General features: G+C 39.4%; 3 protein-coding genes across 4 annotated transcripts; all 3 read right to left on the bottom strand.

Annotated features, from left to right (window-relative positions):
• Nucleotides 1–10,057: 10,057 nt before the first annotated feature.
• On the bottom strand, nucleotides 10,058–29,899 carry cav1 (caveolin 1). Its single transcript, XM_038280475.1, has 3 exons — nucleotides 29,662–29,899; nucleotides 27,710–27,874; nucleotides 10,058–12,760 (listed from the first exon to the last, which is right to left on the bottom strand). Exons 1-3 carry the CDS (start codon nucleotides 29,695–29,697, stop codon nucleotides 12,419–12,421), a joined length of 543 nt encoding a protein of 180 aa, XP_038136403.1. The 5' UTR covers nucleotides 29,698–29,899; the 3' UTR covers nucleotides 10,058–12,418.
• An 11,597-nt stretch (nucleotides 29,900–41,496) lies between these two features.
• On the bottom strand, nucleotides 41,497–55,072 carry cav2 (caveolin 2). The gene is made up of 3 exons (XM_038280474.1): nucleotides 54,820–55,072; nucleotides 44,755–44,942; nucleotides 41,497–42,353 (listed from the first exon to the last, which is right to left on the bottom strand). The coding sequence occupies exons 1-3, from the start codon at nucleotides 54,967–54,969 to the stop codon at nucleotides 42,203–42,205; spliced, it is 489 nt and encodes a 162-aa protein (XP_038136402.1). The 5' UTR covers nucleotides 54,970–55,072; the 3' UTR covers nucleotides 41,497–42,202.
• Nucleotides 46,078–51,177, bottom strand: LOC119780436. 2 transcript variants are annotated; one of them, XR_005280392.1, is made up of 2 exons: nucleotides 47,456–51,177; nucleotides 46,078–46,351 (listed from the first exon to the last, which is right to left on the bottom strand). XR_005280392.1 is itself a non-coding variant. In XM_038280473.1 (2 exons), exon 2 carries the CDS (start codon nucleotides 49,784–49,786, stop codon nucleotides 48,416–48,418), a length of 1,371 nt encoding a protein of 456 aa, XP_038136401.1. In that variant the 5' UTR covers nucleotides 49,787–50,759; nucleotides 50,858–51,177; the 3' UTR covers nucleotides 47,286–48,415. The 2 variants fall into 2 exon arrangements, 1 of the variants encoding a protein (XP_038136401.1); XM_038280473.1 differs by lacking the exon at nucleotides 46,078–46,351 and having other exon boundaries at nucleotides 47,286–50,759; nucleotides 50,858–51,177.
• Nucleotides 55,073–69,824: the final 14,752 nt, after the last annotated feature.

The raw sequence follows: 69,824 nt of genomic DNA, 5'->3' as shown, positions 1-69,824 counted from the left end.
AGCTGACTGCATTGACTCATTGATGTGAAAGCAGTCCTTCACACCAAGCATGAATGTAGTGACAGTGGAGAGGAAAACTTCCTATTTAACAGGAAGAACTATAGCAGAACTAGGCTCAGTGTGAGCGTCCATCTGCTGAGGCCGACTGGCCTTCAAGAAGACAGATGCAGACACAATGAAAGAAGCAGAAATACAAAAGGCAACCAGCTCTACAGGCAGCCCTTCCAGGAAACTCAGCCAGGCAGACGAACTCGGAGCCAGCTGCCATGTCAGCGGATGAAGAAAGCAAATACAGTTAGTCACAGTATGAGAAACAGGACTACACTGAAAAACAGGCCAAGCTCCAACATCTATAAACAAAGGTGTTGATGGCAGCAGCACTACTGATATTTCTCTCCAGGATGGAGGGAACAATGACAGGGAGAGAGCAATAATGCCATACTGCTCTATAATTATAGAAATTGTTGTGGCTTGTTAGGGGTGCAAACATTTTTGGGTCTACATAAGTATACATGGTAAATGCTGTGGGTTCATTTCAATGTGAGACATTATTTTTAAACCTTTTTGTGGATGTAATTTGCTTTCTTTGATAATGATGCCCTCTATTGGATGCTGGAAGGACTGTTGCTAATACTTATTTTTTTTTACTTTGGAACATTTGTCTTGATGACAGCCATAACAACGAGAAGGTTTTTACAAAAGTGATAAGTTGAATAATACCTCCAAAGTTCAAATAATATATTCACTGCCACTAATCCCAGATAAGATGAATGGAGGGGCTATAGATGGAGAGAAGGAGCAAAGTAGGGAAAACAGAGAAGAGTGATAGGTGGGATCATCGAAAAACAGGTTGGATAAACCTAAAGTCCTTACAAATACCGAACAAACTTTTGATTTTCTTATGTTATGTAATTGTGCTTGTCTTCTGCAACATTTTTCTGAGCATTAATTTTGTGTGTGTACAGGTTTTTGTACTGTATGTTTGCAGGACATTGATCTGTGTGTGGCATGCTTAGCTGCTGTACTTGTCACCTGCCTCTGCAGTATAAAAATTCTGTTTAAGCTGGGACAGGAGTTTTCAGGCAGATTTAGGGACTGAGAAACTGCAGCCTATAACACTCTTTGCCAACCCTTTCCTGGATGTGGACATCAGTGAGTTGTCAGGACATATGGTTGAGATTTCAGTGTTGATCCTGAATTGATGGAGATCATAAATCCCAAAAAATGATATCCAGTTGAAATCCAAGGAACATTCTCATCATTTCTGGACTCAAGCGCAGCCAAACCTCTATTGAAAGGCAGTTATGAAAATAGTTTTTTCCTTGCGTCAGCATATCTGTATGAATCTACACTTTTCTGACATGATTGCTATTAATCAAAGTGCAGAAACAGATTGAAAGATAAACATTTCATAATGCCCTGAGGATTAACCCCAGTCTGTACAGTCCTGCATACAGCTGTTTGGTTGCATCAATTCTGTCAGTCATCTGTAAGACAGAAACTATGACAGAATGTGTTCTACTGGAGGATCCTTCCTGTTAAAAGGGAGATTTTCCTCTCGTCTATTGCTGCGTGCTTACTCGGTGTGAAGGATTGGCTGTTGAATCAAAAAGTAGATACGATCTGCTGGTTTTTGTTTACTTAGATATAACACTTTGAAGCAATTTGACTGTATTGTCTGGTTAGATTGTCTCTGACACTGAATTGATAGTATATATTTGCTTGGATCATGTCATCAAATAAAGCAATCCCTCATACCATGCATGCATGCATGCAGTGACAGTGGGGAACAAAAGAAACTTAATTTTAACAGGAAGAAACCTTCAGCAGAACCACTCTCAGTATGAGCAGTCTTCTCCCGAGGTCGACTGGGGTTCAAGGAGACAGAAGCAGACATACAAGACGAATATAGCAGCACTGATCTATAAATACTTTCTACACAAGGTAATGATAAAATTGCTAAATAGTTAAGGCAAGGCAAGTTTATTTTTATAACATGATTCCGTAGAAACACAATTTAAAGTGCTTTGTATGAATTAAAAAGTAAAATACAAGTAAAATAAAAGCAAGCCAAGATAAATACATGATTGAAGAAAGTAGTAAAGCAAATAAAACATGTGGACCACAAACTTAAACTAATGATACCTCAGTTAAAAGGTTAACTATAACAGTCAAAGGCAGTTCTACATAAGTGGGTTCCTAACTTTGACTTTATAGAACTCAGACTTTCAGCCCTTTATTGTGTTCTTGGTGTCCAGGACATTAACAGTTAAGCAGATGAGGTGTGATCCAGCTTTCAAGACAAAAACGATGAAAGAGAACACATACAGCTAGTCACAGTAGTAGCTTAGTCCTTAGCCATGTTTGCTGTAAGAGAGAAACAGGACTAAGCACTAAAAAAACAGGCCCAACTCAAATAATCTATAATCGTTGATGGCAGGTTGGTTTCACAGACAAACAGGAACAGAGCAGATGAAGCTACTATGTCGAGAATTGGAGAGAACATAAAGTTAGGGGTTGAACAAACAAATGTAACAGAATGAGAGAATGGAAATAGAATAAAGAAGAATGGTGAAAAGTGGTCCCTATGTCCTCCAGCAGTCTAAGCCTATAGCAACATAATTACAGAAATTCTCAGGATACTCTTAGCCACTCTCAATATATGCACTATATTGAGAGTAGCTCTGGTTATCCTGAGCAGGTGCTGATGTCAACATGTACAGGTCAGCCTGTCTTAGTTTTTTGTAGACAAACACCTCTGATACTGACTGAGGGATACTGATCGCAGATGGAGATAACATCTGTCTTTCGCTGTAAGCCTTCTGCTTTTCCACTATTTATTGAAAAGTGGGAGATCAGGTTTATAAATTTATTCTTCTAGACAATTCAGAATTAAACATTCCCGTAACTGAACAGGAATATGTTTGGACTGTGAGAGGGTGTTAAAGCAACAGGTAAGAACCATCAGATAGACAGACGAAACTTAAAACATCAGTCCAAAGCCAAAACCTTCTTTCTACAAGAGCATCAGCTCCAACTGCTGTACTATAGTACAGAAGCCATAGAACTGTGAGCTAATTTTCAAACCCAGTGGTTCCATGATTTTACAGCATGGTATTCCAGTTTTTTTGGGGGTTGTCCACATTTGCCTCAGTTTCATAAATCAGTTTTAAAAACAGTACAAATTGCTTATGAATGGATGCCATGTCCTCTATGATGTTCTCCTTGTGGCTCATGTCATCCAAACCCGAATAAATTTTGCCAAAAGTTTAGCTGAAATGAAAACATCCTGTATGTTTTTCAGTTGATGATTTAACATCACAATAGTTGAGGGAAAATAATATGAAACAATTTATAATGGGCTGTGAGTCACACCACAAAAGAGATCATTATACTATGTAGCAGTCCAGTATGGAAACGTTTGAGATCTAATCAGGGGTTTTTACTGTTACATTTTTTTTCTTGTTTCTCTTGCTTGATCCTTCTGTGGACTCATATATGTCCTTTTTCCCTATTTTTGGCTTGTGACAGACTCTTTATATCCTCACTGTACATTCTGGCTGCTTTTGTGTCCTTTTTAATTGCTCTGCATCTAAGCCAGCTTCTTGATCTGTAATTTGTCTTATGTTATATCTGTTTTTCTTCTTAGTTTTTTACAACCTCATCCTAAATTCATAATTTGCTCCTTCTAGTAAGTCTTATACCTTAAGTGTTTGTGTTTCTTGGTTGAATCAGAATTTTGAACCCTTTACCTTTTGCTGAACTCCTCTGAAAAAATCCATTCATGGTTGAATTTTTTATCTTTATATTCATATTTTCTGATTCTAAAATTCAAGCTGCTCAGAAACTACATCATACAGTTTTTAATATGTTTGTACGTTTGAGGGGTTTCAAAAATCTTCCTTATAATGATAAGGTATTGTTCAGTGTTCATTTAATATTTGTTCATAATGTGCTTGTCAAAGTTATCCACTAGAGGAAGGTGTTGCATTGTCAAAACAGAAGTTAAAGCGCCACAGACTATATCTAAAACCTGTATGCAGTTTTCAAAATAACCGTGGAGGAGGTTGTCTAACTCTGCGTTACTGAAACTTTTACAGTCATTGTTTATTTTCTAAATTGTATTCAAAGCAATACTCTAAAACTCCTCTAATAGCCTACTTCAATTATTGGATTATTCAGAGGTGGCCTTGTTACTGTGGTGTAAAATCATTGTGTTGTGCATAACCTATGTTTGATCAGGCTTGACGTAAATTAATTTATTACATGTCATCCACATATTGAGTAAACATTCCACCCACTGCCAACACCATGCTTAACTATCTTGTGTTGGTTTTAGAGTAAATGCAATATGACATAAGTGTCAAACTCATTTATATGGGGCTACTTTAGCATTATAAAGCCTTTTAAGGATAATAGGCAGCTATTTGAATAAAAATTTTGATATCATGATTTGAATTACAAGACTCTACTTTATTATAAATTTACTCCCAGTTATTAAGTAGTTTAACCACTGCTACTAACATATTTTTTTTGATAAATATGACGCAGATCTTAATGAAGCTATGGGCTCACTCATAGAAACCATTTTTTATCTATCCTCATTTTGAGACATGAATATAAACTAAGTTATAGAGGTTTACTGTGCTTCAGATCTTTTGTGACATCCTTGTTAATTCAATGCTATACTGTTTTAACTGGCTTTCTTGTTTTTCCCAGTTGTGAATAACACTCATTTTGTTTTCTGTGTCATGATGGGTAAACGGAGGCAAGCCCAAGATGCAGAACACACACGGAGGAGACAGGGAAAAAGTTCAAAATGTTTAATAAAGTTCAGAAACACACAGTTAAGCACTGGGACTGGAATGGGTCAGGGGCTGGTTCACTGGAGTCTTGACTGGGACTGGAGACTGTGGGTTAGCAGAGTTCAAAGAGGCTAAGCATCTACAGGTGCTGGTCATAAAATTAGAATATCATGAAAAAGTAGATTGATTTCAGTAATTCCATTTAAAAAGTGAAACTTGTATATTATATTCATACATTACATACAAACTCATATATTTCAGATGTTTATTTTGTTTAATTTTGATGATTACAAATGACAACAAATGAAAATCTCAGATTCATCATATCAGAAAATTAGAATATTGTGAAAAGGTTCAAAATTGATGGCCCCTGGTGCCACACTCTAATCAGCTAATTAACTCAAACCACCTGCAAAAGCCTTTAAATGGTCTTTCAGTCTAGTTCTATAGGCTACACAATCATGGGGAAGACTGCTGACTTGACAGTTGTCCAAAAGACGACCATCGACACCTTGCACAAGGAGGGCAAGACACAAAAGGTCATCGCTAAAGAGGCTGGCTGTTCACAGAGCTCAGTGTCCAAGCACATTAATAGAGAGGCGAAGGGAAGGAAAAGATGTGGTCGAAAAAAGTGTACAAGCAAGAGAGATAACCGCACCCTGGAGAGGATTGTGAAACAAAACCCATTCAAAAATGTGGGGGAGATTCACAAAGAGTGGACTGCAGCTGGAGTGAGTGCTTCAAGAACCACCACACACAGACGTATGAAAGACATGGGTTTCTGCTGTCGCATTCCTTGTGTCAAGCCACTCTTGAACCACAGACAGCGTCAGAAGCGTCTTGCCTGGGCTAAAGAGAAACAGGACTGGACTGCTGGTGAGTGGTCCAAAGTCATGTTCTCTGATGAAAGTAAATTTTGCATTTCCTTTGGAAATCAAGGTCCCAGAGTCTGGAGGAAAAGAAGAGAGGCACTTCATCCACGTTGCTTGAAGTCCAGTGTAAAGTTTCCACAGTCAGTGATGGTTTGGGGTGCCATGTCATCTGCTGGTGTTGGTCCATTGTGTTTTCTGAGGTCCAGGGTCAACGCAGCCACATACCAGGAAGTTTTAGAGCACTTCATGCTTCCTGCAGCTGACCAACTTTTTGGAGATGCAGATTTAATTTTCCAACAGGACTTGGCACCTGCACACAGTGCCAAAGCTACCAGTACCTGGTTGAAGGACCATGGTATCCCTGTTCTTAATTGGCCAGCAAACTCTCCTGACCTTAACCCCATAGAAAATCTATGGGGTATTGTGAAGAAGAAGATGCAATACACCAGACCCAACAATTCAGAAGAGCTAAAAGCCACTATTAGAGCAACCTGGGCTATCATAACACCTGAGCAGTGCCACAGACTGATCGACTCCATGCCACGCCGCATTGCTGCAGTAATACAGGCCAAAGGAGGCCCAACTAAATACTGAGTGCTGTACATGCTCATACTTTTCATGTTCATACTTTTCAGTTGGCCAACATTTCTATAAATCCTTTGTTTTTATTGGTCTTCAGTAATATTCTAATTTTCTGATATGATGAATTTGCGATTTTCATTTGTTGTCATTTGTAATCATCAAAATTAAACAAAATAAACATCTGAAATATATGAGTTTGTATGTAATGTATGAATATAATATACAAGTTTCACTTTTTAAATGGAATTACTGAAATCAATCTATTTTTTCATGATATTCTAATTTTATGACCAGCACCTGTAGCTTCAGGCTTAGCAGGGCAGTACAAGATTTGAGCTTCCAGCTCTTAGCAGGGAACAACGGGGAAATCCACATATGATTCTTCAAGCGGATTCTACGTAGGAACCTCCAGGGAAACTCCACATAAGAGTCTTAGGTTAAATCCACGTAGGAATCTTCGGGTTGGCTCACCAGGGCAGATAGCAGGTTAAGCTCACCTAGAGCTTCTGGCTGGAGACAGGTTTCCTGTGATGCAGCTCTCCCAGAGATGCAGGCCAGAGACAGGTTACTAGTGAGGCAGCTCTTCCAGGGCTTCACGAGGAGACAGGATTCCTGTGAGGCAGAAACTGGGAAGCGTTAGAATCTGATCTCACACTAGAGATAACCAAGATTCTTCCAGTAACAGAGGCTCAGGTTGCTAACCAACTAAGATCAACACTGCGGCCTGGAAGCAAGGTCTGAAGGCAGCTTAAATACTGTGGTCCTCCTGATGAGTAGATCAGCCACAGGCGTGTTGGAGGCTCAGCTCAGGAGGACCCACGGCGCACTCTGCTGGAGACAGAGGGTAATCTCCAGAACCTAACAGTGACTCCAGCCCTAAGAAAAAGACAAAGAGAGCAGAAGAGGATCCTCGGCGCCCTCTGGTGGGCAAGCCTGAGGATCCCAACATTCTGGAGCCCCAAAGTCTTCGGATTACCTTTGTAATCCTCTCAAGATTGAAAGATATCAGTGTCTTTGTTTTTCTACAGTTATACTTTTTATTTAGATGCTTTGCTTTCTGACAACTTCCTTATTGAAGGTTATCATATATCTCCAGCTGTCTATAAGGCAAGAGGCAGGGTACACCCTGGACAGGTCGCTAGTGCATCACAGGGCAACACAGAGACAAACAAGAAGAACAACCATGCCCACCAACACTCATACCTAAGGAGAATTTAGAGAAGCCAAATACAGTCATGTTCTTTGACTGTGGGAGAAAGCCGGAGCACCCTGAGAGAACCCGCTCAAGCACAGGGAGGTTATCTTAAATTATCATAGCTTATTTCAACTGCTTGTATCCAGTTGTCATTGGTCCTAAAAAGCATTTGCTTTCTTCACCAAATGAGACCACAATCACATTTGCAGATAACATTTGTTTGCAAAGTAATGAATGAAAATAATTACAGACAAATGATAATATATGGATTTGCTTTTTCATCAAGTGCACTTTTGTTGATTGCTTGCTCTTCCCGCATTAGTTAATTTAGATCCATATTTATTTTGACCTTTTTCTGGTACTCTGTGAAGTTTTTGTCTTGCCTTATTAATTTGGACTCTGAGATTGTTGCATGTTATAACTTTCCTTATTGGTAAAGCTTAAAGTTAGATTGATCAGGTGAGCTATATCTATAATTACTGTGTGCTGCTATAGGCTTAGACTGCTGGAGAACATAAGGATCCCTTTTCATCATTCTGCTTCATTCTATCTCTGTTCTCTAGTTTTGCATATTTTGTTAGTTAAACTCCCTCTGCTTGTTCTCGCCATTGTTGCTTCTTCTGGTCTGGTCCTGTTTGGCTGTGACACCGTCCTGGAAAGAAATATCATCTTTGAGTATGGATGATAGAGTTGGACCTTTTTTATGTTTAGTCCTGTTTCTCTCCTCGACATAGATGGCCTCAGCTTTTACTGTGACTAACCGTTTGTACTCTCATTCATTTTTTTTAAATTAACATGTGTAACTGTTTGTAGTTTTCTAATGTAGAAAGTGCTTTTGGATCAGGTCTTTTGTAGGTCTGAGAATGCTGGTGTTTCCTTCTTAATAAAAAAGCATTTTTTCCTCATCACTACTGCTACATACATGGTCGTTGTTTGGGTTGCAGAAGTGAACAACAAGTGTAAGCAAATATCTACTGCTGCCATGTTCTCATCCAGGAGTAGCAAATCATGCAAAGTCAATCACTGGATTAAAAAAAAAAGTAAAAAAAAACAATCAACTGGACTTTGTTTCCAAGTTTAAAGACATTTTGCTTCCCATCCAGGAATCTTTTTCAATTCAAAGTGTGAAAAATTTTATTGAGTTTGAGGCTTTATAAAGTGGACCAAAAACAAAGCCCTATTTTGGCTTAGAAAACATGCAAATTGAATCGGACAAACAGGTCTCCCCCTTAGGGATGGGAGTTTGAGTTGTTTGTTAGCCTGTAATACCCGATACCTGTCTTTATTTATGAAAGAGGGACGTTAGAGGGAATCGTTGGCCTGGCTGAAAGAGGCAAGGTGTTTTGGTCCCCTCTATGGGGGTGTGGGTTGATGATAGCGGGAAGGAATCAACTCAATTGCTGCATTGTAGGTTTTTGAAGGCTGAAATCTTGAGTCCATATAATCTGTTTAAGGTTGGTTTTTCTTTCTTTGCATAGATGGCTTCCTTCACGCCCCTCTCAAACCACCTATCTTCTTTGTCCAAAATGTGAACATTCTGGACCTCAAAAGAATGTCCTTTTTCCATAAGGTGTAGATGTACTGCCTAGTCTTGTCCCGAGGAGGTTGGTCTTCTGTGCTGGGCCACACGTCTGTGGAGCGGTTGTTTGGTTTGTCCCATATAATGATATAAAGATCTATGTTTTTAATTTTTTTTTAACTGACTATGACCTTGACGACTAGGAATCTTTACCAGCTCAATGACTGGATGCAATCAGATGGTTTTTCCTTAAAGAGAAAACTTGTGAATCTGAATGATTGGAGTGAATTGATTCTGTAAAGTGCCTTGATATGAAATATTTTGTGAATTGGCACTGTAAATAAACTGAAATAATTAAAACTTTTTTTTTTAACAGTGTCCTGTCTTGGCAATGTGGCAATAGGAATAATTGTCTTGATGCCATAATTCAAAGTTTTGAAAAAGATAAAGCTACTTTGTATTTTAAGGTTAAAACATCAACCTGAAAGATTAAACAGCGAAGCTCTTTTTGAAAATGATGAACAACCTTTGAGGTGATGTCTTCATTCCTAACATGTTCATGTCAGGAAGCAAAGTGTATCGTCAGATGCTGGTTTGCCACAGGCTGAATAATCATGTGATTAGTCTTATGTTAAATCAACCTGAGTATGGCTAACTGCCTCCCAGTCCTGCAAGCATTGCTCAACATGTTTATTTGTTACTCTTGTATCCATGGTAACGTCACATGGCAGTCGTAAAAAAAAAAAAAAAACTTTTTGTACTGTAGGATTTTTAACTTACTGAAATGGACTCGGATGCAAATACTGCAGCTTCTAGAGAGTTGTAGCATTTTTTTCCAGAGGCTCCAAATTTGCTCAAAGCCACTCCAACTGTCTACATACTGTACGGAAGAGGGAAAAAACAGTCACCAACTATCCTGCATGAATCATTACATAATTAGATTTGCTATGACTCAATATCACAAGCAAAAGAGAACAAAACCGCCACTGTTACTGCTTCACTTTCTTAAAGAAGCAGAAACTGTTTCTTGCTTGGTCTATTTGAATGATTAAAAAAGCAAATAATGACAAACAATTGCACAATAGATTATATTACATTTTATTTGTGCCAAGTGTGATAATGTACATAAAAAGAAGCAAGAAAGGAAAATTATTTCTTACAAAAAAAAAAATCCCTCTCAGAATTAAAAAGCTAATTTTCAACAGGTGCTGAACTACTATATCAAATCATGTAAAAAAAACAGCAGGTAAACTTAATGTGAAAGACACTTAAAGCTAGGTTAGGCATGTCGGTAAAACAGGACTCAGACCAAATACCAGCCCGTTTTACCCTGTCCAGTCCTTGGATTCACCACTTTTTTTGAATCACATCCACAGACCAGAGACAGAGCAGCGGACAAATCAAGGGTAGGGTGCACCAAGGAGTCCATGTAACAGATAGGAATGCATCCAAAAGTAGCATATATTGTGCCTCACATTGTCTTAATTCCAATGCATTTATGTGAAAGTAGCACGCAAGGTTTCACACAATTTCAATATAGTATAGTCTTGGATTGCAGAAAAAAAAGACAAGGAATGACATTTCAATACCTTCACTGAGATTAGTGCACTGGAATATAAGGCCATTGTTGTTGCTTTTTGCACATAACTAACTGCACATAAGGCACATGTAGCATATTCGAATAATAGCATAAAAAAACTCCAAAAGGTCTTCATATTTGAGAACACTCTGGAGTTACCATTTTGTGAACAATTTAAAGGTACATAGTAGCTTTATTAGATATTTTTAAATGTATATGCCAGTGACTCAATCTGGTTGAATACAGTATTGTTATGACAACTTAAGGCATCCTGATGGCACAGCATGAGTTGTCTCTGTCTTGTGATACTTTTTTTTGCTCAATTTGTGAGTAAATATAACTTTTCTGTGTATATTTACTGTAACAACATCATATAATTGCAATTACATCACTGCACATGCGTACAATTGGTCAACAAGCAAGCGAGTGAAGCAGGCAAGCGAGTGTGGAGCTCCCACCATAGTTGCGAATAAAAGTCCAAGATCAAGAGTTTATTCCAAGAGGGATAAAAGAAAGTCGTGATGGGAAAACAGTATGACCGTTGGAGTTCACTAAAGCTGGAACTAAAGCTCAGGAAGCATTCTGATGTTGCTCTGAAGTTAATAGACACCTGAGTCCATGTCCTCGCTAATAGTACTAATTGGTGTTAGTAATGCTGTTGAGCCCTACCCTCCGAGCTGTCAGTTTTCTGCAAGGAATTTCAGCACAGTCAAAACAGTCGGGAGTTACTTAGTAGGTGCGTCAATGGCTGCCATCTGTGTTTCTGATAGCTAGGCGTTAATTGCCAGTAGATGGCTTCACGTCTGTTTATGTCTGCTCATCACAACCAGTGCTGGGGTGCTATTTAGGCTCAAAAAGGACAATCAAAACACCACCAGGATAGAAGCTTGAAGTACTTAACCTTATTTTATTATAATAAATTGGATTTCTGTCTATTTTGTAAAGGCATGTAACATGACTATGAACCTTTAAGTTTTAAGTCTCTCCAAAAACAAAAAGCAAGCACAATTCAAAATTTTCCATTACAAACATATGTGTAGCTATGAAGGTACTGGTAAGGAATCTATGGTGCAGAAAGGGGGTAGTGGAGTTAGGTGGATCAAGAAGGAGTGCTAACATTAGATGGCTTTCAACACGTTGAGGCAGTGTGGTGGGCGTGGCGGACGGCAAGGAAACACAGGTGCGCACAAGCAAGGCGGGCGGTTTCAGTGTGTCAGACTGCCGGGTAGAAGGAGGAGGGCTACAGAGGTATGGCTGGGGTGGGGGATGTAATGAAAAAGCACCAGGAGGTTGTTGTTGTGCTGCTCAGAGTGAGCGCCTGGTACATGTTTGCTGAGTCAGACAGAATGTGGCAGCGCCAGCTCTTTATCTCTGGTCTGACCCACATGACCCCATGGCAACTGACCACCGCTTGCTGGCCTACAGTTCCAAAACAGCAAACATGAACATGGTGGAGAGATGACAGCAGTAGACCCTGGCCTCCTTCCTCTCACACAAATTAGCCATACAAGGACTTTACCTAACCAATGAGAAGATTTGTAAAATGGTGGACCGCTTGCTCGACAAAAGTAACAGTGAGGCTTAAAAAAAACAATAAAAAATAAAACAGCAAGAAAAACCAACAAGAATGACCCTTTGAATATTCTGTGCCCACCTCGTTGGTTAAGCCGCATTGGAGAGAAAAAACCAGAGAAGACAGAAAGGTAGGGTCGAGTGCCATGTGACCTTGCACTTCAAACATCTGTCAACCCCATTTTTTTATTTTCCAGAGGTCTATTTTTTCTATTCCCTAACTTTTCTCTCCATTTCACCTTTCCTCTCTCCTGTAATTTCCAATAATCCTTCTCTTACTCCCGTCTCTAGATGCTACACCTCCTTTGTTGTGCGGAGGCGGATGTTGCTGAAGCACTTGCCCATTGCTTCGAACAATGGGTCGCAGAAGGTGTGCACAAAGATGGAGTAGACGCGGCTGATGCAGTGGGTCTCGATAAGGTAGCTCTTCACGCAGGGCACCACAGCCCAGATATGCACAAAGGAAAGAATGGCGAAGAAGATTCCCCAGATGAGTGCCAGGGGGATGCCGACCAGTGCCGTCAGCAGCCGATAGCACCAATACTTAGTGACGGTAAAAGTGGTGAAGCTAGCTTTCCACACGCCATCAAAGCTGTAGGTTCCAGCAGGCTCTGCGATGATGTCTTCAAAGTCCACCTGAAGAAAAGGAGAAAAGAAAGAGTGGGTTAACACGCACACCTGATTAATTTATCAATACTCCTGACATAAGAAGGGTTCTGAAAACATTTCTACAGTTAGATTTTACTGAAGTCAAAAAAGTCAACAATTCAAACAGGCACCGTAATCTTAACCTGTTTGGTGGCTACACCAAAACCCTAAAAGGGATTTTGAAACACATGAAAATGCATGAATTTAATCAGCTGCTGTACTTGGGTCTAGCCTGCCATGTAAAACTGTTCCAATGACAGACAGAAGCCTTATTGTGGCAGTATGAAGCTGCTAATATGGAGGCACCACAACTGTTGCATTGTGTCCATGGTACTTGATAAATTTAAAAGGTTTAACTTAAATCTCCGATGGGACGGTGCCCTACAAATGCTAAAGTGCATTCACACAGTTGTGCGAAAGGCCCCTGTTTTGCAAATAGAGAGAAGCGAGAGAGCTGCCACATCTTTAAAGTAAATAAAGGGAAATAGAAAAGATCTGATCTTTTATGCATCGCTAAAAGCAAACAGGGATTATTAGATGTTGGTGTGCAGAACATGCTTAAAAATCGAAATAGAAGAGAGAAAACGTAATGTTGACGAAAGATAAAGTAGGGAATGCTTTTAAGAGGTTTGCAGGTGGCTTTTAAAACAGCCATTATATTTTGTCCTCACTTTGCTTCAGTGCTGACAACCATAACAGTCTTTCCCTGCTTTAATGCTCCCTACCTGTTGGACCTTTCCAATGTACCAAGGTTTCCCTTCTATATCCCACTTTTAGCCTCCAGTGCTAGCCGGCCAGCCGAAAAAGTCTCTCCCTTCTCTAGTGCTCCCTACCTGGTGGACCTCTTTAATGCTCCATTTAATTCTTTCTTATCCTGCTGTTAGCCTCCAGACCTTGCTGGTTAGCTGCTAGCCCTGTGGACTTATTGGATATAAAGCTGTCCCCCTTCAATGTCACGCTGGTTTCATAGATCCAGAAGAGGACATGGCCAGGTGCCTTGTCCCAATTGTGGTGCATTCTCTTTGTTGGGGCCCCATTTTGGAGATTGCTCCAGTTTGAAGTTCAGAACGCTGTAACACCTTACATTAAGCTCCACAGAAAGCAGCCATGAATCAACTGTAGCTAGTGGACTCCAAGTTGGGAGAATCTCTGGATAATCTGAAGGACCCAGAGATGTGGGCAGCTTTTAAAAGCAATAAAAGCACCAGGATTCACCGTCAAATTCAGGTCCGCCATGTAATGAAACCGACAACCAGCATATTCAGTTATGTGGAAGAGCCTTTCATCCACCGTGTGAATGTTTTAGGCCAATTCTCAGGCAGCTCTCTGGAGGTCATTCATCAGGTCCCTCTGTGTAGTTGTGGTATTCTGGCTCATTTTTTTCGTGATCTTTTTCACTCCACAGAATAAGATCTTGTGTGGGGCTCCAGATCGAGGGAGATTATGAATGGTCTTATATGCCTTCCATTTTCTTTCAATATTTTTGTTCCTCCAGTCCTTCTATAGCTCTTTGGTTTGGTAATGGCTGAGTTAAGAGTCTGACTGTTTGAAGCTGTGGACAGGTGTCTTTTATACAGATAACGAGTTCAAACAGATACCATTAATACAGCTAATAAGTGGAGGACAGAAAAGCCTCTTAAAGATAGGTTACAGGTTTGTGAAGGCCAGATATCTGGCTTGTTTGTGGATGACCAAATACTTCCGCCATAATTTTAAAATAAATTCTTTAAATATCCCACTATTTACTATTTATACAACTATTTATTTAGTTGGATCCAACTGTTTTACTTTCTTTGCTACCTGCTTTTATAAGTTTTTAACTTGCTTTTATTTTGCATTTTTGAGGTCCAATTGTTTTATTTGTTTTACAAATGTTTTTGCTTTCATTCTACTTATATTTGACTATCTAATTCGAGTAAAGCACTTGTCCATGTACTGATTTGTGCTATACAAATAAAATGGCCTTGCCTTGCCTTACCATGTGAACAATACTATGTGTAACTTATTTATCAATACATCATTCCTATATGTGCCAGCAGTTTTGGATTTTGTAGTCTCCTTTGGTAAAAACTAAGTTTAACTATGAGTGTTCCACTCTTTTTTGTGACACTTCAAAAATACTTCAGCTGTTAGTAAAACACAGATTTGTGGGACCACTGAAAATGTGCACATCCCATATTTAATACACCATACAAGCCATAACCACGGGCTATAACTTAGAAAAACAACTTTTTGGATGGAACCAAAAAAGTAAGAGATATAATCTGATGCTTATTATGGAAGAATATACTGCTTTAATAAAAAGTATTCACTGCATGTATGTACACTTAAAACAACTGAAGCTGTGGCTATATAAAAATTGAACTTTGCTAATTAATATAACGCATCAGTCTCCGCCATTGAGAAATAGGTTTCACAAGAGCACTGATATGGTGCAAATGAAACCACCAGACAAGCTTGATAGTCTGAACTCATTATTCAAGCATAAATCAGCTGCTTCAGTCCTTGTTAAAGTGTCAGTTCTGCTGAATTGCAGGGTGGGATTCCTGGCAAGATTTATATCTCTCCGTGCTGTAGCTGGTACGCAATCCAAAATGCGCCCAACCCAAAATACTAATGTCTGCACACAGACAGACACACTACCGCTGGCATCTGCTTTGTTTTCACCAAATCAGCTTGAGATTATTTCCCAAAGACCCCAGGACATTAATTCATTGGACAAACAGCAGAAAAAATTAGACATTCCAACCTTATCTTTGTTTATATATCTCTGCTTCTTATATCACCTGCTAAAATCAAAAAGTAGAGGAACATACTTTTTCTGACTCCCTTAGGCTTTTAGCAGGATGCTCCCTGCTGCTGTCAGTTACCTGACTTGTACTGTTTAAGAAAAGAAAAACACACCATCACTATGCTTATTCTCTCTCCCTCTCTGTCTCTCTTCATTTTCTCCTTCTTTCAATGGGTTGTGAGCATCTGAATAAATGTTTATTTTTCAGTTCCATGGAGACTGGGTTTTTTCAAACAGAACGACTGAACCAGTGAGAACTAAGGGCTATAATATCAATAAATCATGAGGATAATCCCCTCTGTCATGCTTACAGTAAAACAGAAAAGTGAAGTTCTTAATTTCTTACTAATTCACCTGTTTAGAGATGGGATTACTTTCTAGATCTGTTGATAATAAAAAAAAGAAATGTCTTGGAATAAGCGGACCTTTTCAAGCTGACCCGATGAGAGCAAAAATTGCAAAATATAGCTTATGTAGTCATGGTAACTACCGTATTTTCACGACCATAAGGCGCACCGTACTAAAAGGCGCAGTCTCAGTTATGTGTGCCATTTCTGTATTTAACACACACATAAGGCACACCGGACTATAGGGCGCGTTTTTTATATACAGGTACAGGTCCTCTACTACCTTTAAATACCTCTACTGCGTATTTAAAAATACAGCGGGGGCAAAACTGAGTATGACTGTGCTTTATTCATGTATTTATTACAAAGTATTAATCAAACCTGGCAGCTGGCCGTGAGACAGACACATCGCAGATGACACAGCGCTGTGATCACTCCTAAATTAACTTAAAATCCTGAAACCTGCCGACGGAATATGTTCGCTTTTATTGCCGGTATCCTGGTGCCTGCAGTTTAAATTATTTAGATGAAAAACACCTGCCAGCAGCCGCAGTGAACCCCAGGCGACCCGGCCTAGAGGCTGCTGATGAAAGGATTTCTCCTGTCGGTGCACCGCTGGTATGTGGGGGTCTGAGCGCCTCCGACAGAAATAGATAATCTGGATGAACTGACTGCAATTATTAAGTTTTCAGGTGGACTTTCTCACTTAAAAACATATTAAAACTACTTTATTCCCACTGATCACAGCAAATATAGTTGCAAGATTTAGATTATTTAGATGAAAAAACACCTGCCAGCCACCACGCTGAAGAGGAGGAGACGCGCCCAGAGGCTGCTGTTGAATTAAGTTTTCAGGTAGAAAAATAGAGCGGGAGCAAAACTGAGTATGATTGTGCTTTATTCATGTATTTATTACAAAGTATTAATCAAACCCATCAAAGTCATCATCCTCTGTTTCTGAATAAATCAGCTGCGCTAAATCAGACATGCCAATTTCCCCTTCTTCGCTGTCAGAGTCACTTTCCGTGCAGCGCAGCTCCTCAGAAATAATGCCGGCTTTTGCGAAAGCTTGAACAACAGAGCCAGCAGACAAGTTAGTCCATCTACAATCCATCCGCAAACTGTGGCGTAATCTGCCCGGCGCTGCCTTCCACTTATCCTGAAACTGTGGTCTCCGTCTGTCATCCATCGCTCCCACGCCGCTCGCAGCCTTACTTTGAACGGCCGTCTCACACCGATGTCAAGTGGTGGAAGTTCCTTTGTCAGACCCCCAGGATAACGGCGAGCACAGCGTTCATTTGATGAAGTTTTGCTGCGGCGCGTCCAGCAGCAAAACTTCAATTTTTCCATCTCGAGCAGCAGCATGTCGGGAGCAGCAGTTGGCGGTGCGTCAGATGCTTAAACGCTCCCGACATGCTGCACCAAAACGCGCTGCGGGACCTTTTGCTGCACCTATATGCGCGTCAACCATTGACTTTGCATGTAAACTCGCCGCTTCTGCTGCACCTGCTGGGTCCGGTTCACACCGATGTCGAGCGGTTGAACAGCGAGCACAGCGTTAATTTGTTTCCCCATGTTTTTCACATCAGCTGTGAGATGGGCACGCATGGAGTTACATATTAACAGCGATGGTGATGAGTGGAAAAAAAACACCTGGTCTCCTTACATTCAGCCACTCTTTCATCATCTCCTCAATGAGGTGGTCTCAAAAGTCGCAGTTACAACACACATAGGGCGCACCGCACCATAGGGCGCACCGCACATTTTGAGGGAAAAAAAAGACGTTTAAGTGCGCCTTATAGTCGTGAAAATACGGTAATTTGGATCTCCAAGCCTTACATGTTTACTTGTATTTGCAAGGAGCAGATGACCGGCTTAAAATCAGAAGCACTGTTCTCTGTCAATGTGGAGTTATAGCTAGAATTTCAGCTACAGCCCTGTAGTAAGTACACAGGACAATACAAATAGTTTATGCAAAACTTTTGCCATGGAAACTAGTATTGGGTTTTGCAAACTTAGCAGCTCCATTTTTTTGGAGACAGACACAGCTGCTTTAAGAGGCTTGTGCATATTGATGATTGGATGCACAATATTTAATTGCAAACTTAGGTCTGCCTATTTTTGACATATTTTTTCAGTGCCTTTTCAGTGCCACAAAACAATCAGCACACTGCTAAAGCGAACTGCACTTAAAAAGTGTTAATTCTCTTTTTAATATTTCATTTGAGCTGAAAACTGTTTTACCTAGCATCACTAAATGTCTTCAATTTGGGAGTGAACATCTGGTAAACTAAGACACCTTTAGGGGCAGGATCCCTTCTTTGTAGTGTTCTGCACCTTTTAGATGTGTCTGTTCTTTAACATACCTGAGTAAAATACTCAGTTCTTAAGCACGACTCTGGAGCTGCTTGACTGCAAACAGAGGTGGTAATTAATCCATTTAATCCAGGTGTGTAAAATCATAGACAGCTAAAAGGGGCAGGACCTCATACATTAAGGACTAGAAGCCTACTTTATGGTTATACTTTAGATTTTCTTATACAACAGAAAAGTGAGTCATTTTCCCTCAAAGGTAAGTCCTTAGTGACTGCTGTATTTTAGGTGACTGTAATGCAGTAAACATAGGCTAAGTTAACACTGCAGGCCTTAATGCTCAATTCCGATTTTTTTTGTGAAATCTGATTTTTTTGCGTGTCCGTTCACACTTCCAAGTATATGCGACTTGTATGTGATCTACTGTGTGAACTGAAAGTGTTCAACCGAAGTGTCCCGCATGCGCACTCGAGGACGCGATGACGTCACATGTAGCAAGCGTCCTCAGTGTTTGCGGAAGTAAACATGACTCGTAATACCGCAGCGTATATTGCGTTCTTTAAGTTATTCTCCAACAGGAGCAGGCACATTACGAACAAAATCTTTTTAAGAAGATCAAAAAGAAAGACCCGGTTCCGGTAAGACCCTTCGAGTTTGGTCTGAATCGAGCTATCTTTCCAAATATAAATTAAGTCAGCAACCTCACTTTCTCTCCATTGACTGCTCTCTGTGTTATCTTCTGCCATGGTTGTTAGTTTTTCCCACCTCCGCTTAGTAGGACGCAGATTAGTAACGTTTAGTAACATTTGTCAAGTATCAATGACGTGTAGGTCGGATGAATGCGACCTGGCCGTACAGACACAGGTCGCATTTGAAAAGATCAGATACGTATCGGATTCAGGACCACATATCCAAGTGGCCTGGGTCGCATTTGAAAAAATCCGATCTGTGTCGTTCAGACTGTCATAAAAAGATCAGATACAGGTCACATATGGGCAAAAAAAATCGGAATTGGGTCACTTCAGGCTGCAGTGTGAACGTAGCCATAGAGTCCTACAAAAAAAAAGTTTCCCCACTCATGAATTTCTTCTTTTTCTTTTATTGTCACACATTACCGACCCGGCCGCCCAAGCATCCACCACCAATGGGCAACTACATATTTTATGCATCTTCTTGTATTTATGTTGTAATGCTTGAGTAATTAATTCATGTCATTTAACATTTATTTTGTATGTCAATTAGGTTAGCTGTGTTGCTTTAAATTGCTTATAAATAAAATAGCCTAATATCGACTACTAAGACCACATTTTACTGCTGCATGATTTTCTTGTTATAAAATTTCCTAGTTTTAAAGGTTACACCTGTGTCATACCAAAACTGATGCTTCCTGATGCAACGTGGGGGCTGGTTTTTATCTAACTTCAAATTTTATCCAAGAACAGTGCTAGGAAAAAAAGGGACCAAAGAGTATCTCTTTTTTAACAATCTTAACACAGTGTGGTGGGATTCTGTGTATTATCAAGCACAACAGCGCACTTGGTCAAGGCAAGACTATCAGTGCTAATGATATAGGATCAAGCATATGCTTTGGCCCAGATTTCTTCAGAGATTTTCTGTATTATGTCAAAACACACAGTCTTCCATCAATTTTCAGAAATAACAAATAACCTTATTCTTTAATTTTTTGATATTATAGAAATATAATAAATTTATGTTAGGGTTTCCAAATTATCATCTGATTTTGGTCATCCTAACTGACCTAAAATGGAAAAGGATCAGTCTAATTGAATCACAACATTACACATTGTTAAATTGCATACACATAGAGCAGTTAAGTTTATGCTAAGTTGTAAAGATATTTTATAAATGCCTTTTCTTTCTCATCACAGTTGCAATGATGCCACTGATCCATGGTGCTCCTTGCTGTCTAGATAGTAAAAGGCTAATATGATATGAAATAGCTGTAACTATAAATAAAAGAAAAGCATATCATAATACTAAGTAATAACTAGAGTGGTTGTTGCGTTAACATAGTTATAAGCCTTTGCCTTGCCTCAAAAAGGTTCTGGTTATTCCAGCTAAAGCCTTTCTGTGTGGAGTTTGCATGTTCTCCCTGCGCATTTGTGGGTTTTCTGCTGACACTGCTTTATGAACATACATGTTCAGAACATGCCTGTTGGTACGAGTACTTTGTCACCTTTTGGCTACGTAATGGACCGGTGACATTTCTAGAAAGTGAGCTGCCTCTCATCAATTGACAGCTGGAGAGAGGCAACAAACAGCTGCAATAAAAACTAGATCATAAACATATATTTTTTCCTGATCATAATTCATATCTCCAGAATAAGAAAGATGTCTTTCTTTAAGAAAGCGACCTTTTGAAGCCATTCATTCTGTAGGAACAGAAAACGTCCTTCACCAGTACCCTCTAGCCGAGCTCAGAAAGCAGTCAGAAAACCAGCTTTCAACCACTTTATTTTTCCACTGCTATAAATCTTAAAGTGGACCAGCTCTGCGCCAGTTTCCACAGCTTTGAGACTAAAGGGGAGTCTCTCTGCAGAGGGCTGCAAACAGAGGCAAGGCAGGGGGGTGGAGAGAGTTCAGTCTCATCCAGTGGAGGTGTTCAGCTATGCTTTGCTCAAAGAATCACAGAAAAGAAGCACATCTACAGGAGGTATTGCTTCATTAAATTTGGAGGCAAAGACATTTTACCGACAGGTTACTTAAAAAAAAACTCTATAGTAGGACCAACCGTGCAGTGCCACAAATAAATAGGGAATATTTTTAGATAAAGGATTAAAGAGAATCCCCATTAGGATTTTGAAGGGAGTGGGACACTGTCTTCCAGTGGGACGTTTGGTATGAAACAATAGAGTCTGATGGTCAGCATGTGACCTGTTGGCAGGGCAACTTTATTATTGAGTAAATACAGACAAGTGCTAATACCAGAGCCTATCTTTGGGCTGCCAACTATGCTTGAGTGGACAAAGTGTGTCCCCGGAGGCGATGGTCACACTATAGTGCATTAACAGACCCTTTGTCTGGTAAAGGGTCTCAGTAGTAAGGAAGAAATAAATATTTATTTGACTAATGGCTCTGACTCGAATTACTGGCTTTAGAGATGAACTATAAGCTGTTTATTTCTGGTTTTATTCATACTTTCCTGGAATATAACCTTTCTGTTCATTCTGTGCAAGAAAATCTGTTATGTCTTTATCATTTCATTCTACTGTAATGATTGAATTTTACAATTAAATTCTTCCTCAAATGTATAAAGCTCTATATATACAAGCTTTGTCTTATATCAGAGATCGGACTGTTACCCCGCCAAGGAGGTAAAGTTTTTGGTCATGTTTCTTTGTTAGCAGGATAAATTGAAAAGTCATGAATAGATTTTAATTACATTTTACCAGAGAACTGTCTCAAGGGACAGCTCATAAAATTTTGGTCATGATCTAGATCCAGTAACTACTGACAGATTCAGCACTGGACTCAAAAGGTATTATACTAAGGGAGTATAATGCTATGTTCACACTGCACGCAATAGAATCAGCAAAGCAGCTTGTTTACATGCAAAGTCAATGGTCGACGTGCATCAAGGCGCATCAAAAGGTCCTGCAGTGCATTTTGAGCAGCAGGAGCGACGCATCTGAGCAGCTGAAGCAGAGCCTCTCGAGCTTCTGAGGCACGTGCTTAACAAGCTACAGCTGCTGGAGTTGGAAAAATTTCACTTCTGCTGCTTGACGCACCACATCAAACAATCAGAGAAGCTGCTCTGAGGCTGACAGGGAGATGGACGCAGCGCTGCTGATGCATGCTATGCTGATGGTGAGTGCCATGATCACTCCACTGAAACAGTTTATTAAAGCCTAAATTAACTTAAAATGTCGAAACCTTCCACCAAAATATGTTCGCTTTTATTATTCTGTTGTGTGCAGTTTGGATTACGTATACGAAAACCTCTAACATCTCCTTACAGCCTCCACAAACAATAGTGGAAAACCACCTAGAGGTGATCGGGCCAGAGGCAGCTGCTGCTGGGAATTTCAAGTGACATCACTGGTCCCACAGCATGATAATATTGCAAGGCAGGATCATAATCTTGATGAACTGACTGCACAGATGATGTTTTGAGGTGGGCTTTCTCACTTAAAAACGTATTAAAACTATATTTTACCGACTTTACAGAAAATATAGCAAAGCCACGCTCTGCCATGGAAAACAGGAGCAGCATAAGCAACAGATGCATCTGTACACACTTTCCTGGATACGCTTCAGGAGCATCAAAGATGTTTTTGCGGTGCATTGGACCTTAATGTTTACAAGCTTCAAAAATTAAGCAGCAGTCGCTTTTTTGCTGCTTCTATCACATTCGGTCTGAACGTAGCATAAGAAGAATTATACTGAAGACCAAAAATATGAAATCACAAGAAATTGGAGTCATGCCTCACTCAAAGTCGTAATCTGCTGATCAAAGAAGACAGCAGAGTGAAGGGTGAATGAAGAAAATGAGCAGAAGAGACACCAGAGGCTGCAGACACACACTGTGCCTTACTTTTGAACTTATGAAAGGATTTGAAGGACATGTTTACCAAAGGGGCACCTAATGCCAAAGAACAATGCATTAAAATTTTGTAATTTTGTAGTGCTTTTCTAGTTCTTTATGATTCTTATACAACACTTTGCTAAATCTGCAGGTTTACTACTGCTTCATAGTATTTCTAAAGGTAGACTGCAGGCAGATCTTTTAGTTATCAGGCCCCTCTCCTGTGGAACCAGTTTTAATCAATGAGGCAGACACCCTGTCTGCTTTTAAGGCTAGACTTAAAACTTTCCCTTTTGATAAAACTTATAGTTAGAGGCTCAGGTTATCCAGTGCTATCTCTATAGTTAAGCTGCTATAGGCTTAGACTGCTGGAGGACACAGGTGGTAATTTTCTATTATTCTGCTCCATTCTACTTCTATTCCTTAATTTTGCTTTATTGTTGCTGTCATTTCAACTTTTAAAGTTCTGATTTCTCTATGTGTCTTAATCCTCAACGTAACTAAATATGGCCGGATGATTTGTTTAGCTGTGGCAACTTCCTGGGAGGAGGGGTAATGGCCTAGCTACTCAACAACTTCATGATAGGATACAGTTGGCCTTGTTCTTCAATGTTTATCCCAGTCTGTCCCTAGACATAGCTGTTGGCAGAGCTTCTACTGCAGCTAAGTGTATGTCTATGTCATTCTCTTAACATGAAAACCAGACCAGAGTTCTTCTGTTAAGCTTCTGTTAAGCTCAGAGACAGAGCCACCTAAGAACTTGGTTTAGTGTTACATTTTCTAACATAGAAAGTATAAATACATCAGTGCTCTTTTTTTCCCTGCTCCGTCTTCTAAGACCCCGTCCACACGAAGACGAACCCTGGCCTAAACGCACAAATTTTTCACCAAACCAGCCTCTCATCCACACGAAGCCGGCGTTTCGGGGGTCTGTAAACGATCTTTTTTTTATTCAGCCTTCAGAGTGGGAAGATTTTGAAACGCCGTTTTCGCGTTTCCATCTTTACGCTCTAACCGCATATTTTTTTTTACAAGCATGCGTCATAGCGTCGCCTCTAAACACGCATGCGCGACCAGTATCACAACAACAATGGCGCCGTTGCTGCTAATGCTACTCACCCTGCTGTCGGGCTTACAACAGAATCTTCTTCTTCTGGAATATCTCCAGGAAGAACAGAGCAATATCGACGACATAGTTCAGCACCTGAATTTGACTTAACCACGAAAATGGACCCGCAGGGCAACCATGTATAAATATTAGTGTGCATGCCCAACATTTCGTCGCTTATTTTTGCTTTGGCACCACAGCGCCACTTACAGGCCTGGCATACATTTTGCAGCGTTTTCATGCATTCGTGTGGACGCTGACATTTATTTTACGTCTCCGTCTTTACGGCAAACGTTTTGGAAAATATCAGCGTTTCGTGTTCGTTTTGACTTCGTGTGGACGGAGACTAAGACCACACTGCTTTCTTCCAGTAAAAGGGAAGTTTTTACTCTCCACTGTTGCTACATGCATGCTTGGTGTGAGAGAGTGCTGCAAGGACAATGCAAAACAATGCAAACGACTGTCTACTGTGGCTTACATACTCATCCGAGTGGAGGGAATTCTGCAATCAGCTGGCTTTCCTTAGCAAAGAAACTTAACAATTGTGCCTTTCATTGAATTGTGTCTGTAAAGTCTCCTGAGATGACATGTGTTGTGAATTAGGGATATAAAGATATAACAAAATCAATTGATGGAGTCATACATGTACAATGCTTGTTAAGTTGAGCGTGCCGTTTGATGGAGTCAGACCCAAATATTCTGCCCTCCATTTGCCAGAATTTTTATGTCAGACCTAAAGAGGACACAGAGCGAGTATTGCGTAGTTCTTATTAAGATTGGAGCTCCTACTTGTTTTTCCTCTGACTTTTCTTCATCAACTCCATTGAACTGCTCTTATGTCACATCCTCTTTTCCTTTTTTTTTGTAGGCCTGATGAATGGACATTAACACTGAAAGTGAACCTCTCCAGGACTGACATAAACCATGAAATGACTGGCATCTCTAATGTGCAAGGATATAGTTCTAAGGGTCATTTTATTGGACATGGATTGGGTTCACACCAGTATCCCCTCCAAAACCCGGACTCTGGGACACCTAAAAGCATCCCCAAAGCCTTGGGGAAAAACTTTTTGATCCTTTCATTTTTTTTCAAAACCCCAGATGCCTTTAAAACAGAAGACAGAGAGTTTTTACATGTTGGCGCAAATGACCCCTCTCACTCGTTTTAGTGCAACCTTGTGGACTTCCAGCCTCTTGCTGAATATCTGGCCTCTCACAGCTCCATCTTAAAAAGTTTTCTCCAGTGGATGTGTTCCACTCTGCAGATCTTAAGCCCCTCCTGCTTGCTATAAAAAGACCCACAGCTTCTACAGAGCAAAAGAAAGGGGGAAAAATGCTTAAAGTGCATATGAGGCCAAGCTGTTTGATGTGGCCAGGTGATTGAGGCAAGCTGCTGCTGTGCCCACACGGAGAACAATGTGTAATTTTAAGACATGAGAGCGCTGCCCGTGTATGTCTGAGTGTTCCAGTGCTCTGAGATCATCTGTGTGTGTGGTATGATGGAAGGGATTCCCTGCTCATTCGTTTTCCTGCTGCACTTCCAACGTACCCTTCCACTCACCAGAGCCTAACCACGACGTTACTCTACCCTAGAGCTACCATAAAAAAGGAAATAACTTGGAACAGCACTTAGAAAATGCCTTAACTCTGTGTTTACATATCTGTAAATAAGTCAAGCAATGAAATTTGAAATATTTTCTGTAGACTTTCCATAAATTTCAGCAAGTGAGTAGCTTAGACAAGGGGGTGGAATCAAGCTGCTTTCTGTTTCCAGACTGGAGGGAGAGTCTGACTCACTGTCACAATGGAGGGGAGGCTGTGGTGGTGGTGGGGGGAGCACAGAGCACTGGAAGAAGGGAAGGGAAGACAGAAGAGGAGAAAAAGCTTCTCCAGGGCCCGACTCTTGCAAAGTGATTCTTTCTTTTTATATGTAACAGTGTAGAAAACGCTACTGTTCGCTCTTATAAAGACAAACTGGACTTTTAAACGAGCTCATTTCGTGTGAAGCTGTGAGTCACATGGGAGTGCTGTTGCCTACAATCATAAATTTATGACAGCTTGTGTAAAAAGAGCATTTCACACGTGATGAAGCCACACAACGAAGCCCTTTGAACATCTAATCTGAATCTGGATCGATTGAAAACATTTTCTTGCAGCTCACGAGTTTAACGCTTTTCAATTCGCCAGATGTGGGAGCTTTTACCCTCCAGCTTTTTAATCCAAGATGGGTTTCTTCACAGGTCTCATGATAAAGTAACCACCATGGAGAGGTTGATATAAAACAGAAGCTTGACCAATTTATATAGAAAAGTAGATGGGAGCTGCTCCAGTACAGAATCTTTTTTTTTTCTTAAAGCAAACTATTAGACCTAAGTTGGGATTAAAGTCTCATCATACGAGAGAACTTTGAGAAATAAATACACTTGTATAACATGTATAACATTGTTATATCTTATGTTTGCAACGGAAAAACAACAACTGCTTAGGTTATTGGTGCATATTCATAACATCTATTTGAGTTGCGAATTGGCAAGAATTTGGCGATACGATAGTATCATGATACATCTTAATCAGATATATTAACAAAGACAATATATTGCAATTTTGATAATAATTTAGCTGACATAGATAATAATAATAATATAGGGTGGTGCACTGCCACCTAGTGGCTGGAGGTTTAGGAGTTATATAAAGTAAATGAAACGGGTGTTTGCCTATAAATATTTTTTTATATTTAATATCATTGACCTGTATTTTGAATCAATACCAATGTTTTCAAATACACTCCTAATATGGTAGCACTTCATAACTGTTTTTTTTTTAAGTAGCACTGTCCAGCTTAAGGAATTTAGTCTTGGAGCAGGAAGAGGCTTCACTTTATTTTAGAGTTTGCTAACCCAGTTATGTTTCTTGTTTTTACAGATTATTGTAATTTGAAGATTACATTTGTTTTTGTTTTTTTTGACTGAAAAGTATTCTGGAAAAGTATTCATAGTTTGACTGGATAAAGTTCATTTTAATAAAATCCATTTTTAACTAAATGAAACCCCTGAAATGATTTTCCACCTGAAGATTTTAAACAGCCTACAAGTTACAAATCTTTTCGGAGGCTCCCTAAGAGGGGGGAAAGACAGGATGGATGGGTGTGGTGAGGGATCCCCCCCACACCAACCAGCTACTTGGGTGTTTCCCTGTTCAGGCATTTCACAGAGCTGACCTCTGCTGCTCCACGTGGAGAGCTGCCTGACCCCACTCTGATGTAAAAACCTGACCCAGCTGGAGAAACGGGCGCCTGCTTGAGGGGCGGGGGGCGCTCCCACAGGCGCGTCAGGTGGCTCCCAGCACTGCCGCTCCTCTTTAAACCAAATAAACTCCTTGTGTTTGCGGGGCTGCTTCCAGGCTGCTCCTCTTATGGAAAGAACTTGATTTTCCCAACAGAAAGGCGCGCGCAGCAGCTGCTGTGGGAAACGCGTGTTCCAACAAAAGGAAATTCGTAATATTTCCTCTCTTAGAGCGGAGACGGTGATTGTCCAGCGTGAAAGCAGCCGCTCTGAGGTCGGCACGGCACCACATCACCTTAATGAGTTTTACTGCAATGGGAAAGCTGCTTCCTAATAGGGGAAATCCCTGCTGGAAAGGCGGCTCTGAGCTCCTGGGGCGCACCACATTGGTTCAGAGGAAATAAATTAAAATGACAGGAACTGGCTCCAACAAAACACCTGGGATATCTCTGCAACAGGTCTCCCGTGAAAGAAAATTTGCAGCGACATTACATATAATAGTTACACCTTTAACCTTAACGATAAAGCTGAGCAGAATCCCAGTGACTCACCTTGACAACGTCGTCGTTGATGCGCTTTGGGTCCCTGTTGACCAGGTCGATCTCTTTGGTGTGGACGTCCTCCATCGCCTTCTCGTTCAGACTCTCGTTCTCCATGTCTTTGTTGTTTGGCTTGTAAATGTTCCCTTGTTTTCGGATGAACGAATGTAGAAACTCCTGAGAGGATCACAGTAGAGGTAGGGATAAAAAAAAAAAGGAGAGAGAGAGAGAGGAGCGTGGTGAGGTGCGGGAACGGTGCGCAGCGCACTGAGAAGCCAGTGAGACTGGAGCTGAGTTACCAGCCTGCCCCACAAACAGGGATGGGTTTAGAATGAGCAGCGAGGGAAGCACCACACCCCTGCGTTCAGCCGCAAGGGGTCCTCACCACCCACATACCAATAACATTATATCCTAACCTGAATGGAGGTCCAAAGGTGCCATCAAATTCAACAACATAGAAAATACATAAAGGCTTTATAAAAAGTATACCTACACTATGCATTTAAAAGTAAATTCCTCAATCCATAAAGAAATAAATGTGAAAATAAACATTTAACATATAAATTCATTTAAAATATAAATTTGTCAACACAGTTCAACACCATTTGAACATATTTTTTAAATTTAATTTTGTATTTCCTGAGCTACTGTGCTCCATAACTGACATCTGATTGGTTAATTTGGTTAATCAATTTCATATCGATGATTTTTAATTATGCCAACTTCTACCCAATATAGCCAGAGGCGTTGCTATCTAAATAAATGCTCTTGTGATTTTTTTTCTTATTGATTACACTTCTGATTATTTATTGTTTATAAAACTAATCATTTCCAATTTTAATTATCAAGAGCCATTTAAAAAGAGATTCTATTCAAGATAGGTCATTTGGGTATTTCAAGGGTGTGTCAAGAATGTTGGCATCAGGAGGCACAGAAAAAAAAACAGTACGGTGCCTCAGAGATGTACTGTAAGGGAAGAAGTGAAAGTAAATGCAATTGACTGGTGTGCTTTACTTACAAAAATAGCTATTTTCCAGTGCTACCTAAAATATATCAAAGGGTTAACCAGAATTTTACAGAGCTCCTCTCCAAATCTCATTGTATTGTGTACAATGACAATAAAGGCTTTTAACTTCAACTTCAATTATTGTAATTTGCTTAAGTACAATTAGCAGCAATAGAAATAAAAAAAAAGATTTTGATTATTTATTGTAGGATAATCATATATGATTTTATTGAAAAAATTTGATACATGATTATTTATCAAGTGTCTGTTTTTTTATTGGGGCACATTTAGCCCTCCATATAGGCTTAAACGGAGGCTATGCATGGAGACGTTCTTCTGAAAATGCGTAAAAGCGCGTATTTGTGCTGTATGTAGCCTTCTTTTTAATATATATTCTGAGAAAATACTTGCGTAAATTAATTTATTCTGAGGATTTTGTCATGTAAATATAATAAAGTATGTTCATTTCCGCCGTCGTTTTGTTTAAAAGCTGTGCGTAAAACTCTTCTTTACTTCTCTATGGTCAACCTGTTAGGCTAAATTCCATTATCCGACATAAAAAAATAAGTCGAATCGTTTTACCTTTCCTTTTTTTTTTTTTTTTTTTTGATTACTCTAAAACAGGGTGATTGAATTCCTCAGTGGGGATGATTTCTGGGGAACTTTAGATCTCCATTCCGAGTTATTTGCGTAAAAATACATTACGTCTCTGGATGAGCGTGACAGCCAGTAGAAAAGTCGCATCGGTGTTTTAATGTATGCGCAGCGGAGCTTATTATTATTCTGCGAAAGCAGATAGGCGCGCAGGTAAATGTGGCACAGCTGAGAGCGCTCGGAGTTCAGATGAAAATGTCTCTTAGATGCAAATGATCAGAAGCTCTTCTTCCAAATGACCAAAGATAAAAGTCAGCAGCAAACATCTACAGAAGAATAAAAGAGGATTGAAGTCATACTGTACCTCCTCCGTCTCGCCGTCCTTCAACTCTCCTGTCATTCTGCTCCTAACAGATCCTCGTGTTCAAACAGAACGTGACAATATAGGAAGTGGAGTGGGAGGCGTGAGGCAAACCGGGGGAATCGGGAGAGAAAACTCCTGCCTTCCACTTTGAGAGGGTCTGGGTTGTAATGCCAGGGCGCTGAGGGAATCCTGTAGGGTGATTTTCTTTTCTCTTTTTTTTTTTCTCTGTGTCAGATCGGAGCGCGTCCCCGCTGCCCAACAGCCACCTGTAGCCTGCGCTGCTGCTGCATACAGGCAGAGAGCGGCTATATTCAGGGGAAAGCTGAAATCATAATAACTTAATTGTTTGGAGAAATATGGGTGTTTACTTGGAGGATTTAGGCGTGGAAGCCAACTACACTAGGAAGGACAGACAGACAAAAATGGATAAATGAATGAAATACCCCCTGACATACACAGAGTCTTGGTTTCAGTGGCCACATTCCCCCTGAAGGGGATTCTAGTTGCTGGGTTGCGTTTATAGAGCTTGGAAGCTGCTGTTTTGACTCCTCTGGTCTGGTAACATTCTTATCAGCATATTTCAGAGGTGCAACAGCTGGTACACTCAAACAGACAGGCCGTGTGGGCGTGTAGGTGTGTGTGTGTAATGCTGAGAAGCAGGCTGGATGATAATGCAGAGCAACATGGAAGCTTTCACAGATTTCAGAGATCTGGTTTCAAAAATTTAGTTTCAATTACATCAGAAAAGTGAAGAAAATCTAATGTCTTTTTAGTCATTGTTAGCATGTGGGTCTTGTGCATAAAAATGGCAGTAATTCACAGCTATGTCCTTAAAGATGTGACCTATACTTTCCAATGCACATTTAACATTTAATGTAGATATGAGGTAATCTTAAGTTTTAAGTAGTTTTCTAAAAGATGGTCTAAAAGCCTTTAGGAAAACCTCCCATTTATCTATTCCAACTGTAATAACACCTGTTAAGATTGTACAAGGAAACTTTGGTATCAACAAAACATAGTTTAACTGATTGGAGGATTCAGATTCAGTTTACTTCAATTTAGTTTATAGAGAGCCACTTTACAACACAGGTCATCTCAAAGCACTTTAAATGGACAATTCTATCAGATCAAACAGTCTGATTGGTTAAATGTATTTTATCTAAGGAAAACCAGCTGATTGCATCAAGCCACCGACTTTGTACGCTTTGCTCCTCCTGAATGAGCACGTGGCAACAATATCCACATATACAACATGTGTTTGCATATGTCTTTCACTCTACATCAATCGCTCACATCAAGCATGCATGCAGAGACAGTGGAGAGGCAAACTCCATTTTAACAGGAAGAGCAGCCCCTAAAAAGCAGCTGATATTAGGATGTGTAAAGACACAAATCCTCTACAAAGGTGAGACACTCTGGTACAGAGCCACAGTGAGGCTTGCCTAACTTGTTGCCACAATAGCCTCACCTTATCATTGAGATTGAAAGCTTGGCCAGAATGACAACTGTGGCTAATTCCTGGGAGAACTTCATTACCACTCCCATGTGACTAGTCTGGAGGACAATAACAGCAATGGTTGTGAACCTTGTGCATTAACAGCTTTTGTCTGATTTTAGACAAAAGCCGATCTATAGCTGTTGTCTAAAAGTTGACCAATTGTTGAAGATTCTTAGACAAGACCTTCAATTACTAGAGTTTAAGAAAATACATTTAGCATTCAGCTGCAGATTATTGTAAAGTAAAACCATGCATTATATTTCCAGTACTCGTCTAACTTAACCTCCAGATTGTTAGTTTTGTTGTGTGTTGATGTATTGCTCTAAAAAGAAGCTTCCTTTTTATGACTCAATTTCATCCTGTGTCTGTCAGTACACTCTGAATATAGCTCACATTTGGATGGATATGAGTGAAGACTGCAAGCCAAGCTTTCTCATCCATCATCAGAGTGTGACCTCCCAGATGGGCTTCTAGTAGAATGGTGAAACCCACCAGTAAACAGCCATGTTTCCGGCGTTGGGGAAGGGTAGCGTGCGCCTATGTGTAGAGGTATTAGTCCTTGATGTAGCAGTCTTGCATTCAAATCCTGGCGTGGAAACATGTGCTAATACAATTTAATTATTTACAGCATTAAAGTGATACTTTGAGTTTCTGTATTTTTGAAAGTATTTTTTTATTCAGAAGTTCTTCCCCAACATGGTCTCTCTCTGGAATCCCATGGGCAAAGAGAAAGAACAATCAGTTTCTTTTGTCCCCAAGCATGGTGGGGAACATGATCACATACCCCTATGGTCGTGTAGTGTTTTGGAGAGAGAGTGATTCAGCAGTTTTTGGAGGAGAGCAAGCATTTTGTTCCAGCCATGTTTAAAGTTAATATCATGGCTGTCTGTCTACTTTCAAAAAAAAGGCTATTCGTGCCACAAAACTAGAAAGAATACAATCTTCCCCTAAGGGGTTAGAGCAGTTATAGCTGCAAAACATAAATCAATCATCATAAAACTGCATGAATGAATAATGTGACACCATTCAAGTTTATACGTAGCTTAAAGTTAATGACTTAACACTTCATTTTGCTTTCATCCATCCATTTTCTTACACGCTTAACCCCAAGTGGGGTGGCGAGGGGTGCTGGTGCCTATCTCCAGCTGTTTACTGGCGAGATCATTTTGCTTTCATTTTGGGTAAAAGACAAAGTTTAAAAAAACTGATTATTTTAATACTGAGCCAATCTGTTTTTCCAAAGTACATTTCAAATCACTGATGATCACCCAAAGATCATTAATGCATGATTTAGGGGACATGGATCAGGAGAAGCAATGTCCCCTTCAGTTGGACCAAAACTCTTACGTTTTGTTTCATTTTTGATGAAGTTCAGAAATTTGAAACCAGCTAGATTTTGTCCTTGTAAGGGCAAATTGTTTTACGGTTAAACTTATTGTAAAAAGAAAGATTGCAGGTAATACAGTCTGATTTATTCATCTTTAATTGTCTTTGGACAGAATTCAGAGGGAGAATGATCTCACCTTTTTCCCCTGTATTGGGTGTGGCTCGAAACAGATCAAAAAAACAACCTGATGCACACCTGTTCAAACCCCGTCTCTGAGAGCCCCCCCTCCCAGGGCCTCACAAGCCCCCCCCTGAAGGAACATCCAGTATATCTGCCAAGTGATACTGTATAATTAGAGGTTTACAGCTCGATTTCATATTACATGAACAACTGCTTCATTTAAGGCTCTCTTTATCAAATGCTGACGGTTTGCTGTGCACATTAAGATGCAAAAACTTTGCGAAAACTGTGTTGCAGCATGTGCTAAATCTCCCCAGGCATCTGTCCCCTAGAGCATCAGGAGAACGAGTTTCTATTGATACTCTGGGAACTTTCAGTCACAGCAGTTTTAGTTTATGACTGAAGACAAAAATGTCACTCAGAACACTGACAAAACAGGTCCTTAAAAAGCTGACTGTTCTTAGGTTCTAGGGTAAGCAGCTGTTTATTAAGGAGAGACTTCTTTATCATGACATTGCCTCGATTAGGTCGCAAACACATATAGTCGTGTGTTCTGTCGTCAGTTGCTGATTTGACCGCAGCCATGGTTAGAAATAGTTAGTTATCCTGGTGCAACAGGTTTGAAACTTCTAAGAATCCTTAACATCACAAAGAAAAGATCCAGACAAAAAACTCTGTGTTGCTTGAATTTGATTCAAGTCTTTTGCCGTTGGAGTTAAGAGGAAATTAATTAAATGATGAACATGGATCCCACCATGATAAAGTTGTAAAAAATCTTAGTCTATGTGTTGATAATACCCCTGCCCCCCATCCCTGTGTCTTTGTATCCAGACAGTTTAATGTATTTTCCAAAAAGCACCTGCTAACATGACTGCAGTGGCAATGTAGCCCAATGTTGCTTGTATTTGGGATCCTAAAATGTGCAAAAGGATCAGAGTTGGAGAAAACATTAAAGCTGTTAGGGTGATCAGGTTTTTTTTTATTCCAAAACTCAAGACAGTTATTGTTGGTATGCAGTTTTCACATTGTTTGAGTTGTTTACCTACAGTTATCCTCACTTAGACAGCACATTTTGTACCTTACCCAGCTGTTGTTGTAACCATGAAGAGTCATGAAGTAAATAATACACAAATGACATTGACTCCAAGCTGATAATGAAGGAAGCTAATGGGAGATGTTTTTTATATCGGCGGTAGTTTACATCAAACCCCTTCAGCTGAGTACAAGCTCACACAGCAAGCCAGAGTGAAAGCTTTGTGCAGACCTGCAGGTCTGACGGTAGAGCCTCGGGCGTCGTTCCATTTACCTGCAGTTCATATTTTGTTGAGGAAAAGGTCTTAGGCAATATCAACAAAAAGATTTATGAGAACTTTCTGGCACTAAGCTGCATAACTCAACCACATTCATCTCTTATGACAAAAAAACAAACCACACACAGGATAATTTCCTCAAGGGGCAAGAAAAAAATCTTTATTTTTAGGGTCATTTACAGATAATCTGGATTACAAGTTGAGGTCCATTTAGTGAGAAAATAATGTCATAAAACACATATTTAAAAGAAAACCAAATATTTTCCTGATCTCTTGGTGGAGAAATAAACCTCACATGATTGTAGAACCCTGCCAATAAGTATCTAATTTTTATATCAGATCACTTCAGCATCATCAAGTCTTTAAACGGGCCTCCATGATTAAATTTACAAAGAGCACACCACTCTGGAATGATAGCCGTATCCCTATGTATTTAGCAGTTTTAGCCACTTTGTAAACCTAAAAAGGACACATTTTTCTATTTCATGCCTTGTGTGGCTCTTGGAGGCCAAATCATTTGCAATGCCGTCCAGACCATGAGTTTGAGATAAATCTAAGATAACTGAACACCTAAACTCAAAGATTAGAGCCAAACATAATCTCATCTAGTATCCAGTACAGGTAAAATTAATAACATGATCTTGAATTTGAAAATCCTCCCTGAATACTGTAAAAGTTGGCTTTTAACTGTATTCAGTTAACTGTTATCCTGCAAGCAATCTGTAAAAAAAAAAAAAATGAGCCGAACAAACCCCAAATCAGCTAACTTGCTAAATTTGCTTCTCATTAGCTTAGCCTCCGGGAGAGATGGTGGTGCCTTGGTGGGGGCCAAAGGTCGGCACATCTACCTGTATTAGGATGGTGTTTCTGACAGAAAACATGAGTAGAGATGCGTTAGAGCAGTCTTTTTCAACCCTGGTGCTTAAGTCACACTGCCCTGCATGTTTTAGATGTTTCCCAGCTTTCACACACCTGCTATCAATTGATGGCATATTATCCGGCGTTGCTGAACAGCAATCATCTAAATCAGGTGTGTTGAAGCTGAGAAACATCCAAAATATGCAGGGCAGTATGCCTTGAGAACCAGTTGAAAAACACTGCGTTACTGAACCCAAGAAAAATTTGATTTTTTCAGTGATTCCAATAAAATAATGAAACTTGTATCTTATACTCATTGATATTTTTCAAGTGTTTCTTACTTTTTTATTTTCAGAATTTTAATTGGAAACTATTAAAAACCCCAAATTCAGTGTCTCAGAAAATTTGAATATTGTGAAAAGGTTCAATGTGGAAGGAACCTGGAGACCTGCTAATCAGCTAATCAATTAACTTAGAAAAGCTACAAATGCCTTTAAATGGTCTCTGTGTAGTTCTGTAGTCTTTACAATTGTGGCGATGGTTAGCGACTTGACAGTTATTCAAAAGATGACCTCTGACCCCTTGCACATGGGAGGTAAGCCACTAAAAGTCATCGAGGAAGAGGCTGGCTGTTTAAAGAGCTCAAGCAAGACCTATTCGCCACCAGGAAGTTTTAGAGCATCTTATGCTCCCTGCTGCTGACCAACTTTATAATGATGAAAACTTCCTTTTCCAACAGGACTTTGCACCTGCACGCAATGCCAAAGCTACCAGTACCTGGTTTAAGGATCTTGTTCTGAATTGGCCAGCGAACTCACCAGACCTTAACTCTCATTGTGGAGAGGAAGATGTGATGTCAGAACTAAGCTAGAAAACGTTGTTTTTGTATTGGTGTTAAGAAATATTATAATTTTCTAAGATACTTAAAGGTATTGTGAAGGATTTTGGCGAATTTTTGAAAAGACCTGCCCTTTGTGCACATGCACAACCCTGTCTCTGAAAGTCCTCCCTAACCCCTAAATCCCTCAGTCACTATATAGAGTGGGTACTATACAGTGGACTTAATAGTGAACTCAGTTAAATGACTGGACAGATGGTCACTGCTTTTTACTCCCCGGTAGTCACGTAACTCCTCATTCACTGCGTGGTGCCTGTGCTATCTTTGTTATTATGCGCCGCTATAGCATACTAGCGACAGCGGGCCGTTATGACAGCAAATCCCATAATGCTTTGTGAGGAGAGCTCTCTGCATCTGTATCTGGTGTATAAAAAATATAAAACATTACAGTGTAATTCAAAAAGAACCCATTCAATGTAGCTACAGTATAAAGCCAAAATCTTAAAAAAAAAATGAATTTAAGTTCGCATTCAAGATTGAAAACTTTGCTAGTGTGTAAATATGCTTTATGCCGTACTCATCAAGTGGGATTGTTTTAACCTTCCATGCTTGAAATTCTGTAAAAATCTCCTATTAGGCATCTTCAGATTATTAATCAATTAATCATGAAGGTTAAGAGATGAATCAATTAGTGATATCAAGGATAATTGCATCTCTACTCAAGATTTCACACAACAGTTTACAAAGATGTCATACAGGTTTGGTTTAGTACTGATTGAAATTAATACCACTCCTGTCATCACAATACAGAGTCCACAATTAGCATAATCTTAGTTTCCAGTTTGGTTATTGTACAGCCATCCTCTTCATATAATATACACACAAAATAACAACAACAAACAAACAGAAGGAGCTCGCTGTTTAGCAGAGGAGCAAGCATAAAAAAACAAAACATAAACAGAGAAAATGAAATCAAACTTGGATGCATTTAAAGGCACAGATTGGGTAAAATAAATATTAGCCTAACACAATATAAAGATATTGAAGCAGCACTCGTAGAGCCTATATCCATCTTTAAGGCACTACCAGAGGCTCCAGGTACACAACAAAATGCATTTATGGGTGAATTTGTTTTTTTAAAGTTAAATGTTGCATGATATGTTTTCTCTCTGAGTCTCTGAGCAAAGTTTAGGTATAAACCAAAAATATTAAAATAAAATAATCCCACAGAGGCTCTGCCTGTGTGTGAGTTTAAAAGATAATTTACCCTTTTCTAACCAGAGCTGTTATAAGTCATGGCATTATAAATAACAGTAATAAACTCAGAATATACAGGTGCTGGTCATAAAATTAGAATATCATGAAAAAGTAGATTGATTTCAGTAATTCCATTTAAAAAGTGAAACTTGTATATTATATTCATACATTACATACAAACTCATATATTTCAGATGTTTATTTTGTTTAATTTTGATGATTACAAATGACAACAATGAAAATCTCAAATTCATCATATCAGAAAATTAGAATATTACTGAAGACCAATAAAAACAAAGGATTTATAGAAATGTTGGCCAACTGAAAAGTATGAACATGAAAAGTATGAGCATGTACAGCACTCAGTATTTAGTTGGGCCTCCTTTGGCCTGTATTACTGCAGCAATGCGGCGTGGCATGGAGTCGATCAGTCTGTGGCACTGCTCAGGTGTTATGATAGCCCAGGTTGCTCTAATAGTGGCTTTTAGCTCTTCTGAATTGTTGGGTCTGGTGTATTGCATCTTCTTCTTCACAATACCCCATAGATTTTCTATGGGGTTAAGGTCAGGAGAGTTTGCTGGCCAATTAAGAACAGGGATACCATGGTCCTTCAACCAGGTACTGGTAGCTTTGGCACTGTGTGCAGGTGCCAAGTCCTGTTGGAAAATGAAATCTGCATCTCCAAAAAGTTGGTCAGCTGCAGGAAGCATGAAGTGCTCTAAAACTTCCTGGTATGTGGCTGCGTTGACCCTGGACCTCAGAAAACACAATGGACCAACACCAGCAGATGACATGGCACCCCAAACCATCACTGACTGTGGAAACTTTACACTGGACTTCAAGCAACGTGGATGAAGTGCCTCTCTTCTTTTCCTCCAGACTCTGGGACCTTGATTTCCAAAGGAAATGCAAAATTTACTTTCATCAGAGAACATGACTTTGGACCACTCACCAGCAGTCCAGTCCTGTTTCTCTTTAGCCCAGGCAAGACGCTTCTGACGCTGTCTGTGGTTCAAGAGTGGCTTGACACAAGGAATGCGACAGCAGAAACCCATGTCTTTCATACGTCTGTGTGTGGTGGTTCTTGAAGCACTCACTCCAGCTGCAGTCCACTCTTTGTGAATCTCCCCCACATTTTTGAATGGGTTTTGTTTCACAATCCTCTCCAGGGTGCGGTTATCTCTCTTGCTTGTACACTTTTTTCGACCACATCTTTTCCTTCCCTTCGCCTCTCTATTAATGTGCTTGGACACTGAGCTCTGTGAACAGCCAGCCTCTTTAGCGATGACCTTTTGTGTCTTGCCCTCCTTGTGCAAGGTGTCGATGGTCGTCTTTTGGACAACTGTCAAGTCAGCAGTCTTCCCCATGATTGTGTAGCCTATAGAACTAGACTGAAAGACCATTTAAAGGCTTTTGCAGGTGGTTTGAGTTAATTAGCTGATTAGAGTGTGGCACCAGGGGCCATCAATTTTGAACCTTTTCACAATATTCTAATTTTCTGATATGATGAATTTGAGATTTTCATTTGTTGTCATTTGTAATCATCAAAATTAAACAAAATAAACATCTGAAATATATGAGTTTGTATGTAATGTATGAATATAATATACAAGTTTCACTTTTTAAATGGAATTACTGAAATCAATCTACTTTTTCATGATATTCTAATTTTATGACCAGCACCTGTAAGTAAAAGCCCAAAATGATAGTAAAGGCAATGTGAGTTCAATACAGATATGTTAACACAGCTGTATTTAGGGAATTTTATTCCATTATTGTAGTAAGCAATTTTTTTATATATATATTAAGATAAGATATTATTATATTTTTTAAAAAATTGGGGAAACAACAAAAACCTTTTTCGATTAAGATGTACTTCAAAGCTTTTTTTCAAATTTCCTTTTACAAAGCCTTTTCTTGTATTCAACAATAATGGAACCAAATTCACTCCATACCCCTGCAAATGTGCAAAATGCTGCATCGTAGCTTTAAATATCTAACTAATGCATTAAAATGCCTTTTTTCATAACATTTTACTATAAGTTAAATAGTATGCAATATATACAGCTTATATAAATTCACAGAGCAGAAATATTCCATTCAATAACATGGATAACAAAAAAGTCTTGAACAGAAACGAAATGATAATCCTTTTTTGGTCATACCGTATTTTCACGACTATAAGGCGCACATAAACGTCTTTTTTTCCCCTCAAAATGTGCGGTGCGCCCTTTGGTGCGGTGCGCCCTATGTGTGTTGCAAGTGCGACTTTTGAGACCACCTCATTGAGGAGATGATGAAAAAGTGGCTGAATGTAAGGAGACCAGGTGGTTTTTTTTTCCACTCATCACCACACCATCGCGGTTAATCTGACTCCATGCGTGCCCATCTCACAGCTGATGTTATAAAACATGGTGAAACAAATTAATGCTGTGCTCGCTGTGAACCGGACGCAGCAGGTGCAGCAGAAGCAGCGAGTTTACATGCAAAGTCAACGGTTGACGAGCGTATAGACGCAGCAAAAGGTCATGCTGCTCAAAAAGGTTTTGAGCAGCAGGCGCTGCACGTCAGGAGCGCGCCGCCAACGCGCTGCTGCTGCTCGAGATGGAAAAATTGAAGTTTTGCTGCTGGAAGCGCCGCATCAACCAATCAGAGAAGCTGATCTGGGAGCTGGCTGTGAGACGACACATCGCTCTGATGACATTTTAAGGCAAATAAAAAGGGCTGGATGGATGAGGAGATGATGAAAGCGCGGCTGAGGCAGGTGTATGTGAGGAGACAGGTGGTTTTTTTCCACGCATCACCATCGCTTTTAATATGTGACTCCATGCGTGCCCATCTCACAGCTGATGTGAAAAACATGGTAAAAAAAAAATAAACGCTGTGCTCTCCGTTATCCCGGGGGTCTGACAAAGGAACTTCAACCGCTCGACATCGGTGTGAAGCGGCCGTTCAAAGTAAGGCTGCGAGCGGCGTGGGAGCGATGGATGACAGACGGAGACCACAGTTTCATGATAAGTGGAAGGCAGCGCCGGGCAAGTTACGCCACCGTTTGCGGATGGATTGTTGATGCTTGGACTAACGTGTCTGCTGGCTCTGTTGTTCAAGCTTTTGCAAAAGCCGGCATTATTTCTGAGGAGCTGCGCTGCACGGAAAGTGACTGACAGCGAAGAAGGGGAAACTGGCATGTCTGATTTAGCGCAGCTGTTTAATTCAGAAACAGAGGATGATGACTTTGATGGGTTTGATTAATACTTTGTAATAAATACATGAATAAAGCACAATCATACTCAGTTTTGCTCCCGCTGTATTTTTCTACCTGAAAACTTAATTCAACAGCAGCCTCTGGGCGGGTCTCCTCCTCTTCACCGCGGTGGCTGGCAGGTGTTTTTTCATCTAAATAATCTAAATCTTGCAGCTATATTTGCTGTGATCAGTGGGAATAAAGTATTTTTAATATGTTTTTATGTGAGAAAGGCCACCTGAAAACTTAATAATTGCAGTCAGTTCATCCAGATTATCTATTTCTGTCGGAGGCGCTCAGACCCCCCACATACCAGCGGTACACCGACAGTAGAAATCCCTTCATCAGCAGCCTCTAGGCTGGGCAGCCTCCGGGTTCACGCGGTGGCTGGCAGGTGTTTTTCATCTAAATAATTTTAACTGCAGCACCAGGATACCGGTAATAAAAGCGAACATATTCTGTCGGCATGTTTCAGGATTTTAAGTTAATTTAGGAGTCATCACAGCTCTGTCATCTGCGATGTGTCTGTCTCATGGCCAGCACCCAGGTTTGATTAATACTTTGTAATAAATACATGAATAAAGCACGATCATACTCAGTTTTTGGGCCCGCTGTATTTTTAAATACGCAGTAGAGGTATTTAAAGGTAGTAGAGGACATGTACCTGTATATAAAAAACGCGCCCTATAGTCCGGTGCGCCTTATGTGTGTGTTAAATACAGAAAAGGCACACATAACTGAGACTGTGCCTTTTAGTACGGTGCGCCTTATGGTCGTGAAAATACGGTAACTGCTTTCTGACTGGTGCTCATAAGCTCCTGGTCATATTAAACATGAATAATTTAAATAATTCAACAATGTTGATTTTCTGCTGACCATTTAAGATGCATCTGGTCTGTCTGTCATAAGCAGTTACAACTATTTGCAATATAGAGGCAGGATTATGCTCTAATTAAACTAGATAGTTTAAGGTAATCTACAGATACAGCATTGGTAAAATTAATCAACAACATTGGCCAGCTTGTTTTGTCTCTCTGGTAAATCTAAACTATAGATAACAATATATAGAGCTGCTGAGACCATTTAACAGACACTGATTCCCAAGAACAGAAATGGGATTTTAGCATTATTGGCAGGGAAAATTTATTTTTGAAATTTTACAAATAAAGTTTCTATAAAAGAACAGTTTTTACATGGTTTCTAATTAGTGCGGACTATTTACAAAAAAATGCACAATTTTTATTTGGAGACCAGCAACCAGAGAGCAAGATTCTGCTGCCACTGAGGACTGTCGAGCTTGTAACTATCAATTTGTCAATCCGATTAAAAGTTTTACACTTTGAATTTTAAAACCACAAAATGGTCCTTCAGTTTAGGAAACTGTAAAACCGATGCCAATGGCTGACAGTTAACCAGCTGTGATAGTCTCAAAATGCTGACCAACATTAAATGATGTCACCTATATTAAAAGCAGTTAAAGATTTGCACCTTTTCTTACTGCAAACACTCAGAAAGCTTTTTTTTCTTATTTAGCACCATCAGCACAAAAGGGCCCAAACTCATAAACCTGTTCCCTTCAAATTTCAAAAGAAGAGTATTGAATGTGTAACAACAGCTAACACTTCACCAGACAGTGTCCTGATAACAGCACCTAGATAGCACTTAATTCAGCAGTCTTCATTTTATTGTGGAATCTGACTATCATACAATCTTGTGCCAATAGATATTTTACTAGCTATGCAGCAAGACTTTTCTACTTCAGAGAAAACAGCAAAAACAGTTTTCATAAACCAAAATAAAACCAAATAAATGCAAAGGATGATTAGGTAGTAAAAGCCCCAAACAGGCCAAAAATCGATATATCTTTCTTCCTCTTCTTTTTTCCCATGCATTTAAAAAAAAAACTTTTTTCTGTACTTTACATTTTACTTTATAAGAGCTTAAGTTTAAGTTTTTTTTTTTTCTTTCCAAAAACTCCACTCTCTCCAAAAGAAGGTATTTTCTTCCTTGGTGCACAGAGGTGACTACGTCAGTTTTCTAATATTTGAACCTGAATGGAGGAGAAACATTTTCCAAAGCTGTGGAACAGCGGTGTTACGAAAATGTCCGTCAGGCTCTGCCATATTTTCTGCGCTGAGGGTAGTAGCATCATACAACTCTGGATCACTGGCATCACCAACCTGCAGGGATAAGGACAACAAGAGATTGTTAAAGAACAAATGCAGCCGATAGCAAGATCACCTCAAAAGTGAGCTCTACAGTATTCATATTACTAACAAAGGTGTCGGTCTGACTTTTAGTCCAAGAAAATTATTTGAAGGACGCCATAGATTGTTTTTACAAGCTCCTAAAAACTTCTACCAAAACCCATCCAAACCAGAGGATTTTTAAAACAAGCAAAGCATTTTACCTTTGCTTTTGGTCTCTGCAGTCTAAAAAAATATATTTTAACTCTTATACATGATTAAACTAACAAAATAAAAATAAATATATAAAATAACGATTGAATTTGAATTTTAGCGTGGGTTTTGATGCTAGTCTGTTTGGACTGGGCATGAGAAAATATAAGCGCTTTAGATGGTTGTAAAAAATCATGATGAATAGTTGGTGTGTTTGTGGCAACTAATCAAAGATTAAGGGGAAGAATTGAAGAGGCGGAACACAGTCTGTCGGTAAAGCTATTTAAAATTTTTATAATAATAATTTAAATAAAAGGTTTAAAAATCAATTTGCTCTAACTGCCAAATTTGGGCATCTGGTTAGGATGTGTCACCGGTAGGGGGACTGAGGGGGAGAACCAGGACATTCTGGAGGGACTGTTTCTCAGCTGGCCTGGAAATGCCTTGGGATTCCCTCCTGGAGGAGCTGGGCAAGTAGCTGGCGAGAGGGACGTCTGGGCCTCCATCCCTGAAGCTGCTACCTTTGAGACCCGAACCCGGATATTGGGAGCAAGAGGGTTGAATGAATGGATAGATGGATGTTGGTCAGGGTTACTAGAGTAGTAGCATTCTAGTGTCATGTTATGTTTCCGTGTCTGTTGTCTTCTTATTTCAGTCGTCCAGTAGCCCACTTGTCATCAGAGTGACCTGGTTTCTTAGCTCTTGATGCAGACCTTGTTTGACCAGGCAACATCTGAGCCATAAAAACATAACTATGGCTTTCAATTAAAACTATTAATCCCTGTATGTAAACGTATTTAATAAGAGAAGAGCAAAGGTGATGGCGACCTCCTAAAATAATATTGATTATATTAATTTTGAACATTGGTGGACCAGTGACCATGTAGATTTTCTTTGCAAACTCTGAAGGCGCACCATCTGTTCTGTAACATAGAACACTGACAAGTGATACTCCCCCTATATATAAAGCACTCTGCAAGACTGATACTTTCTCCCTTTTTGTCTTTGAGACCCTAGAGTCAGGAACTCCTGAATGGGATTCTCTGAATGCCAGGAAATCTCATGCTTAACCTGATTAAAAGTTAAATGGACTTGCTGGCTAATTCCAGAACCATATTGCTGTGAAAAACACTTTCAGTAAATCTGAATCTACAGGAGTAATGGAGATCGACAGAAGTTGCAGGTCTAGCAAAGTTAGGGAAAAAGGTTCCAGCTAAAAAAAATAGTTTTTTTTTATGATGTTTGATCATTTCATGTGTTTACTGCGAAGTAAAAAAGGCAATTGTCACCCAGTTTTGATCTATTGACCTTATGTTGGGTCTATTCATATGATCTCATGGGTAAAGACCTCTAGTGTACCCCACAGATTTCTTTGGCTTCTTTCATGTTTTAGGGGTTGTGAGAACTGTTGACTCCTTTGATGCATTTCCTCTCTGTGTGATCCTCCAACAAGAGGTAACACTGATGAACACCAATGCCCTGGATTGACATATTCCTCATCTTTTGCCTCAGTTAGCTCAGAGGTCATACAAAAGTGTCTCTGCAGTGCTCCATGTGCAAATAAAGAATGTTTCCACTCTGGTCTGAAAAGTGCTTTAATTGCTTCTGAAATGCCGTCTGTCTGGTGGAGCAAACAGGACAGTTTTTCCTGAGCTTCCAGTGGAGCTCAGCATTCCTCCAAAGTTTCCATTCTGTGCTTATATGAGGATTTAAAATGTTCCATCAAGTCTTTATATATAGATTCGCTGCACTGTGGTAGTAAACACATCGACATGCTAGGTAAACTTTCAAGCACCTGTTTCGACTTATTGCACACTACAAATTATACATTACGTAACCATGATGTAATTAAACAAATAAAGAGTAGAAAAACTATATTTAGAGAGAGGGTGTTTCATTACTGAAGTGGATATTATGTAAAAAATTTTATTCATCTTTTTGCTTTTCCAAAGAACTAAAAACAGTTTCTAATCCTAAACGATATTATTTTGTATAATCATTCCATCCTGAGAAATAAAGCTTAAAAAAAAGCTTTTTTAAATTAAAGCTTTTAAAAAAACGACGTCATTCATAATTGAAATATTTAAAATTTTATTTATATTTTTATCTATATTTTAACTTTTGGCTGGTCACTAAAATATATCGTATCCATTTTAGTCTCAGCTGAAAAACATCAACTCACCAGATATGGACGCAGCTGAGCACTCCAAAAATGAGCCCGAGTATAAAAGCCATGGGCACAGCCAGCAGAGTGGTGAGCAGGCGGTAGAAGAAGAACTTGACCAGCTCGAAGGTTGCGTGGCTTCCTATCCAAACTTTGTCGAAACTGTGGGTGGAAACTGGCTCTCCGATCACATCCTCAAAACTCACCTGTTGGAAATCAGAAGCGACCAAAGGCATAAGCAACCAAACCAGCAAAAGCACACGATTGATTAAAAATAGTTAAAAACTCTAAATTTCATTGTTTTGATTAACATAAAGACAAAGGATTTTGAAGACCCAGTTAGCAGGACAATCAACATTTAAATTAATTTTTTTAACATTTTAACAACTTGACAAACATGTGGTAAACATTAAAAATAAATCACACAGGAGCATCTAAATAACTGCTAAAATTGTATTTATTTTAGTAACTCATTTGAGAAAAGTAAATTATTGTATGATAATAATTTACAGCTAAACCAGTGACATGATATTATAAAGAATTTCTTTCCAAATAGGTTTTTGCTCCTTATACATAATGTTTACCAGGGCTTCCCAAACTGTTCAGCCTGTGAGCCCAGTAATAACAGAGACACATACTGAAGACCCCCTAAAAATACATTTCACTCTACATTAATATACAGATATAGAGTGAAGTAATTATATTCATTTGTTTCTTACATTTAGATTTATTTTCTTAAATTACATTAAATTAATAATTTTCAATGTGTTTTTAGGCCCAAAGTTGAAAAAAAACAACATAGAAAGTTCAGTGTATGCCAGTGTTTGGGAAGATTCTGGAGCGTCGACATTCGCTGGCTAAATTGTCAAGGTGTGACAGTGGCATAACAGGATTTCAATCTGAAAAACTCACAGAGAGAGAAGATGCAATTAGAAGAGTTTATTGATACAATAGTTTGAACTTTGGCGCTCAGGCCTCGGCAGGAAACATAAATGCTGATTTGAACTTTAATGCAGATAAACTGATGCATGAGAGTATAAATATTTCCCCCGGGCCTGAAACTGGTGGTGGAGTTTAGATGATGAAGTTTGGTAATCCATAGAGGCTGGTATACGAGGTGATGCTTGAGTTAGTTGACGCCGAATGAACGAAGTTGCATAAACTGTCCATGAACTGTCCATGAAGAGCAAGCATGAAGCGACTGTGGAGAGAAAAAACTCCCCCTTGGGAAGAAATCTCTGGCAGAACCAGGCTCAACATGGCGGTCTTCTGCCGGACCGTTTAAAGTGACAGGGTACTCTGTGAAAGTCTGGAGGGAGTACACACTGGAGGTGAGGTTGAAGTAGCTTCGAGGAGGAGTCGGATGAGCTTGCTACGATGGTGGAGAAGGGGATGGAGGCGGGTTGTCTGAATCAAAGTCCGACATAGCGACGGATCTTGCGCTTGTTGAAGAGCAGGTCCAGAGATGGTTTGGAGTGGCTTTTAAGGAGAGTGCTGGTAGATAATTGGGCGAAGCTTGAAGCGGATTGGCTGCATCGGAGGTGGATCAGCCTCAGATAGAATGAAAGTAATCAGAGTTTCTTCAGTTGAATTTCCGCTTTAGCTTCATTTCAATCTGAAAAACTCACAGAGAGAGAAGATGCAATTAGAAGAGTTTATTGATACAATAGTTTGAACTTTGGCGCTCAGGCCTCGGCAGGAAACATAAATGCTGATTTGAACTTTAATGCAGATAAACTGATGCATGAGAGTATAAATATTTCCCCCCAAAAATTGCCGAGGTGCAGGCCAGAGCGCCAGCATGAGCAGAAAGCAGAGGGAGAAGGGTGAGTAGAGAAGAACATCATTATGCACAGGCTGATACACGTGATAAATGAATATACATTACAGGGATCATGCAGTGAGCATGGTAGAGGGAAAATAAGGGTGCTTGCAGAAAGCATAGCAGGGTCCATAGCAGGAAGCTTAGGAAACATGCAGGAGCATAACAGAAAGTAAGGCAGGAAATGACGGGATGAGGCGAGGAACATGACGGGGGCACGTAGGAGACTTGCAGGGAATATGCAGAGCGTGGTAGGGAGCATAGCAGGGAGCATAGAAGGGAACGGTGTGAGTGGCAGGGCAAAAGCATGGCAGGAATAATGGCAGGGACATGGCAGGGAACACACAGGGAGCATGACTGGGAGCATGGCAGGGAACACACGGGGAGCATGGCTGGGAGCATGGCAGGGAACACACAGGGAGCATGGCTGGGAGCATGGTAGGGAACACACAGGGAGCATGGCTGGGAGCATTGCAGGGAACACACAGGGAGCATGGCAGGGAACACACGGGGAGCATGGCTGGGAGCATGGCAGGGAACACACAGGGAGCATGGCTGGGAGCATAGCAGGGAACACACAGGGAGCATGGCTAGGAACAAGGCAGGGAGCATAGCAGGGAGCATGGCGGGAATGCACAGGGAGCATGGCAGGCGGGTAATGTGGCAGGAATCACACGGGGAGCATGGCAGGGAACACACAGGGAGCATGGCTAGGAACAAGGCAGGGAGCATAGCAGTGAGCATGGCAGGGAACACACAGGGAGCATGGCGGAATGCAAGGCAGGGAACACACAGGGAGTATAGCAGGGTGCGTGGCAGGGAGCAATGAAGATGAGCAAGATTTAGCAAGAATAAGAATAGATTTTAAACCACCACCAGTATTTGAGGTTAGCTTACCTTAAAGACAGAGGGAGCGTTGGGCTGATAAGATAGAAGAGTGTTCGGGGCGGATATAGGAGGTATAGGCTGAAGAAGTCCATCGGCCCAACTGCTGGAGAGAAGCTACGGAGACTCCGCGAGCGGCTGCTGTTGTGGCTGCCCCTATCCTAAATGAGTGGCTGGAGTAATGGCTGGATGAAAAGCCACAGTATTCTAATAGCATACGAAGATGATCTTGAAACCAGCGTGCTGACATGGGGGAACCCTCAGGCGTGACGAAAAGGGCTTTGGAATGAGGAAAAAACTTTTGGCGCTTTTGGACAAATTTAAACATGATGATAAACGGGCAAAAGGGGCCATCTGTACGTGCGATAGAAATGGAACATGGGCCTTTCCCTTTAGAATGTTTCAAAGATATTTTGTAATGATCAATATGGAAACGAAGATCTGAAAGAGACAAGTGTCGGGAAGGATCGAAACGACTATTAGTAGAAGTGAATTCGCCTACTCTCAAGAAGCCATAGAAAGCCAGAGAGAAAGTAGCTGATAAAAGGGACTTAACGTAGGAAGAGTAGGGGCTTAACGAAAGTGAGGACAAAAGCCTCTTGAGGATAGGGAAGGTTATGGGTTTACGTGAATCAGATACATGAGAAGAATGTTTTGCCAAACCTTTGAGAAGGAGCTTAATGGAGGGGTTTTTGAAAAGACTAGGAGAATCGGGATTATGGCATTTCGAAAAAAAATTAATGCCAGCTAGTAAGCTGCGGATATAAGAAAGTTTAAAATTGCGTTTGTCGAAGCAGTACGAAATGAAAGCCAAGACAGATGTAATGAGTAATGGATATAAAGGAATGTGGAGGCTCAAACAAAATTTGGCAAAAATTTGCCATGCAAAATTATAAGTTCTGAGGGTTGAGGGAGCTAAACCTGATTTTATGTAGAAACTGGAGGAAAGTAAGTAGGAACGAAGAGAGTGAGTTAATTGAGGACGAGTTCCTCTAGCGGAGGAACGGGGGTCGGATGGAGATCGGCAGAAGGACGAAGATGATGGAAGGTCTGAAATTTAAAACGAGAAAGAGCATCGGCAGCATGGTTAGAAAGACCAGGAACGTGTCGAGCAGAGATGATGAAGTTATTGGTGACCGCTTGCCAAGTTATGCCTCTAATGAATGGCATGAGAGAATGAGAGGAGGAGCGACCTTTGTTGATGGCGTCAACGACTGCCATGTTGTCGCAGAAGGCGGATATACGCTTTCTCCTCCAAAGCGGGCCCCACAGACGGCAAGCTACGGCTATAGGGTAAACCTCGCATAGCGCAGATGATTGAGAGTTAGTAAAAGAGGGAGGCCACGAACCAGCAAACCACCTGTCCTGAAAGAACCCCCCAAAACCTACGGATGGGGCAGCATCCGTGAAAAATTGGAGCATAGAGGCGGATTGAATGATGTCATCATAGAAAAATGATTTGCCGTTCCAGTTACAAAGAAGTCTAGCCCAGAAGCGAAGATCGGAACGGCAGCCTTCGTCCAGAGAAACCTGATCTAGGAGAGAGGGAACAGAGTTAGCTAGGTCAAGCAGTCGGGAAATGAAGGAACGACCTTGTGGAATGATGCGCATGGCGAAATTAAGGTGACCAAGCAAAGAAAGCAGCTGACGTTTGGAAATGATAGATGCAGAGCTATAAGACTGAGAAATCTCACGAATCCGAGACAGCTTGTCTGCGGGCAGAGATGCCATCATGGCCACTGAATCGAGAACTATGCCTAGAAACTCAATTTTAGTAGCAGGGCCGATGGTTTTTTCTTCGGACAGGGGAACACCAAGTGGGGTAAAGAGCTTTTTTAGTTTGAGGAGTGACGAACTGGGCTGGGTGGAGGGAGGATCTATGAGTAGAAAATCGTCCAGGAGATGAAGAACGCAAGGCAAACGAGTAACGTTAAGGAGAATCCAACACAGAGCTTCTGAGACTTTGTCGAAGAGACAAGGACTGCTTCTGCAGCCGAAGGTGAGACGGACAGCAAAGTAGAACAGGGACTTCCATTTAGCTCCAAACAGGTGCCATTGAGAAGGGTGAATGGGAACGATTTTGAAAGCATCAGAAATGTCTGCTTTAGCCAGCCAGGCCCCTTGGCCGGTGATCTTAATCAGAGAAATAGCATGGTCTACAGAAGCGTAGTGAAGAGAGAAGGCGGAAAGAGGGATGATGCTATTTATGGAGGAGTGAGGGCCAGAATGAGGGGCAGATAAGTCCAAAATGACCCTCTTTTTCCCCGAATATTTGCGGGTAGCTACCCCTAGAGGGCTCACACGGAAAGGAGCAAACGGAGAAGTTTTGAAAGGACCGATCATGAAACCCTTGGACACTTCTTTGTGAAGCAGCTGATCTACAACGTCTGGTTCTTTTAAAGCGGATTGGAGATTGGGGGAGACGTGGGTGAGGGAGGGGGGGTTGTAGACTCCGACGTGAAAACCTTGAGAAAGACCGGTAAGAAGGAAGTTGACGAAAGTGCGGTCGGGATGATGGGTAAGACAAATCGCCAACTCAGAAATAATGATGGGCGTGGAAAGATGATGGGCTATTAATGTTTGGAGGTACGATTTCTCATGAACAGAGCACGGCGGGGACAGACGGACTTGGGATGCGCGTCTTTGCAATGGCTGCAAATGTGGAGAAAACTGCAATTAGGAAAGGTGCAAAGACTTTCATTGAACTTATTGCAGATGGGTCTGGAGTTGAATACCTGGACATTTCTACCTCGGCGGTCTGTGGGCTGGGCAAGAGTAGAAGAGAACAGAGGAGAAATAGATTGAGTGGTAGACCTAAAGGGTATAGATGGGCAGAACGCGCTGAGGTGGCCGGTTGAATGACAGGCAGAACAGGGGATGGACTGGGTCAACATGATTAGTAGATCTGTGTCCAAAACCGACCAGTCCAGGCAGACTCCGGATTGTGCCAAGATTGCAGCTGCTTTAGTGGCAAATGATTTGTGATATTGATAAAAGAGGTTATTGCCGAATTTGATGTGAAGATCTGCTATTAATGCGAGATACTTATCAAGCTCGACCCTGCGGTCTGGATAAACTGAGCAAAGAGTGTCTCGGTAGATGCTGAAAGCTGCTAGAAATTGGCCAATGGTGAGGTCTTTGGATAAGCGGGGATCGGATGATTTGAAAACGGCTGTAATGTCACCTGCTGAGGCGACTTGATGTTCGACTTCACAGGAGGGGAGGATAAGTGAAACTAAATTGACATATTTCCCTTGAATAATATTGGAACGGAGGCGAGGAGAAACGTTAGAGTACATAGGAATATATGAACTGCCTGGATAGAAGGGGCGGGGATAAAACATAATGAGCAGAATGTATATATATAAAAAAAAAAAAAAAATTATAATAGAAACGTGGTTAGATACATCTTACCTGAAGCTGGCCCGGGGCGGGCGTTGGCGAGTGTGAATGTGGGAGGAGGAGGGAGGGGATCCGACTGTGAAGCTGAAGGCAGTGATGACGTGGCGGTATGGGGATTTTCCAGGGCTTGAACGCGAGCGGACAGAGCCAGAACGGAGCGATTTAGAGAGTCCAGGGTGGAGCATAAAGAAGCCGAAAACTGGTCAACGGCGGGAGGATTGTGGGAGGGTGGAGCCGTTATAGATTGAGAAGCTGACATGATGGGGATGACTGAAGAAGGACCTGGGTTGGCGTCGGAATGAAGAGAGGGACCGGGCGCTGCAGCGGCTGGAGCTGGGACGTCCTCTGCTGCGTTTGGCGGGGGGGACGGAGGATTTGCATGACCGCTTGCGACCTGGATTCGGCGCAGATGGAGGAGCGGAGCAGATGGAGGGGGGGAAGGAGATGAATCTTGATGAGGCAAGAGTGAGGCTAACTGGGAAAGTTGAACTGAGTCTAAGTCAGAGCCTGGCAAAATGCCCCTGGAGCGCAGTGTGGAGGATGGAGATGAGAGAGCGGCTAGACGGGCACTTCTTCGAGCTGGAGGATTTGGAGGTAAGTTGATTTGAGGTTGGTCGTAGAGCAGGGACCCGGCAGGGTCGTCTGAATCAAAGTCCGACATAGCGACGGATCTTGCGCTTGTTGAAGAGCAGGTCCAGAGATGGTTTGGAGTGGCTTTTAAGGAGAGTGCTGGTAGATAATTGGGCGAAGCTTGAAGCGGATTGGCTGCATCGGAGGTGGATCAGCCTCAGATAGAATGAAAGAAATCAGAGTTTCTTCAGTTGAATTTCCGCTTTAGCTTCATATTAAATTTTCTAATTGTGATGTTTATAATCTAAATTTACATTTACTGTAATATTTGTATTAACATGAATGCATTTTACCATCTAAAATATAACACATGTTAATGGTGCATTCATTTATTGCAGACATTCATAATCATGCGGAACATTTCTAACTTAGGAAAGTCATTTAGCACCTCCACAAGTAGGATAAGAAAATGATCAATAAAGAGGCGGGAAGTTTGGCTTTGTTATCTAAAAACATAAAATGTAAAGATGAGTAAAAGAAAAAAGGGTGGTAGAAAAGCTCATGACTAGTAGCGCAACAAAAAGGTCTCCTCTTTCAACTGGCTCTATGAAAATGCTGCTTTCATTTTGCAGCAGGACATGGCACCTGCCGAAACCACAAAAAGTATCTACAGCTGGTTTATTGGCTGATTTGAATGGACTTCTTTAACTACTTAGAGGAGCCAGAGATAGATTGCCTAGCATGTCTAATTATTTCTGTAAGTCATGACCATGTCAGGACCAAATACTAAAACTAGGGATGTGGATTAAGAAGAATTTTGCATTCCGATAAATATCACAAGTCACTGATACATTTTATCGCTAAATATCCTGATACATTAACAAAGGCAATTTATTAGGATTCTTTAAACATATCTTTGAAAAATCCTCACAAGATCATGCCGTGGCTCTGCTGCAGCTGGTGCAGAGCAGCTGAAAAATAGACTCAGCCAAATGGTTTAAGAGTTATATTAAAGTAAGACCATGAAATTATTGTTTGCTTATAAATTTTTTTACATTTTTTAAAACCAAACCAATAACAGATCAGCCGGTACAGGTTTTGTAAGGTCAATGCTGATAACGAATGTTCTGACGTCGGCCTAACCGATCCCGACAACTGCTACTGATATTTTTGGTCCCAGTCTTAGAGCCGATATTGCTCCCCCCCCCCCTCCTTTTAGATGATAAAAATGACACGATAATAGCAAATGTTACACAAGCTTCAGATAAACATAAAATAAACATTTAGTAATAAATCAAACAAAATATTAACAATGAATAGCAGATGGAGGGGACAGCAATAGATGGGATTTCTGCAATCTCAACGCATGGCTGTTGTTGTGCGACATGCCCTGATCATGGTTTTTGAACATTGGGAACCAATTGGAACCAGTGCCCATATTTCATCTTGACATGATGACCAGAGAAGAAGATGGGATTTTGGTTCATAAGCAAATGTAAGACCTCTCCAATATCTGATATAACATTAGTTTTCATGTGTTCCTCATATGCTCACTACATTTTCGATTACCAAGTATGACCAAAAGTAATTTAATGAAATCCTCATGTATATTCACTGCTAGCTATTTCGAATAGGGTAAGAATCATTTGACTAAAGGTTATTGGTTCCTGATTGAGAAAATCATTCAATAAACATTATTTGGCCAAATAATGTTTTATTCACCCAATGGATTTGCATTGTGAATTGGTCTGAAAACATTCCAATTTCTCTAAATTAGTGAAAAGCTAATTTGATCATATCCCAAATTCTTCCAGATAAACTTTCGTTTTCAAACAAAGGAACCATCTTAAACTGTAACATGGTTTTCAACCATGTTTCCCCTTCCTCTTTGTACATATGAGTTTAGTTAGTTGAATTTCACTAGTTTTAATTAGCAGCTTTAAACTGAAATATGTTTGACTTGGAGTTGAATGATTTTTGTTAATAAACTCTTATATTTTGAAGAGAAATTGTGGTGAATTTATTCCATGTATGTGCAGAATTCACTGTTTGACCATGATTAGAGCTCAAATCACTCTTTCATTTGTTGTTCTAACACACAGTTACTATGACTGTGTGTCATAAACAATATATAACAGACAAACTAATATCTGATTAAATATGATTTTTACCATCCCTACTTTGGAGGGCACTAAACATCTTACAGTATCAGAAATGTAGATTCCCAGCTAGATGGGAATTGAATAGAACAGTTATCACAACATTAATATGGCATCCAACCTGGATAGGAATTATATATAATGTAAAATCACAACACTGTTGAACAGAGAAAAGTCAAGAGCAAGAAAATTAAATAATGCAATCTACTTTAAAAAGCTATAACTGTCACCTTTAAAGTGCAATTATATTAAGTTTAGCAGCAGTCTATTGTGTAAGAGAATTAATAATTTCTATCAACAAATATGTTGTTAAAAAAACTCCTAACTCCTGCCTTTTACTCGATTCATTTCTCCTACAACCCCTGCAATTCCACTGAGCTCCCCAAATTGTGGGATGCCCCTCACAGTTTGAGAACCACTGCACTAAAGAATCGGGCAATGCACATGTCAACCAATGATACAAATTAAAAAAAGCTAAAAAAAAAAATAGCCTGTCGATTTGTCAGTCTATCTTCAATACTAATTGATCACTGAAAACTAACTTAAAATTTCAATATTGAAATTTTAAATTCATAAAAATTAGGGGGCTGCTTAGAGACGTAGTGGGTAGCACTTCTGCAAGAAGGATGCAGGTTTGATTCCTGGCCTGGGGTCTTCCTCCCACAGTCCAAAAACATGATTGTTTGGTTAATTGCTTCTTGAAATTCTCCTTAGGTTTGAGTGAATGGTTGTTTGTTCTGTTTGTTTCTGGGTTGCCCTGCAATGACTGGTGACCTGTCTAGAGTGGACCCTGCCTGTAGACAGCTGGAGATAGGCACCAGCACCCCTCGTGACCCCACTTGGGATTAAGCGTGTCGGAAAATTGATGGATGGACAAATATTGTCTAAATATATCTAATATCGCTAAAGTTGATAGAATCGATTTCTTTGTACACCCCCAAATTAAATACTGCTTAATATCTGTCCAATACTGCTGTAACAAAAGTCAAAGGGCCAAACGATTAACATTTAAAAAGCTCCAGCTCCAGGCAGGAAACAATTTAGTGATGAAGGATGAACGCGCAGGCACTCACTTCCAGGTATTCATTGGACTGATTACTCGCCTTACACTAAGCCTCATAAATAAGAAAATAATCACAATGACCAATTGACAATGAAGTAACAATATGAACAATGATTTTACAACTAAACTAAGGCTGTGAAGTTTTGACTTTAAAAGAACCGTCACCGTCGACAGCCTTTTACCTTCAGATGCCTGTTGATCTCATTTGGATCCCTGTCCGGCGCTGTTGGATACACCTCTCCCTTTTTCGACAGAATAGGCTCTATGGATCTGTTAAACTCATCTTCGTCCATGATTATGCTGGTCTCCAGCTTTTCCTTCTCGACACCCATGTTTGTCGGAGCAGAGGAGGAAGGACGGTGCGCGCAGGGTAGGTGGCTGCGGTGCGCTGTGCGCCGGACTGTGCGCCACCCCGCCCCGCAGGGAAAGTTGCGCGCCGGGGAGCAGAGCAGACACAACAAGCTCACAGTGAGAACAGCAGCTACTGTTCAACTGTGCAATGAAAAAAGCAAAAAACAGGCCTTCAGTTTTGTCAAAATATACAATGTATTCAAAGCTAAACCCAGAGTAAATCTTTTAAAAGTATACGTTAACTTTATAATGTTGTTTTAAAAGTCAAATACAGTAACTGGGATTAGAGCTCACATTGCATTAGACACATGGACACAACACAGTTGAACACGTTTTTTGCACAAATAGAACCTCATAGTCTACAGCCCTTCGAAGAATTAGGGGCCCACTTCTATTTTAGCTATTATTAGCAGATCTAACATGTTTAAGCCTACTCACACTACCACATTCTGCATTGAAAACGAGATGTTTATAATTGGTTTTTGAGCTCATAATATATTATTATCTATTACATATCTTGGCAATCCCATCAGTCACTTCACTTTATCTTGGATATTAAAGATTAAAGTAGCACTGTGTAACTTCACTTTAAGGGGTGCACAACTTGTGTAGTTGAGTGCCTTTGCTGACCACTGTTGACCCTACACTGTTGCAAAATAAAAGTCTTCCTCTGAGATTTGTACCAGCAGATAAAGAAGTTATCGAGTTCCTGGTAAAAACAAGGCCATATCAACCCCTTTAGATTAAATCCAACATTAGAAACCCCAAAATATGTGTTACCAGGTCGCTGTCCAATCTGTAGCAACTTCTAAAATTCATAGTGTTGCAGTTATTTTTTTTTTATATTCTGTTTGAGGTTTTCACTGAATTTTTCTGTGGCGATGTCCGTAGTCTACAGAAAAATACAGACTTTGACTGTTCTGTTTACGAAAGGCCAAATTCGAACTAATCAGTCTGATAGTAACAATATGTCTTGTAGACCGAATGCCCTTTCATCATTTGTAGAGCCAGAACATTTCTATGGGTTATTGAACAATAAATCTACACTAATCACATGGTACCCATGGGCAAATGACCAGTGAGACATCTTTAATTTCCAAATATATTATTTAAGAAAAAACTAATTTTGACGCTGCCCTTGCTTATAAATCTAAACTCCAATGTATACATCTAAGCCCACTAAATTAAAATTGTATGGTTCTGCATAATATTTACATTAAGTGTGATGAGTAGTTGTCATTTATATCTAAATATTTAGAGGACTCCATGATGACTGCAGAGACAACCTACTTGTAATTCATCGCAGCAAAACACGAAAACTAGTTCAATCTGAAAAACTCACACGAAGAGAAAAGAGAATTAGGAGAAATGTATTGATACAATTACTTTGTCTTTGGCGCTCAGACCTCAGCAGGAAACATAGAACTTAATTTTGATAGATATGCATGAACAGGAGCAAAGTAGGGTTGTTTCCCAGGGCTGTTGTGGAGATAGACGAAGTTAGTCAGTCTGTAGACTGCTGGTTAGCGAGACGGTATGCTAAACTTTATGGGGAGATCCAGTGGATTGCATGAGCTGAAACTAGAGCTTCACTCAGGGACCTTAAGATGGAAGTCCAGTTTGGATAACACAGGTTGAGAGAACATGTCCATGATGAGCAAGCATGAAGCGACAGTGGAGAGGAAAAACTCCCAGTTGGTAAGAAACCTCTGGCAGAACCAGGCTCAACATGGCCATCTTCTGTCGGACCAGTTGAGACGAGATAGGAAATGCAGTAAGAGTCCGGGAGGAATGACACTCTGATGAAGCTTTATCTACGATGGTGGAGGAGTGCGTGAAGGTGGGTTGAAACATTGTCATCTGAATGAAGTCACACAGCGCAACCACCGCCTCTGCACAGACAAGTTGCAGATCAGAGGCTTTTTAAGATGAACTTTGGATGTTGATTGGCTTTCGTGGAGGTGTGGATCAAAGCTGATTGACTGTGTTGCAGATGGATATAGGAGAGCAATCAGTTTCTTCAGTTGAAATTCCACCTAGGCTCCATTTCTGAGCCTGAATTCTGTATTTATCATCTTTAACATTACTATAACTGTTTGGTAGTCACCTACAATTTTGGAGAGGTGCAGCAGAGTGTCTGCTGGGGCAAGGGCACATTTGCTTTCACTGTGACACGCATGCAGACAACCTGGTTTCTGAGTATAAATTAGTGGGTAGAGTCTTCTCTGACCCTTCCTCTAAATGCCATCAACGTTCTTACATCCAGTTTTTTTAAGGTAATAGCCAGAAACTTAAAAAGTCCATTCTCTTTACATCCAACTCCAAGATGTTCTCTCAAGTGTCAGTGAATTAGGTCTGCACCTTCAAAACTCTACTACCAGCTCCTTTGTTTTTCCTGCATCTACCATGAGAAGGTTGGACCGACACCAATCATAAAGGAAACCTCTGATGCTGACAGCCTGGGGAGTTGAATTGCGAGTTTCCATAGAAATATTTGGTCATAAAACTTCAAACACTGGAGACAAATATCTCTAAAGTTTTGTTCATTATGTTTGGTTCAAAGGAACATTCTTACTGATAAGATTAACCAAACAATCCCCTTTTCATTCTCTTTTTGAAAGGATTTATTGCTCTATTATGCTTCCATTAACCAAGTTTGAATAAGGTCTGTCTTACAGTCGTCTGGAAGGGAAGACATTTTCTATAGCTGATATTTCAGATGGAGATTGAATGTTTTTCAAGAAAGCAGGGCTGAGATTGCACCAACATGTTTTGGACAATGAAAGTGAAAAGTCGTGGCCATAAAATAATAACAGGCTTTGGATATGTGGTAAAGACAATGCAATTCATATAGTGCCAGTGCACAATACGTCTTCTCAAGTAACTTTAAAATAAAAGATCAGTTCAAATCAAATCATAAAGTCAGATTCCAAGTTAACGATGTTCCAAATGACAATAGCTGACAAATGGACTCTTAATCAAGAAAAGAAAGAAAATGAGGTCACGTGACTGATACACATCTTCTATTAATAGAAAGGTGCTTAGGCTATTTAATATAGGGTCATAATCTCTCATATTCAAATCATTTTGTCTGTTTAGTGATCAGAACCACAGTCCAACAAAATGGTAATAGATTAAATATCATTCATCTTCTCCCACTTAGTTCTATGTATCACTAAATATATCACTCTAATCACTCACAGATAAAGCCTCAAATAACCAAGCTCCATTTTATATCAAATATATGATTGTTCCTTGTGTTCCTTACAGAGCACTTTGCCTTAATCTGCAAGTTTACTTGTGGTTCCTAGAATTTCTAAAAGTAGAATGGGAAGCAGATTTAGTTTAGTTATCAGGCTCCTCTCCTATGGAACCAACTACCAGTTTTAGCCCGTGAGACAGACACTGTGTCTACTTTTAAGACTAGGTTTAAAACTTTCCTTTTTGATAAAGCTTACAGTTGGAGTGGCTCAGATTATTCTGAACTATCACTACAGTTATGCTGCTATAGGCTGAGATTGCTTAACGAAATAGGGACCCCTTTTCACAATTCTGCTTCATTCTAACTCTATTCTCCCATTATATGTTAGTTCAAGCTCTAACTTTATGCTCTTTCTGCATTTTCTTATCATAGAAGCTTCATCTAGCCTTTTCCTGTATCTGTATCTGCTCTCTTTCATCCTCTGACATGGGAGCTTGCTCGGAGCTTGTCTGCCTGGCTGGGTGTTTCCTGAATGGGGCCACCTGTGGAACTGGTTGACAGTTACCTTTTGTATCTTTGCTTCTTTCTCTATGTCTGCTTCTGTCTTGTTGAACCCCTGTCGGACTGGGCAGATTCCCGCTCACATTAAGCCTGGTTCTGCAGGATGTTTATTCCTGTTAAAAATGAGTTTCCTCTCCACTGTCGCTAAAAGCATGTTTTGTGTGAGGGATTGCTATCAAGTCAAAGAGTCGATGCAAACAACTGGTTTTTCCTAGATAGAGAACTTTGAACCAATCTGACTGTATGATCTGGCTAAATTGTTTCTGTAAAATGCCTTGAAATGATGTGTGTTGTAAATTGATGCTATATACAGTAAATATACTGGATTGATTTGAAATATTCTCATGTCTATCTTTTCATTTATCTGCTGCTGATAATAATAAACCAATAAGGACATTAGTATGAAATGGTTTGTATTTTGGTAGGAAATAAAAGTAAGAGGTGAAATTATTTTTTCTCCCAGCTACTTTATAAAAGGGTGTATTGAATAGAATAGTGTAGAATTAGAAAATCACTTTATTGTCCCACAATCGGTAAATTGTGAATCCTAAAAACAGTTAGGAGTCATGAATGTACTCCCACCCCACATAGTTTTTCAGTAATTTGTTTTGGGTTTTTTTATTGTTTAGAAGTCTAGAAGTTGTGACTTCTAAACTGGTGGTCTTTGGAATAGAACATCTGATGTCACATGCATGTATGAGTTGACAAGGACCAAATACAAATCTTAAATTTATACATCTTTAGTATTATGATATATACACCTGATGTATATATTCATATGTAGCAAAAAGAAATTCATGAAATTGCCCAAAGAGTCACAAATGTTACAAAATAAAACTCCAATTTGTGAATTTATATCTATTTATTTTTCATTTGTTAGAATATTGAGCAAAAAATAAAATAAAAATAAAATAAATCAACCATTATAGAGTAAAAAACAAACACCTGTCTCCTGATTACCTTTAAACTATGACATTCACAGATTGTCCAGAATCATTCAGGTTAATCGTCCCTTCAGGCTAACCCACCAGCCAGCCTGCACTTTGCATCTCATTTGTTGATGCAGCATGTTTGACATCCTGCTTGTTGTTGCACAGCACACAAACTCATACCACTGTCTTTGTTTAGACACCGGGGCATGGAAATGTCAAAGAGAGACAAAGGAATAAAGTAGGCCATAGTGTAGAGCAACGCAGGGCAGAAACACAACATGGACAGCAGATGCTGAGCAGTTTGAGGCTATCAGAATGGCCAACAATACTGCACCACAATCCTCTGGGATATAAACACAGTGGGCGTTTAGGACAGACACGCTCTCACAGAAGGACACATTATAACTGGCTTTGGGTGGGGCAGGATGGGAAGACACTGTTGATTCAAAGCTTAGCAGAGATAGTTATTTGTCTTAGCTTATGCTGCTCTTTCATTACCACTGGCATGATAAAAAGATTTATATGCAACCAGCAGCATGACATGTTCTCACACTGGATATTACTGCAAGTTTACAGTAGCTATACAGAGCATTTTATAGTCTGTGTCCTAAACAAGTGTTTTAACTAGCTAACCTAACTAAGAAACTAATAAAAATCACTTCTGTGTAAAGGATGACTAAAGAGCTGTCTAGAATATTTCCAAAATTCTGATTCAAATAATGATCCCCATCTTCCTTTTGTTGACATACTAATGGAAGCATTTGACTTGCTCTTAATGGAGCCACATGATTATCAAACTCTTCTCTATTTTCTTTCTCTCACTAAACCCAAATTCTTCATGCTTCAAGTAAGGAACTTTTTTTTCCTACTTTGCTATCAGATTGGCCTTTATCGACATTTGCCTTGTCCTTTTGAATTTGAGAGTATTGTACTAATTTAAAGCACCAAATTGTGAGATATCTAATAAACCAACATTATCGTGTTTTCATCATTAAATTCATTCTTTTTAAGGGCCAAGAGCTTAAAATCACATCTATTTTCTCAAAATAGTTTTTTTTTTTAATCACAAACATCAAATTCAAGTATCAATCATGTAAATAAAACCTAATTAATTAAATAGCTTAGTTTAGTAAAACAAGAATGTTTGTAATCTGCCCTATATTGTTGTTGAAAATATTTAAGTGACTTGATGTTGTAAAACCTATTTATTTAATATTTTTGCTGCTTAGTTTTGATCCTTATTTTATTAAACTTGTTTTGGGTTTCCTGGTTTGTTATTGTCTTGATATCTAGTGGTTCCATAGTGGTGGTCAAATAGGGACCAATGTGCAGTGTGGGGAAACTGAAAAACTTTTAAAGGGTCAGTCTCCCCTGATCACATTGTACCAAAAACCAAAACTTCTGAAAGCAAATCTGCTGGGCTGCTATCCAGCACCAGAACATCATGTAATCCTAAGAGGGTTACATACATAGACATAATTATTGTTACCCCTTGTTTCATAAAAGAAAATACCAGAATGGTCACAGAAATAACTTAAGTCTGACTAAAGTAATAATAGGTAAAATAATAGGAGTACACCATTGTTAAAAACAAATCATACAAAAGCCAGACTGGAATTATTCAGACTACATCGTAATAAGTGGCAAAGCTCCTTCAACAATGTCCTTTAGACAGATGAGACATTGGATAATGAGCCAAAAAAACAGCTGGAATCAATTAAGACTGCCTAAGAGGAAAATATGAGACTACATTAGAAAGGATTAGATTATTCTGAAGTGGCCTTCTACGAGCGCTAGCCTAAATCGTATTCAGCATCTTTAGAAAGAGCTGAAACATGTCTTCTGAAAAATCTACCTTTCAAACCTGAGACAACTGGAGCAGTTTTCTCATGATGAGGGAACCAAAATGTTTGCTGAGAGGAGCAGAAGTCCCATTGACAGGAATCATTTGAAAGCACCGATTGCCACAAAGAGGTGAGGAAACAAAATACTGAGGTAAGGGTACCATGATTTTTGCCCAGGCCTGCTTAATACACTATTTTTTTTTTTATTCTTCTATTTAAGCATGGTTAAAAAGCAATGTCTGACTTTTATTTGTGTATTTATTTATTTGTGTGGCAACATAATACCTTGAAGAAAAAAAGTTTTATTTTTCCCTTTCCATCAAATATCTATGTTCTTGACTTGCATAATGGGGAATGACTTTAGATGATACATGACAGAACATTGGGAGAAATCATTAGAGAGACTTGTTATAGAAAGAGACAATTTTTGAGAGACAAACTATATTGACTTTATTTATTTCAAAGAGGCAAAAGTAATATGACAAAGCAAGCCTTTTTTTTAGTTTTTGGAACCCATTAGATTCCACTCAACTTCTTATCTTAGTCGGCATTTTCCTCTATTGGCTTCATATTGCATTTAATACTACTGTGTCAGTGCAAAACTGTCCTGGGTTAGAATCAAGACAAGTCTTTCTGCGAAAACTTTTCATGTTTTCTCTGTGAATGTATGAATGTTGGATAGCAGTATTTGTATTTGTGCTTGATTTTTTTTTAATGCTGTCTTTTGATGGGCCAATGGCTTGCTGCACTGTGACAGCCAAAGCTAATGACTAGCCCCTGCAGTGAGTAGTTCAATTGATTAGCTATGTTTCCATGCAAATCTCTTTGCCAGTTTTGGATAACCTAATATAAAAAAGAAGAAAATGCGAGCCGGACATATTTCCATCCATTGGGGAAAATTAACAAGGCCATGCAAAGCCTAGTGTTGGATCACAGTATGTTGAACTTACATTTTCATGTTAGATAGTATTAGTGATGGACAGTGATGGGAGTAACGGCATTACTAACGCGTTACCTTTTTTTAGTAACGAGCAATCTAACTACTTACTTTGACTGTATATATAACACAGATACCAGTGCCGACACCCCGTTACTGCACATTACTCAGGTCGCACAATGAACCTTTTTATCATAATAGGACTCGTGTGCGCCTTGTCATGAGAGAGGGGAGGATGAAGAGGACTCCAGCAGCAAAACAGCGTTTTCGAGATGGAAATACCAGTGTTACGTTGAGCTGCGTTTCCCCATCAGATATGGTTTCCCCTGCATCTCCCCACAGCGCAGGCGGCACGATTCATCGTGCAAGCGACAGGAAACGCGCATGCTCCCTAAAGGCGCGTAACAGGCGCCCTGTGCTTGCGCCACAGGGAAACTACAGAGAGCGGGAACGATCAAATGTTAGCCTATATGGAGAAAGGGAGAAATCTGGAGGGATGGATGGATGGATACTATAGATAGATAGATAGATAGATAGATAGATAGATAGATAGATAGATAGATAGATAGATAGATAGATAGATAGATAGATAGATAGATAGATAGATAGATAGATAGATAGATAGATAGATAGATAGACTCACCAAATCTGAACGCCCTGTTAAAAAAATTCACACCCATGAGTGGAAGTAATGCAGCCTGATGATATTTACACAGCATCCGATACCGATCCCCCCACGTTAAGCAGGGGGAACAGTATCTGATGGGGTTTAGAATCCCATCAGATACTGTTCCTCCCATGTTAAGCAGGGAGAAAACTATCTGAAAGGGTTTATAGGCCCATCATTCCCCCCTGATGTCATTTACGTTGAGTTGCAATAAATGCAAATCTCTCTGCAGGTACTTGTCTTTGTCGTTCACTCTATTCAGCTGGCTTTTGAAACACACGAGAAGCTGGGGGCCGGATGGTGAGGGTTACGGGGGCAAGAAACGCAAAAGTAACGCAATGGTTACTTTTACTAGTACCTACTTACTTTTATTGTGGAGTAACTCAGTTAGTAACTCAGTTACTTTTTTGGGAGAAGTAACTAGTAACTATAACTAATTACTTTTTCAAAGTAACTTGCCAAACACTGGTAATGGTACATGTCATCAGGAGGTATCAAGAAAGAAATGTGATTCTGATTCAAAATATCCGATCAGTCTTGTGAAGTAAATATTTGATATGTCAGAGTGTATTTGAAAATGCTTCTCCATATTCTCTTTAGCCCATTTACGCTTAAAAAAAGTGAAAATAAAAAACAACACATAAAGTGAGCGTTAAAGCTTTTCTGTGAAATTTAATTCAAATTTAATGGGATACTTCAAAATGTGCAAAAAACTCCCAAAAACTAAAAACTAAGGATTTGTTCTTCTATGTATTTAGCTTGTAAGCAGATGAAAGACGGGGAGAAAACTTACTATGATCTTTAAATGTTTTGTTTTTTAAATCTTGTGCTGCTTTACATACTGCAGCTGTACCTAGCCATAGATAGATGTTTAAAAAATGACTACAGCCTGACATCATAAGTAAACTCCCGACTGTTTCAAGAAGCAACCTTTAATCCCCAACTTCCAAATGATACACTTTTCTGTTCCAAACCATTCCTGGAAGCTCAGGAAGCTCCTGTGACTGCTGTTTTAAACAGAGTGCTGTGATAAGAAACACGTTTTGCATCTCATTTTATATGAAAATTCATGCATTCACCCGTATGATTATCGACTGGAACAAGGAGTGGGAGTTTAATATAAGGCACAAATCATTTGCCTTTTACAATCACACGTGAAGTTACACCTGACATCATGACACGTATTAGATATAGGCCTACTGCAGGACAGCACTACTGAGGATAACTTCAGATAAAACTTATGACTTCACCTACCGTCAGTATTTCAAGTTAAGATAGGACTGTTCTGCTGTGGTTATCTCTGTTTGCTTAAGTCCATTCTGATTATGTCTGATCTCTGACCCATGATCGATTCTAGCTTTTGTCCACAGATCTTTGTAAATTACGTTACTGAGTACTAAAGTATGTCTAAAAAGCAGGACTTAATGAAAAAACTATAATCTGCAGGAGAAACAAATCCAATTTTATGTTTTGTAAATGGTAAAAAACAAAAAGCAGTTTAGTTAAGATGTGAAAAAATACAAACCATAAATCAAACACTGAAAAATATTTGTGTCAAGCTTTTCTTGTTTCTCTGAGTTTGTTTTTATTTTTATTTGTATTCATTCAAATCTGTTCGTCATATTGGATTTGATATAATTTTCATTTTCTTCAATTTTTTCCCAGATCTTATATTTTCAAAGGTTTCATTGAAATTATATTTCAAGTGGCAAAATCTGCACTTTCTCAAACACCTCAAGCTCAAAACCCAGCATGGCTGCTCTTAATAAGAAGACCACAATGACAAAAATATTTATTCTATTCTTAATAAACCTTTCATGCAATCAGTGCCCTGGCATCCCAGCGTCTTAAAGAACATAATGAAGAAGTACACCTTTTCAGCTTTTTAAACTTGCAGTAGTTGGCTTGGTCACCTAGCATAACAACTATTATATTATACAGTTTTCTGAACGTGGAGCTAAATATTTTGTTTGGTGTGCACCTTAAATCAAACTTCCTATGCCAACCTATGGATTACCATTATCTTTTCTAAAATAGAAAGTGTTTATAGATCAGTGTTCTTCTGCCGCTTACACTGAAGGAGTTCTTCCTGTCAACTTCATGCATGCTCAGTGTGAGGGATTGCTGTTGAGTCAATGATCCAGTGATCTGGTTGAATTGTCTCTGTGAGATGACATGTTTGCTCTTAAACTGAATTATTATCAGTAGCTGATAAATTTAGTAACCAGAACTTTTTGCTGGTTGACTTATCTCTACTCCGTTTTATGCGGATAGGTTTTGTTTTACTGTCTCTCCATGGAGCAGTTTATGATGCATCGTAATTTTTGGTGTTTTTTTCTTTTTTTAACTAATTAAGATTTGGGAAATTTGTAATGCTCCCTCTGAGATGTGATATTAAATTTTTTTTAAACGACAGAATTATGGTATTTTCTTTTTCATACAAAGAACCAAGTTTGATTTTAGCTTTTGTGTTTTGTCCTGTCTTTGTGTTCCCATCAATACTGTAAAGACTGTAACACCCAACTAAAACATCTGACCTTCCCTCTGGCCTCCCAGCATCTTGATTATCCAGGTAAATGTTTAATGAAAGACCAAACAGCCACTGACCCTCCAGGTCAACATTCCCTGGAGATCATCAAGATGACTGGAGTGCCGTGGAGCGCTTCCGCTGACCTCGAGAGGAACAAATGCTCATTTATTGAATAGTTTCCACAGGGAACAATGAAATCAACACACCCGCTCTGCAGAGGGATTTCCTTTTACACCCGATGGACTCAAATCTCTGAGAACTATAATCCTCAAGATAAGGTGACCTCAAGAAAAAAAGAGGTGAAAAGCAGGAATGCATAGGTATATGAACAGCTGAATGTTTAAAGGTGAACATGTAATTAAAAATAGGAGGAAAATGATAGAAACATCTCCAGGTGCATGAAATGTGTTGTGTCCTTGTCACACATAAAATCATACAAGCTAGAAAAACAAGAATATAAAAAAAGAAAGAAGACTACACAGTGGTAAAGAGTCCGAATCAAAATTCCTTTTATTGTCATTGAGCAAAAAACTATTTTGGTTTAATTACTGCTCTACTGTAAGTGGGTCTCTCTGTCAGCTAAAGGTAGTTTTAAAATCTCTCTTTTCCATTTAACGAATAATTGATTACTAAATTAGTTGAGGATTATTTTAATAATCGTTTAATCACAATTAAACTAATTAATTGTTTCAGCCCTAATACAGAGATAATTATAATAACAAAAAAATATATATAAACCACAGAAACAACTGTGATGTTGAGGACAAATAATACATTTAAATAATAATAAGATAAATAAATACAAGAAATAAACAAATAAAAAAAATAAAAAATGATCAGTATGTCGATTATATTTCTTTATTAAGGGGGACAACTTCTAAAACAGTTTTTAGTCTGTTAATTTTTTTTACATTATTGCTCCTAAATGTGTCCCTAAGGGCAGGAAGAGGTGATGGAAATCAAAGGAAATTGAAAAATGTAAAGGAAAAATAAAGAAATAATGGAAAGTAAAGGAAATTCATCAAAAAAAAAACAACAAAACATGATTTTACTGCCTTAAAACAATACAGCAATGACACAAATATTTTATATTTCCAGAGCTACCTCTCACCCGTCTGCATTTACTCATATGAGAACAGCAGGTAAGAAACAGCATCATGGTGACAAAGAAACAAGTAAAAGACTGTGATCAGAATAACAAAGCTTTCAGATGTTATATTAATAGTTGAAGGAAAAAAATAACCCCAACCGACAACTTTACAGTAAAGTGTGATATTTTTGTAGTAATTAAGAGCAGATTTTACTGGCTTTTATGGTATTTGGAGGTAAACACTTGATATTTTCACATAATATTTGTAGGTTATAATAACCAAAACTATGGATAATAGCTGGTGGCATAAAAAAAATAAAATATTTTCTATATAGTATATAGCAACATGGTTGTGTACAACCTTTTACAGGATTAGGTAATTACAGCTATGTTGACTATTTAAGATATTTTACTTTTTTGGAGAAAATATAAAATATGTGTTGGTTTAGGTTTGCATTTGTCCAGCAGAACTCCAGTTGAGAAGAGTCTAATGTACATATAGAGCCTGAATTTTCATAATGTAATGAAGGTTATATTTATTTAGATCAGAGGGTTTTGTGTGATTAAACAATGTTGTCTTGGAGAGAACCTACAGAATAAAATGCTTTGTGGTACATTTATCTTGATCCATGCAATGTGTGCATGTGGTTCACTGTTTAATGTAAAATCTCCCAGGATTCTGTTTGCAAACATTTGCGGGCGGTTTTGGTTGTGTTCTACTCATTTCCATCAGATCATGTTCCTGTGGTGAATTAGTCAGGAGTAAATATCACAGAATGTGAATCCATGCAGGTATTTTTTTTTTTCAAACAGTAAATAAAACTGTCATTGTTTAGATAACTGCCTGTGTCAGCGTATATTTAGAGGTTCAGTTAGCCACTTCAATTTTCTTATTCATTTATTCTTGCATAAAGCAATGGTAGCTTGTTTAAAAAGTTTTTTACTGAAACTCATCAGATTGCATAAAAGTCACAGTTAAATATAGAGCACCTCAAGGCCCCATTTTATTTGTATCTCTTTTTGCTTCCATTAAAGTCCTTTAGAAAAATATACAGTATATATTTTTTTCTATTGCTATGCAGGTAACATCTGCATCAATTTGCCATCAAATTTTACATGTAACCCAGTGTGTGGCAAATCTTTGAAAAGTGCTGACAGGAATGAATCAGAACTAAGACAATAAAACTAATGTCACTGATTGTTTTGGGAAAGGTTGACCCATTGACTGGATGCATCTGCACTGTTGGTCCTTTGGGCTCATTAGAATGGTATTAATTAGAAAATGTATTTTTTTCTTGAAAATAAAGGTACATCTGACAGATCTTGAAAGATCTACTCTAGTTCATTTGGAAAATGAACACTTTTCTTGCTGATGATATATTTAAAAGGGATATTCATGATTTTATCTTTTCTAGGCTACTGCAACCCCTTATTTAATGATGAATGAGGCATAAAATCACCACAACAGTATCAGTAGTCAGGAATTATCACTGTGGCCTTCAGATCAAAGAGCAGAGCATTAGCTTCATGGAACAACTTCAAAGGTTTAAAACACAAACTGTTACTGGCCATGAAACACACATTTCTGGACTTAAGTGCAGATGACAAATTTCCTGAAGGAACGATAAGCTTTAAATAAAAGAAAAAAATATGATTCTTAACTAAGATGTTTGAGATGTGTAGTTTATTTATTATATTTTCTAAGTCACCAAAGCATTTAGAGCTTCACCAGGACCTTAACTCAAGATTTTGCAGCAGTCTATTGCCTCAAACTTTTGAGTTTTGCCTACTTTTGTTGTTTATAGGGTGATATCTGATCTTGAGAAGCTTTTTTAGGTAAAAAAAATCTGAACATAAATTATGTTCAGCAGTTATCTCGAATGTTACCTTACCTGCTGAGGATGAAGAAGCACGTTGCGCTGATTTTCCCTTTAGAACGGCCTCTTTAAAGGAATTTTATTAAGTCTTACCTGACGGAATAACCAATTTCTAAGTGTAACTGGATGGAAAATGTGGATTCTGTTTGTTTCGGTTTATTAAGAAGAGAAGCAGGCTATCACAGTTGCCATTTGTGCAATAATCTAGCACTTTTCCCAGATTAGGTAGAACCTCTCTCCTGTGGAGCACCTTTTACCTTCCATTTTCCCAAATGTCTGCTTTGCATGTCCAACGCTAACTAGCTAAAAGGTAATTCATCTAATGCTTTATTCAAATTGATGTCATGGAGGGGTATGATTAAGTTAACTTCACTCTGATATGTTGACACAAAGAGAATGAATGAAACATGTTATGTTAAAAGCGGTTAAAGAAACGTCTGATAAAAATTGGACTTAATATCGGCCAACCTCTACTTGTAACATAGTCAGCAAAGACCTTTGAGCCAAAATGTAAATAATTTATGAATAAAAACTACTACTTATTTATTCATGCAATATATATATAAAATAATTATAAAGGTAAACAAAGAATGAATATTTTGTACGCCATTGATGACTAAAAATAGGCGATAATTGGACATAAACGTAAAGTTATTCACTTTTGCTTGAATACTGTATATTTTGCATTGTGGAGGAGTTGAAAGGACTACACAAAGGAGACAGGTTCGAACACCGTTACTCCGCTCTAACTTTCGGGAAACTGTAGAGCAAACATATACATGCACCACAGGACAAAACATATTTCAAAAGAACATCTTCTCCATGAGTGAGAGTGGAGTCCCCTAGTGGTCCGCCACAGGAACCAAAAGACTCCAAATCAATTTAAACTTATAAATCAACACTTTAAAAGATTTACACAAATGCAACACTATGGCATGTAGATTGAAATGTAAAGGAGTGACTTCATGGAAAACAAAGCCCGAACATTTTTTTTTTTTTTTTTTTTAGCAGAGTGGAGCAACAAGAGGAGAAACACAAGATTAAAAACAGCTACAAACTTAATTAAAAATTGACCAGTTTTAACTATTTACAAAGAAATTGCTTATAAAAAAACTGTTATATATAATGCCAAAAAAGAATAACAACATGGGAAGAAATGGATAATATCAGGTTAAAGGCCAGAGCTTACAAGATAC

The sequence above is a fragment of the Cyprinodon tularosa genome, unplaced genomic scaffold, assembly GCF_016077235.1.
Source record: "Cyprinodon tularosa strain WSP-4 unplaced genomic scaffold, ASM1607723v1 ctg160, whole genome shotgun sequence".
In the NCBI taxonomy this organism is placed as follows: domain Eukaryota; kingdom Metazoa; phylum Chordata; class Actinopteri; order Cyprinodontiformes; family Cyprinodontidae; genus Cyprinodon; species Cyprinodon tularosa.
This window is presented reverse-complemented; position numbering and strand designations above follow the sequence as displayed.

Bases quoted from the DNA above. Each gene is read 5' to 3' on its own strand.
- cav1 (XM_038280475.1), bottom strand. From the start codon at position 29,697: ATGACAGGAGAGTTGAAGGACGGCGAGACGGAGGAG. The intron at 27,875-29,661 runs GTACAGTATGAC...TGATCCTCTCAG, and splicing joins AGGACGGCGAGACGGAGGAG to GAGTTTCTACATTCGTTCAT. The intron at 12,761-27,709 runs GTGAGTCACTGG...CCTTTTCTTCAG, and splicing joins TCAACGACGACGTTGTCAAG to GTGGACTTTGAAGACATCAT.
- LOC119780436 (XM_038280473.1), bottom strand. From the start codon at position 49,786: ATGATCGGTCCTTTCAAAACTTCTCCGTTTGCTCCTTTCCGTGTGAGC.
- cav2 (XM_038280474.1), bottom strand. From the start codon at position 54,969: ATGGGTGTCGAGAAGGAAAAGCTGGAGACCAGCATAATCATGGACGAA. The intron at 44,943-54,819 runs GTAAAAGGCTGT...GATTTCCAACAG, and splicing joins AGATCAACAGGCATCTGAAG to GTGAGTTTTGAGGATGTGAT. The intron at 42,354-44,754 runs GTGAGTTGATGT...TTATCCCTGCAG, and splicing joins CTCAGCTGCGTCCATATCTG to GTTGGTGATGCCAGTGATCC.